At 34.4% G+C, this 56,709-nt stretch overlaps 2 protein-coding genes across 2 annotated transcripts; both read left to right on the forward strand.

Annotated features, from left to right (window-relative positions):
• Window positions 1-3,702: 3,702 nt before the first annotated feature.
• Window positions 3,703-7,882, forward strand: LOC100259566 (histone-lysine N-methyltransferase, H3 lysine-9 specific SUVH5). Its single transcript, XM_002277738.4, has 3 exons — window positions 3,703-3,837; window positions 4,684-4,736; window positions 5,107-7,882. Exon 3 carries the CDS (start codon window positions 5,118-5,120, stop codon window positions 7,704-7,706), a length of 2,589 nt encoding a protein of 862 aa, XP_002277774.1. The 5' UTR covers window positions 3,703-3,837; window positions 4,684-4,736; window positions 5,107-5,117; the 3' UTR covers window positions 7,707-7,882.
• Window positions 7,883-10,865: 2,983 nt separating this feature from the next.
• LOC100254450 (putative glycine-rich cell wall structural protein 1) lies at window positions 10,866-11,778 on the forward strand. Its single transcript, XM_002277756.4, has one exon. It carries the CDS (start codon window positions 10,971-10,973, stop codon window positions 11,625-11,627), a length of 657 nt encoding a protein of 218 aa, XP_002277792.1. The 5' UTR covers window positions 10,866-10,970; the 3' UTR covers window positions 11,628-11,778.
• The last annotated feature ends 44,931 nt before the right edge of the window (window positions 11,779-56,709 follow it).

Here is a 56,709-nt window from a genome sequence, read left to right on the forward strand (position 1 = left end):
ACTATTCATTTTTACTCGTTTAAATATTGTTTTCGTTAATTAGTATTATTACCCCATATTTATTTATTATTTCGATCATTAAAGTCCAATTCTTCAAAAATCTAATGTCCTAATTCAACTTTCAATCCCAAAAATTCCACTATTCATTTTTACTCGTTTAAATATTGTTTTCGTTAATTAGTATTATCACCCCATATTTATTTATTATTTCGATCATTAAAGTCCAATTCTTCAAAAATCTAACGTCCTAATTTAATTTTCAATCCTAAAAATTCCACTATTTATTTTTACTCGTTTAAATATTGTTTTCGTTAATTAGTATTATTACCTCATATTTATTTATTATTTCGATCATTAAAGTCCAATTCTTCAAAAATCTACCGTCCTAATTCAACTTTCAATCCCAAAAATTCCACTATTCATTTTTACTCGTTTAAATATTGTTTTCGTTAATTAGTGTTATTACCCTATATTTATTTATTATTTCGATCATTAAAGTCCAATTCTTCAAAAATCTAACGTCCTAATTCAATTTTCAATCCCAAAAATTTCACTATTCATTTTTACTCGTTTAAATATTGTTTTCGTTAATTAGTATTATTACCCCATATTTATTTATTATTTCGATCAGTAAAGTCCAATTTTTCAAAAATCCAACGTCCTAATTTAATTTCCAATATCAAAATTCTACTATTCATTTTTTGTTCGTTTTAATATTATTTCCGTTGATTAGCATTATTATTCCATATTTATTTATTTATTCCAATCATTAAAGTTCAATTCTTCAGAACCCGACTTCCAAATTTGATTTCCAATATCAAAAACTCCACTATTCACATTCAGTCGTTTAACGATTATTTTTGTTATTAATGTTATCCCATCCATTTATTTATCCACTCATTTCTATGTTAAAAATCTCATCTCTAAATAATTTCTTAAATTTTCAATCTCTAAGTTTAATCTCCAATCTCTAAAAATCCCATCTTTCGTAGTTATTTACCTGACCTTTATTATTTCGTCATCATCATTATTCCATTCATTTATTTATTCACTTATTAATTTATTTAAAATCCCGTCTTTAAATGGTTCCTCAGAATTTTGATTTCCAAATTTAGTTCTAAAATTCCAATTCTCTAATTTTCGAACTTAATTTTCGGTTTCTCATGCTCCAGTTCTCGTATTTATCCTGTTACTTATTATTATCATTATCACTATTATTTTATCCATTATTTCTAAAAATTCTGCCTTTGAATGATTTCTAAGATTTCCAATTTTTATAATCCAATTTTCATAATCTCTACTTCTTAAATAATTTTCAATTCTGATTTCTTTCAAAATTTAATTCCCAAAGTCCCAATTTCCATAATTTAATTTCTTAAAATCCCGATCCCTCAAATAATTTTCAAAATTCCAATTTCTTTTAAATTTAATTTCTAAAATTCTCATTCTCACATTTAATCTTGATCTTCAAATAAACTCTAAAATTCCAATTTTTCAGTAATCTTCGAGATTCCAATTTTTCAAATAAATTTCAAAAATCCAATTTTCTCTCAAATAGTTTTAATTCCGCTTTGGTTTTCAAATGATCTTCTTCTCCTTTTGATTTCAAAAAGCATGAATGAATTTTTTATAATTCTGGAATAATAGAATATGTGATATTAATTTAGGCAAAATAAACGGGCTGTGGTGGGGGCCCTACATAAGTGATTTTATGATTGATTGATTGATTGATTTGATTATCACACATGATTAATTCATTCTACTCTATGACATACATGAGATTATTCTCTTACTTGTGTACTAACCCTCTTTCTTGATAGCGCATTAATCGATTGATGCTAAGGGAAGCCCCATTCTCACTTCGGTCGATTCTTTATTGAGTGTTTTGATTCCCTCACGTGCATGATCACCCTGAGTATTCATTGATTTCCATATCAATTGCCACAACAACTTCATTTTATTAGTAGAGACCCGACTTTAAGGACTTAAAGGGGTGCTATGGTCTTTACCGTACCTTCCTGATAAGTAACCTAACCCCCGAGTTCGATCCGGTTTTTCGTAGATCACCTTTTCCAAAATGAGGAGTCACACTTAGAGTTTTCTTTCTTATTTTGTTTACCCTTTTTTTTTTAAAAAAAAAAGCAAAAATAAGTGGCGACTCCAAGTCATTTTTCTTAATCAATAAAATCATTTTTCAAATAAAAATTGAGCTCACCATAGAGTGGAAAACGCATGAACCGAAATGCGGGGTCCACAAAACAATTAACAAAAGCTTTACAAAAAGGGAGAAGAAAATCAAACCAATGGGGTTAACCTTACATGGATATATCCTTATGCAAAATAAATAAAATAATTTTAAAAATTAAAATAAAATTAAAGACACTACCTCGGACTCTCCTGTTCTTCACCGCCCATCTTCCCATTTTCATATAAAATAATTTTGAAAGGGGTTTGTTTTTTAAGCTTTTTAATGAAAGTAGTCTGTTTTTAGATTTTAAATTATTTATTTATTTTTTATTCTTTTGTAATTTATTATAATTTTTTAATTAAATAAAAAAATTTAAAATATTTAACTTCTTCTAAATGAAAAAAAGGTAAAATTAAGTTTTTCTTAATACTTAATAAAAATAAAATATTATAAAAATAAATAACTTAATAGTATTATTAAGTATTATTTAGTTTTAAATTCTTTTTAAAATTAGGTTAAAAAAAAAACACAGTGTTACACTTCATGTTTTATTATATTTTTTAAATAAAAATAACATCGATATAAAAACTTAAAAAATAAAAGTTTTTATTTTTATTTGATTAATTTCATTTAAATAAAATTAATTTTTTTGTAAGAAATTCTATTATGATTTATAGAAGAAATTCTTTTATGTTTAATAATTTTTATTTTATTTTATAAATAATATTATTATAATACTAATATTGTAAAAATAGTCACTCTCACCTCAATTTCAAATGGGATAATTGTATTTTAGATCTAGTTGGACCCAAAAATTAAGCTTTGGTCCATATAAGTTTACTATTTAAGCCCAAAACTTAGAGAAAGTGTTAAAATTGAGAAGAAAAATATAAATTATTTATCTTTCCAAAAATGACCTTTATTGACCATGAAAAAAAAGAGTAGAAAAATATTAACTTAATTTTTTTTTTTTTTGCAAATCTCAATAAAATTTAATATAATTTAGTGATTTGGAAAAAAATACACAATTTTCCAAAAAAAATAAAAATTATTATTATTTAAAAATCAAACATCTTGAAAAGTATATATTTTTAAAATTGTGTATATAAAAAATAATTGAAAATATATCAAATTTATTTTTTTTAAATGATATAATTTTATAATATATATATATTTTTAAATTATTTTTCTAAAAATAATAAATTTTCAAAATAATTATTAAAAAAAATTAAGATTAAAAAGTTTCTCAAACATTACGGGAAAAAATTGTTTTGAAATATATATTGCTCTCTTCATATTTTATATCATTTTTATTAATTATACCAATTTTTTATGGACCAAATATTTGGCCTAAAAACAATTGTCCCATTTCAAATTCCAAAAAAAACAAAAAAAAAACAGGGAGTTGTGCCAAACGAGGCATAAAATTGATTCGGAGGCAACCCTGAGCAAGCAAGTCTGGTATTTCTGACATACCAAAAACAGTAAGTGGACCCGTGATAGCCGTCAGAAAAAACAAGGTCCCACTTCCTGTACCCGCCACACCTCCCTCAAATTCAAAACCCTCCTTTCTTTTCCACCAATGTACTTCACCTCCCTCCCTCCCTCCCTCTTTCTTTATCTCTCAAAATCCTCTGAAGATCATTTATGTATGTTTTTCCTCTTAATCTTACATGTATTTGAACTCATTTCTCTTTCATTCTGTTCCCTGTCATTTTTCTTTTTGATTACTAGGAGCTTCAACTTTTGTCTCGATTTCTGAGTTCTGAGTTCTGAGTTTTCTGAGTTCTATTTGAAACAAGAACAATGAGTTCTTTTACTTTTTCAGTTTTCGATTTATTTGGCTTCTTCCTCATTTATGTTTTGGTTTGGTGTCTTCTTTGTTTTTGTGAACTTCTTTTTTCTGCTGTTTGGTTGCTGAGAAAATACAGGGGTTGAGCTTCTTGTTTTAGTACTAATCTTTATTTTGGAATGGAGTTTTCATTAATGTTGCTTGGTATGAGGAGAAAATATTGAAAAAAAAAGATATGAAAATCTTGATCTTACTCGATAAAGCAACAGTGGCATGTGCTCGACATGAGCCCTAGGCTGCATCGTACTATATTTGGGTTGACGTCTCCTGACCTTTGCTTCATATCTTTAGCTGTGAGCTTGATTTAGAGTATTCACTGTTTGGAGCCTTTACACATTTGAGTGGAATTGAATATTTTGATGCAATTTTTTGAGTTTATTTATTTATTTTTATTAATTTCCATTAATGCTGGGAAATATATTGGAAGAAAAGGAGACATTGAAATCCTGATTGGAATTCAATGTCTGAAGCCTTTATACAATTGAGTGGGATTCAACTTCTTGTTTGAAATATATTAGAAAAGAAAATGAAAATTTTGATTGGGATTATTGATTATTTGGAACCTCCATGCAGTTGAATGCAATTGAATTTCTTTGCTTAGTTTTTGGTTCTTATCAATGTGCTTATTTTGATGTTGGTGCAGTTTGGCTGCTAAGCAAATGTAGGAAAGTTGAAGACGTTCAAATCTTGGCTCAGGTATTAATTGTTTTGAACCTTTGCAAAATTGAACTGTTGTTGCCTCAATATTTCAGTTATTTTCAATTGAAACCAAAGCAAGGTGTTTTCATCTTTTAATTCCCATTAACTCTGTTTGGTTGGGGAGAAAATATACAGAAATAAAAGGGCATTAATCTTCATTCAGAGCAAACTCTATAGAATAGAGTGAAAAAGAACTTCTTGACTTGGCTTTTGGGTTCTTAGTTTTTAATTGAAACAGAAACAAACTTAAACCATATTCTGAATTTTCTCCTCATTTTCCTAGTTTTCAATTGTTGTTAATTTTATTCTCTGTAGAAATTTAATATAGTGATGCTTTTATCTTTGGGTATGTTTTTTGTTTCCTTAGAACCATCTACAATGGTTTTATCAACTTCCGAAACTTCTCCTATGAAGACACACAAAAAACGGCCATTTGAAAACCATGCCCATCATCAGTATCGAAGTTTTCCTCCGAATTTCAACCGTCCAAGGGTTGATGCTGTTCGGGATTGGCCAAGAGGGTATGGAAAATTCATCCCTCTAACTGACTCAAAAGTAATTGGAGACAACATTGCCGTTGGGACTGCTGGAAACTTTCAAGCTCCTGTTGAGCATAGTATTCAGAGTAGCTTCAGTTCCACAATTGATGCTGAGGTTAGAATGCATGAAGTTCCTAGAAGTTATCCTCCCAAAGAAGTCTTGAAAAGCTATTCTATTGTCAGGGATTTTCCAGAAGGTTTAAAATCTGCCTCTTCCTCTGCTAACAATATTTCCCCTAGTGAGAAGTTCAGTGCAGAACCCAGGCCTGTAGAAGTTATGGCAACATGTACAAAATCTCCTGGTCAGGAAATGCAGGACGAGAGTGCTTACAATGGTGCCTTAGCAAGGAGGTCTTATGAAGGAAGCAATGAAGTTTGGAATAACTTTCGAGGAGAAGTTGGTGAAACATCTGGTTTTGTGGGAAAATGGGCTGGTGATGCAGAAGAAGTCTGCATTTTGCTTGGACAGGAAATTCAGGATGGAGATTCTTTTGGAAGTGCCTTAAAAATGAGTGCTTGCAAAGAAACTGGAAATGAAGTTCGGAATGACTGTAGCAGAGATTTTGAAACATATGGAGTTGAGGGCAAATGGGGTGTTGATGCAAAAGAGATTTGTGCTTCACTTGGACAGGAAATACAGGGCGGGGAAGCTTGCAATCGTACCTTAGAAAGGAGTCCTTGGGAAGCAACTGTCAATGAAGTTCAGAATAGTTCCAGAGATGGTGAGACATCTGGTTTTATGGTTAGACGGGATGATGATACAAAAGAAATCAGCATTCACCCCCAATCAGAGAGGAAATTGTCTGAATTGGATCCTTGGTGCCAGACAGTTGGAAATAAAGATGATCGAGGCAAAAATGTGTTGAGAAATACTGTGAAGGAAATTGAAATATGCAGCAAGGACCACCAGGCAATAGGTAACAACAGTAGAGTACAGGGGGCTCTAAATCTATTCCAAGAGTTATTGGAAAAGCTCAGACGTGAAGCAATTCTAACAGGGAAAAAAAATGTTCTTAGAAAGCTTCCTGTGACAGCAGCAATGACTCTCAAGAGGCAACAAAAGTGGGTTAACACAACTAAGCGACTAGGTCATGTTTCTGGTATTGAAGTTGGTGATACATTTCATTATAGGGTTGAATTGGCTATTATTGGCCTTCATAGTCATTTTCAGAATGGTATAGATTACATGGAGAAGGATGGAAAAGTATTGGCCATTAGTGTTGTTGATTCTGGCCGTTATGCCAATGACAAAGAATCCTCTGATGTCTTGATATATTTGGGTCAAGGTGGAAATCCAATGGTTGGATATAATAAGCAGCCTGAAGACCAGAAACTTGAACGAGGAAACCTTGCACTGAAGAATAGCATGGATGCTAAAACTCCTGTAAGGGTTACCCGAGGTTTTCAAGCTATGAAAGTGACTTCCAACGGCTACACTTATGATGGTCTGTATTTTGTGGACAAGTATTGGCAGGAAAGAGGTCAATTTGGTAAACTTGTTTTTAAATTCCAACTGAAAAGAATTACAGGAGAACCAAAGTTTGATCAAAGAGAATTGAATCAGTCAAAAGATTCAGAAGTACGCTGGAAAACTATTTTCAATGATATTTCTCTTGGCAGAAAATTGAAGAAGTCAAAAAAATCAAAAGTATGCAGGAAAAATATCTTAAACGATATTTCTTTGGGGAAAGAGGAGAGGTCCATCCATGTGGTGAACACAATTGATTATGAGAAACCTCAACCCTTCACTTACATTGCCCGCATGGCATATTTAGAGGGTTCTAAGTGGTCCATTCCAAGTGGTTGTGATTGCACTGACGGATGCTCAGATTCTGTGAAATGTGCTTGTGTCCTCAAGAATGGAGGAGAGATCCCATTTAACTGCCATGGGGCTATTATTGAGACAAAGCCCTGGGTTTATGAGTGTGGTCCTTTGTGCAAGTGCCCTCCTTCTTGTAACAATAGAGTCAGCCAAAATGGTATCAGATTCTCATTGGAGGTTTTCAAGACCAAATCAACAGGATGGGGTGTTAGGTCTCGAAATTATATTTCATCTGGAAGTTTTATATGCGAGTATGCAGGGGAGCTAATTCAAGACAAGGAAGCCAAACGAAGGACTGCTAACGATGAGTATTTGTTTGATTTAGATAATGGGGCCTTTGCCATTGATGCAGCCAAGTTTGGGAATGTGGGAAGATATATCAACCATAGTTGTTCACCCAACCTTTATGCCCAAAAAGTCCTTTATGATCATGACGACAAGAGACTGCCTCATATAATGCTATTTGCTACCAAGAACATACCACCCATGCGAGAATTAACATATCATTACAATTATATGGTGGGTCAGGTTCTTGATATTAATGGCCAAATCAAGACAAAAAGGTGTTACTGTGGTTCTCAAGAGTGCAAAGGCAGGATGTGCTGAGGGAGTTTCATTCTAGAAATGAGCAGCTATGGTTGGTAAGGCAGTTCTCTTTGCTCTTCTTACAGTTTACTCTGTTTGTGGAATTGTTTTAGATTAGTCTGCAACATGTTTCAGGTTCCCTGGCTCAGTTGTAAAGATACCAAAGTTACTTCAACAATTTAAAACTTAACTAGTTAACTAAGAGTCTAATCAATATGGCAGTTCTTAAAGGGTTTATGTCAACTTTTGTTGCACTTTTGACCTGTTAGGGTAGACTTTTGTGTGGATTACTTTGTGTTAAAGAGTCATTAAGAATCTCAATTAGTTTTGATCCCTTTAGTAGGATTATTAACTTCTAGGGTTTTTACATTTTTTGGAATTCTCTAACATGGGTTAAATGATCTATGACTTCTAGATTTCGTGTGTTGGTAGCATGGCTATCTCCAACTCTCTCTATTGAGATTATCCTTTTGAAGATATATCCACATCCTTGACTCTTAACACGAGTATGTGAGATGGTATTGAGATTATCCTTTTGAAGATATGTCCACGTCCTTGACTCTTAACACTAGTATGTGAGATGGTTTGGAGGGAATATCTTAGATTTTATTGATAGTCCATTTTGGTTGAATTGACTAGGAAGGTGGGGAGTATATGTTACTTTCTTCTTTTACAAGCTTCACAAGGGAGGTGGGGAGTTTGTGTTACTTTCTTCTTTCACAAATGGTAAGCTGCCAGCTCATTGACACTAGGTGTTAGCTTCGGGAGATTTCCATGGATAATCTATATAGAGATTAAGAGTGCGTTTGGAAATAATTTTGAAAAGAGTTAAGGAAGTGCTTTCTTATAAAAATAAAAATTAGGTGTTTGATATATATTTGAAAAATCAATTTGAAAAGTACTTAATAGATGACTCTTAAAAAAATCACTTTGTTATATAAAAGAAAGTACAACTAGTAAAAGCACTACATATTAAAAGCTCTGTACCTAAATCACTTTCAGACAGATTCTAAATAGGGTCAAGAAATCTTTTAAAAAAAGAACATGCACATGAATCTATTATCATCCTCCCCAACCCTCTGTTCTTGCCTCTGGAACTTGACACTTGGTTACCATCCTAATCATAATCAACGTGAATGGCATAGCAGAAGATATTCATATTCAGATATTCATATTCCACTAGTTCCTAGGCGGGGTCAATTGTTGATGATGAAAGTAGGATATTATTGATTCCACTGCACATGGGTTTAGGTGGGCCAAAGCTGAAATCAAATTCCGTGTTGAACTTGAAAAGGAACTGTGATGATTCATAGGCCTCCTAACCTCAGACCACACCCCAACTTGCCTTTCCCCTTGCACTGCAACTACATTGTCTCCCATTTTCTAATTCAATAATCCTTGAGGGATGCTCCCCAAATTGGTCTTATTTTAAAGACAGTGCCTAAAATTGAGATAGGGGTGTACATGGACTTATAAAAAGTAGCCAAGTTGGTATGGAAAATGGGTTCATTCTGAAGATTGTGCCCTAGATATTGGACACTGAACAGTCGTACAAAGTTAGGTAATGGACAGTTTTTTCTGTTTTGTAGGACTACATGAAGTCAGCTTCCTGGTTCTTCCACTTGCTTTTCCTTGAGAGTGGATATTTTTCGACCATAACATTAGCTTGGTGGATTTTTCATAAGCAAAATTCTAGGGTATCCAATTACTAAATGATGAAATCTAGGTCATTAGATAAGAAAATGATAAGAAAATGAACAAGTGACACTAGATACAAATGCATGGGACCGAGGTATAAAAAAGGATAGAATCAATCATCAAGATAAAAAACAATGAAACCATTGAATATTTATGTTTCATTTAATAATAAAAAAAAATCCCCAGGACCTTTTTGGTAATTGTTCTTTGATTTTTGTAGAATAAAAATATGATTGAAATTTAAAATATTTTTAATATTTTTAAATATATTTTAAAAATAATTTTTATATTTAATGTTTTATTTTTAATCGTTTTATATGTTTGTATAATTATTTTTTAAACAATCTCTCATAAAATAAAACAAGTAAAAATAATAAAAAATAATTTTTTTTAATGAAAACCCTCTCTTTTTTATTCTTAATAAAAAAATATAAAACAGTTTTTGATTAATAAAAATATTTTTTACGTTTTTTATTTTGAAAAATAGAAAACTTATAGTTACAAATAACCCCTTAATTTTTTTATAAATTTTTTTTTCAGGGACATGGTGTTTAAAAAAAATTAAAAATTTTATTAAAATTATGAGGATTTTACATCCAAAAAACCTTGTAAATGGATAAACATAAAATAAGTGTTAGATATTTATGATGGAAACGTAAAACCTCAGCCACAACTCACACAACAACACGTGCTTGGATCACAGTGGAAAGCTATGAGATATCAGTACACGTGTCAGAATCAGGTCACTTTCGATGGGGGAATTAGGGTCGTCCAACTCTAGAATGGTGAAAAAGTCAAAAATATACAAACCCACCAGCCCACCAGTCACCACCACGAATTTTATTGACGTTAGTATAAACAAAATTACAACCACATGAATGCATAATGGGGTTAGATTTCACAAAAAGGGAAAAAGGAAAGATTGTGGCTACTGAGTGGTGATGGCACGTGTTCCACTTCTTAACCTCCCACCACCATCCTCCTTTAGTTAAGTATATCCCAATTTATTTATATCACCAAAATACATTTTAATTCTCCTATTTCGTATTAATTATTGTTAAAAAATTCAATAAAAAAAATATGAGAGAAATAAAATGAATAAATACTAAATTATTTTTATATCCTTCTCTAAATTGATTTATTTATAAAATTCAAATAATTTAAAAATATATCATTTATATTAAATGTTTTAAAATTTGTGATTTTTGATTTATTTATTTATTTTAAAAAATAATTTAAATATATTTTTTGAAAATATTTTGTTTTGTATTTTTTAACCGGAAATCGTGTTTTTGTTTTCTAGTTGAATTTTCAATTAGGAAGGAGCAATTTACCGACTTCAAGAAAAAATAATATATCCTAGTAAAGTGATTTTTCAAAGTGGAGAGGACTTTATGAACATATTTTATTTTAATAATACAAAACACATAGATTTAGGTTGTAAGGGTCATTTCATAATCAAACCACCCAATGGCTTTATGCCGGTATGATCACGAAATCCACGCCACCACACTCATAAATACCCCCCACTACCACCCCACCTTCCATAGTATCGAAATAACAAACACAGATACTTTAGAATCAAACATGTCCACATTCTCTCTCTTTCTCCTTGTTATCTTGGCTTTGTCCGGTGTTGCCATTTCCTACAACTTCGGTGGTGGAGATGGCGGAGGCGGAGGCGGAGGTGGGCGGCCGGACCAGTCACCACCTGAGGCGAATCATCCACCCACCGGCGGCAGTGGGTCGGCGCATGGGCCTAACTGGGATTACAATTGGGGTTGGGGTTCCGGCCCTGGTTCGGGGTGGGGGTATGGGTCGGGGTCTGGCCGGTCTTCCAATGGGTTCGGTCGGGGATCCGGATCTGGATATGGGTCAGGGACGGGGTCCGGGTCTGGGTCTGGGTCTGGATATGGAAGTGGTGGGGCTAGTGGCAGTGGAAGTGGCGGCGGTGGCGCTGGATACGGTAATGGCAATGGTAATGGTGGTGGTGGATACGGTCATGGTAATGGTAATGGAAATGGTGGTGGTGGTGGTGGTGGATACGGTAATAGTAATGGAAATGGTGGTGGTGGTGGATATGGTAATGATGATGATGGTGGAGGTGGATACGATGGATACGGTGGTGGTGGTGGTGGTGGTGGAGGAGGAGGAGGTGGAGGTGGATACGGTAACGGTGATGGTGGTGGTGGTTGGGGAGGATACTACAACCGCTTCGTTAAAGAGAAAAAGAAGCACGGGTGAGCATAGGAAAGGAAAAGTGTAGCGGTCGATCTATACAAGTAGTTAGTGTATGATGATGTGTGATATATGGAGAGGATGTTATGCTAAACTTACAAAACATCTCTCTTGTTTTTGTTTTTCATATCCAATAAGGAAAAGGGCAGTTATGTTAGATTTTCCCTCTCTCTAATCTAATCTCTTTCTTTCACGAACTCTTTCGAGTCCAGAGTTGAGTTCTGTTTGGATGTGATCTTGACCTTGACAAATTGGTTGGTGATTGATTTTTCAAATAATTAACATAAAATTTAGTTCAACAAACAGTATTATTAAACCTAGACAAAATAACAAATAAAGTATACGTAACAAGCAATGAAATAAAAAGATAAGTCAGCCTACCCATGAGACATAAATAGGATTTAGTTAAGATATCGATCTAAGATTTCAACAAAAAGTAAATATACGAACTTTTTGGGCCAAACTATCCTTCCTTGAAATTTATATGTAAACTAATCATTTTGGAATCATGTTAGTTGTTGGAATTGGATGGGTGTTCAAGTTGGGCTGATCCAACCCGATCCAATATGTCAAAGATATGGGGGAAGCGGTTTTTGAGAGTTAGAATTGTCAAAAACTTCCCAGAAACCTTCTCTCTGGTTCTTTGACTCTTGCATTTTTTTTTCAAAGAACTTCAGAAAGAAAAGTTTTCTGAAGAGTAGGTGAAAGGTTTTTGTGCTATGAAACTAGGTGGTTCCTGATTTGACTGTGGTTCCATTCAAGACTTGGGCTGAAGATTTGAACAGTAAAACAATTTTATTGGATCTTGGATTTTTTTTTTAAAAGGTAATCCGAAGTTTTTTTTTAATAATGATATTAGAGCATGTTGGTTTGTTTCCTATTCTATTTTCTTTTGAGAAATAATATAGTTTCTTATTCTGATTTGTTTTCGGAAAAAATAATAATAGTGGATGTAGTGAGTAAATGATGGATGCGGATGTGGTGAGTAAATGATGAATGTGCATCGAATGTGAAAATGATGGATGCAGTGGATGCACATAAGAATTGCAGATAGGGAAATGGAAAGAGGATAATATCATTATGGTAATATTTGATAATGCAAAAAATATCCAATAAAATGGAAATTGGATATTATAATTAAAAAAAAAAATTGAATGATGGGATGACACTATAATCCTGTAGACTCATCCTATTGCAGATAATCCAGATATATAAAAAAAAAGGAAATAAAATGTAGTAGATAATATCCAATGGAAATTGGATATTAGAATAAATAAATTAGGGGATATATATGACATTGTAATCCTGTACCATTTATTACCACTAAAGTACCAACACTTGATATGATATAAAATACAATTTATTGGTATTATATTATTTATTTCAAATGATGAATGTTGACAATTTTAATTTACATTGATAAAGATGAATTCACGGTCGACCAATTATATTGCTTTTGTATCTAATACATTTATATTGTTGTGTAGCATACAACTTTGAGAGATTAAGTATATACATTAAAATGTGACTAAATAATCTGGGGTACAATGAGACATGATTATAATTATTCACTAATAATTTTGGGGTTAAGCTATTATGTCTCTCTAACAAGTACATAACTTTATAAGCTCCCAAATCGTAGATGTGCTCGCATGGTCACACGACCCATTTGCCTATATGAATCATCTTCAAAGAGCTGAGAGAATGGACTTGGATGATTATTGATTGGTTGTATCAACCCATCTTGTGCAAGTGGAAGATGTTGGAATTGGGTGGGTGCCCAAGTTGGGCTGACCCATATCGATCCAATATGTATGAGATATGGGGGAAGCAATTTTTGGGAGTTGGAACTATTAAAAATTGCCCAGAAACCTCCCTACTAAAGATATATATATATATCTCAATTTCTCTCTAACTCAATCTCTGGGGCTCTCGCATTTTTTTTTTCTAGAAAAAAAGAAAAAAGAAAAGAGAACTTCAAAAAGAAAAGTTTATTGAAGAATAGATGAAAGGTTTTTGTGCTATGAAACTAGGTGGTTCCAGGTTTGATTATGGTTCCATTCAAGACCTGGGCTGAAGGTTTGAACAGTGAAACAATTTTATTGGATCTTGGATTTTTTTTTTTTTTTAAAAGGTAATATGAAGTTTTTTTTTAACATTGGACAAATAAACTTTTTTTCTTTCTTTTAATTTACCTTACTTTCCCCCACCTTTCTCACCTTCTTTGTACTTAGTTTCTACTGTCTTCAATTGACAATTATGACTTTAATTTAAAAATAATGCTTCAGTTAATAATTGAGGCTTCAACTTAAATTTTGAAAAAAAAAAGAAAAAAAAGGCATGACTCCTATATAGCAATAAAGGGATTAATTTAAATATAAATTTTGTAGAGGAATTAAATCTTATATATATATATATATATATATATATATATATATATATATATATATATATTATATAAATGGGCTATTTTACCATACACTCTAAAAAGGCACTCCAAAATAGATAAGCTTTTAATAAATAAATGAATGAGAAGAATAAAAAACCACATAGACAGCCATAAAAAAAAGTGTTTTGGGAAAAATTGCACAAGGAAGTGTAAGAGGTTTGTATATTTAATTATTTATCTCATGGATTTGGACAATAAGGTTGTTGTTTCCCAGGTAGGATTGGACTTGCTTTCATCCACGAGAAGTGGGGTCACAATTTGAAATATTAATTTAAATGAGTGAGACCAAAGAGCTTTTGAATATTTTCCCTTTTATGCAGGAAAAGAAAAAACTAAAGAATTTTTATTTATTTGATTTATCATGATAATAAATTAAATTAAATATATATTTTCAAAATTTCCACCCATTATATTATACCAAAGAAAAAATAACAATAATTTCCAAAAAGAATGTTAAAAAATTTATTAAATATAAAATATTAATTTTATTTTCTTTAAAAAAATCTTAATTTACATATTCTTACATTTTTTTTGTTAGTTTTTATGCTCTTCTCCTTAAAATTCGATAATGTTTTGGGAAAGAGGAAACTCCTAAAATTAATTTCATCCTCCATCTCAAGTAGAAAGTAATAAAGGAGGTGAATATATTAAATCTTAATTATTTTAAAAAGAATATATTAAATTTAGATTTTACAAATCTAGAATAATTTACTCCCTTTTTTCTTTTAAATATTCACTAAAACACTTTTTTTTTTCTTTCCGAACAATCCGCACTATATAACTAATTAATTTTCAAAGTTTTTATTTTTATTTTTATTTTATTTTTTTATTCCTAATGTTCCATTGAGATACTAGCAAAATTTAAAAAAAAGAAAAGGATAATTGGCATGCTAGGAATAAATGGTGTATTTGATAATTATTTTTAAAAATAATTTTATGTTATGAAGAATAAATATATATATATATATATATTTAATAAAAAAATTTCTTTTTAGTTTTTGATTTTAAAAAATAAAAAACAGGTTGTTTTTAACTTTTTATAGAACATCTTTTAATTATTTTTTAAAATTTATTTTTAAAAATAATTATATAAATATAATTAAAAATAAAATCCTAAATATAAAAATTACTTTTAAAACGTATTTATAAATATTAAAAAACGGGTTGTTCTATGGTACCGCATTCTACTTTTCGGTACCATACCCACACTTTTTCTCCAATAAAGGCATGACAAGTGTAAAGTAGCCCAAAAAAAAAAACTCTTTCAATAGGCCACCAACGGGTTAGCCAATATTTTAATGGGAGAAGATCCTATGCATGTGATATGAAGGTTCTCATTACATGCAGTTAAACAATGTAATTAAATAATGTTGTAAAATATTAACAATTTAAGTATAATTGTTATGAGATGATAAAATATTTATTTTATGATGTAAAATTATAACCCACCTTGTAAAAAATTATACATAAATATATTAAAATAAATATTTATTGTTAAAAATGCAAATGATCAATAATCTATTGTTAATTGAAAATAAATAATATTTATAATTTCTTAAATTGTAATTTAAATTTATTTGTTGACAAGATTGGATAAATATTGAACTGAAAAGAATTTTCAAATTAAAAAAAAAGAAGGTAAAATTACAAGGTTACAAAGAATGATTTCAATCTCATATCATTCCTCACATTCTTCGTACCACGATTGTTTTCAATTTTTAATTTTTTTTTAGGATAATTTCAATCATTTCTAAGTTTAAAAAAAATAAAAATTTGAAGGCTAAGAAAATGCGAGGAAAGGTAAGCAATCCTCACTTTTATTATACCTTGCCTTACATTCTTCATGCCCCTAACAATTATTTAATGTTTTCATTGTTTAAATTTTTTAAATTTTATTTTCCATCAATTCCAAGCTTAATTGGTATGACTAACTATTATTATTGCATTTTAAAGTGAAAAAAAAATCATAAAAATGAAAAAAAAAAGAGTAAAATTTTGAGGATACGAAGAATATGATGAAGGGTACGAAAAATGTGAAGAATCCTCACTTTCTTCGTACCTTGCCTTACAATTTTCGTACTCTCGACAATTATTTAGTGTTTTCAATTTTTAATTTAATTTATTTTATTCTCCATCCTTAATTGGTATGTATAATGATTATTATTGCATTTTGAAGCAAAAAAAAAAAAAAATCCTTAAAAAAAAGTAAAATTGCGGAAGTACAAAAAATGTGAGGAAATGTATGAAAAATGTGAGAAATCCTAACTTTCTTTGTACCTTGCCTCACATTCTTCGTACCCCCAACAATTATTTAGTGTTTTCAATTTTAAATTTATTTTATTTTATTTTCTATCTATACCAAGCTTAATTGGTATGGATAACCAATATTACTGCATTTTAAAGTGGAAAAAGAAAATCTTGAAAATGAAAAAAAAAAATTTAAATTTCGAGGGTATGAAGAATGTGAGGAATGGTACAAAGAATGTAAGCAATCCATACTTTTATCGTACATTGCCTCACATTTTTTGTACCCCCAACAATTATTTAGTGTTTTCAATTTTCAATTTTTTGATTTTATTTTTCATTAATTCTAAGCTTAATTTGTATGGATAATGGTTATTATTGCATTTTGAAGCGAAAAAAAATTCCTAAAAAAAAAAAAGTAAAATTTTGAGATTTCACTTTCTTCATACCTTGTCTCATATTCTTCTTACCTTGACAATTATTTAGTGTTTTCAAAATTAAAATTTTAATATTTTATTTTCTATCTATTACAAGCTTAATTGGTATATATAACAAATATTACTCCATTTTGAAGTTTAAAAAAAAAACTTCAAAATGAAAAAAAAAAAATTTAAATTTTAAGGGTACGAAGAATGTGAGGAAGAGCATGAAGAATGTAAGGAAGAGCATGAAGAATGTGAGCAATCCTCACTTTTATCGTACCTTGCCACACATTCTTCGTATCCCCAACAATTATTAAGTGTTTTCATTTTTAATTTTTTTTAATTTTATTTTCCATCAATTCCAAGCTTAGTTTGTATGAATAATGATTATTATTGCATTTTGAAGTGAAAAAAAAAAAATCTTAAAAATGAAAAAAAAAAAGAGTAAATTTTGAGGGTACGAAGAATGTGAAAAAGAGTACGAAGAATGTTTTAATTATAAATATTGTTAGGAATTTGAGGCTAATCCAAACTATAGTAATCACCCTAGAGGGGGGGGGGGTAAATAGGGTGATGGTCTCTTTTTCACAAATTTAAACTATGCAAAAATAAGAGACAATTATATGCAAATATATGATAAACAAAATAAACACAATTGCATATAATTTAAAAGAGTTAGGGAAGAGAGAGTGCAAACACGAGAGTTTATAGTGGTTCGGCACTTCCTTGCCTACGTCCACTCTCCTCAACCTCGTAACCGAGTGAGGGTTCCACTATCTTGAAGTTTCAACCAAGCTTCCAATCTCTTTACAATTGGATTATGGTTCCAATTCACCCTCTTGGACTTTTGGCTCCAAGCACCCTTTACACTTCTCAAGAGTTATCCCACTCTTGAACAACCTCTCAAGTGATACCCCTCACTTGAGAAAATTCCTCTCAAAGATTTACAAATAAAATGATCTTTCAAAAATCCTAGTACAAGAACTTTAAGCTCAAATGATACAAGAGAAACTATGATTGAATGGTGCACTAAAGATATGCAAGTTTTGGAATAATGTGGCACTCAAAAATACTCTTCCAAGGCTCAAATATAATCAAGAAAGATTTGGGAAGGTTTAGCTTATGAAACAATGAAGTTTGGAGCCTTTTTATAGAAGAAAAAAGTCACACTAGCCGTTGGGGGTTTGACTGGTCGAGCTAGGGGTCGACCGGTTGACTAGCCGTTAGGGAAAGTGACCGTTAGGCCTCAATCGGACCTCGACCGGACCTCAATCGGACCTCAACCGGTTGAGGTTCAACCTTGGCCGGGAAGAGAAGGTCATTGGGAGAGAGAGAAACTTTTTGGCCTCCCTCAACTGGACGAGCACAACCGGTCGACCGGTTGAACCAGTTGAGCCATTTTTTTGGCTCAACACTCAACCTTTTTCAACTTAAAACCTTTAAACACAAGTTTGAAAATCATTTAACACAAGGTTTTAGTTGAAAACATGAAATTATCAAATTCTTAAGATATTTAAAACAATATTACTCTTGGATGATTTTGGTGTATAAATAAATAATGAAATGCATGAAAGTCCTAGTGCACCAACAACCTTACAAAGAGATCTTAAGAAGCTTTGGTCTTGAAAAACTCTTCTCTTTGAGGTGGTCTTCTTCTTCATGATTTCTCATTGGCTTGATTTATCTTTGGATTGCCACTTTGGAAGTCGTCTTGCCTAATCACACTTGAAATATGATCATTAGTTCTAAACCTTGTTTTGTTATCATCAAAATCAAGATTAACTAAACCTTGGTTTCATAAATATAAAGAGTGGTTTCTCCCCTGGCGTGTCAAATTCGCATCGAAAAAAAGAAATATTTGTTCTCTCCTATAAACAATTTTTTTTCCCGTAAAATATCATCTAATAATAAGTTTCTATTCCAACACGGAATGAAAATGACAATATATAGGATGAGGTAGAAGGATTTGTGATACTTGACTCGATATATGGCCGAAACTACAGATATAAAAGAATACACCAATCCTAAGGATCCATAGGATTAATTGTGGGTCTAACACAACAATAGAAAATTTGAGTTGTTTAGTCTTAGATTTTGTATTGTATATCTAGATAAGTATGTATCTATCCAAAATATATACATACAATAGTATTTTTGTATTCGACTCTATCATTTTTTTTAGTAAAAGATTGGGTCAAGTTTAATTACAATTCGATTTAGAAAACAAACATTAATTACTAGATTACAAAGTATCCATTGCTGGGAATTCAAATTTGATTTCCTTCCATACTTCACAAGCAGCAGCTAGTTCAGGACTCCATTTGCTAGCTGCACGGATAATTTCATTACCCTCACGAGCAAGATCACGTCCCTCATTACAAGCTTGTACACATGCTTCAACAACTACTCAATTAACTACGACGCCCGGTGCATTTCCCCAAGGGTGTCCTAAAGTTCCTCCACCAAACTGTAGTACGAAATCATCTCCAAAGATCTCGGTTAGAGTAGGCATATGCCAAACGTGAATACTCCCAGAAGCCACTAGCAGAACACTTGGTAGAAAGACCCAATCTTGAGTGAAATAAATACCGTGACTTCGGTCTTTTTCAACAAAATCATCACGTAATAAATCAACAAAGCCCAAAGTGATCTCTCTTTCTTCTTCAAGTTTACCTACTAGAATCCTCACATTCTTCATATATTGCCTCACATTCTTCGTACATTCAACAATTATTTAGTGTTTTCAATTTTATTTTCCATCAATTCCTAGCTTAATTGGTATGGATAACAATTATTAATGCATTTTGAAGTGAAAAAATTCCTAAAAATAAAAAGAAAGAGTAAAATTTTGAAGGTACGAGGAAAGTGAGGAATCCTCACTTTCCTCGTACCTTGCTTCACATTTCTTGTACCCCCGACAATTATTTAGTGTTTTCAACTTTTAAATTATTTTATTTTATTTTCTATCTACACCAAGCTTAATTGGTATGGATAACCAATATTATTGCATTTTGAAATGAAAAAAAAATTATTGAAAATGAAAAAAAAATAAAAATTTCAAGAGTACGAATAATGTGAGGAAAGGTACGAAGAATGTGAGCAATCCTCACTTTGATCGTACCTTGCCTCACATTCTTCGTACCCCTAACAATTATTTAATGTTTTCAATTTTTAAATTTTTTGATTTTATTTTACATAAATTCCAAGCTTAATTGGTATGGATAACGATTATTATTGCATTTTGAAGCGAATTTTTTTAAAAAAGGAAAATTTCAAGGGTACGAAGAATGTGAGGAATCCTCATTTTCTTCATACCTTGCCTCACATTCTTCATATCCCGACAATTATTTACTGTTTTCAATTTTTAAAAATTTATATTTTATTTTCTATCTATTCCAAGCTTAATTGGCATGGATAACAAACATTATTGCATTTTGAAGTGAAAAAAAAAATTCTTAAAAATGGAAAAAGAAAAAATTAAAATTTTGAGAGTACAAAGAATGTGAGAAATCCTCACTTTTATTGTACCTTGCCTCACATTTTTTGTACCTCTAACAATTATTTAGTGTTTTCATTTTAAAAATTTTTTAATTTAATTTTCCATCAATTCCAAGCTTAATTGGTATGGATACTGATTATTATTGCATTTTGAAGTGAAAAAAAAAATCATAAAAATGAAAAAAAAAATAGTAAAATTTCGAGGGTATGAAGAATTTGAATAATCTTCACTTTCTTCGTACCTTACCTCACATTCTTCAAACCCTCGACAATTATTTAGTGTTTTCAATTATTAATGTAATCTATTTTATTTTCCATTGATTCCAAGCTTAATTGGTATGGATAACGATTATTATTGCATTTTGAAGCAAAAAAAAATCCTAAAAATAAAAAAGTAAAATTTCGAGGGTATGAATAATGTGAGGAAGGTTATGAAGAATGTGAGGAATCCTCACTTTCTTCGTACCTTGCCTCACATTCTTCATACTCTCAACAATTATTTAGTGATTTCAATTTTAAATTTTTTTAATTTTATATTCTATCTATACCAAGCTTAATTGGTATCGATAACCAATATTATTGCATTTTGAAGTGAAAAAAAAAAAATTAAAATTTCGAGGGTATGAAGAATGTGAGGAAGGGTACGCAGAATGTGAGGAATCCTCACTTTCTTCGTAACTTGACTCACATTCTTTGTACTCCCGACAATTATTTAGTGTTTTCAATTTTTAAAATTTTCTATTTTATTTTCTATCTATTTCAAGCTTAATTGGTATGGATAACAAATATTATTGCATTTTGATGTGAACAAAAAAATTCTTGAAAATGAAAAAAAATAATAAATTTGGGGGGTACGAAGAATGTGAGCAATCCTCACTTTTATTGTACCTTGCCTCACATTCTTCATACCCCCAACAATTATTTAGTGTTTTCATTTTTAAAAATTTTTAATTTTATTTTCCATCAATTCCAAGCTTAATTGATATGGATAATGATTATTATTGCATTTTGAAGTGAAAAATAAAAATCCTAATAATAAATAAAAAAGAGTAAAATTTTGAAGATACGAAGAATTTGAGGAAGGGTTTGAAGAATGTGAAAAATCCTCACTTTTTTCATATCTTACTTCACATTCTTCGCACCTTCAATAATTATTTAGTGTTTTCAATTATTAACTTTTTTTATTTTATTTTCCATCAATTTCAAGCTTAATTGATATGAATAACGATTATTATTGCATTTTGAAGTGAAAAAAATTCCTAAAAATAAAAAAAAAGTAAAATTTTGAGGGTACGAAAAATGTGAGGAATGATTCAAAGAGTATGAGGAATCCTCACTTTCTTCGTACCATGCCTCATATTCTTCGTACCCTCAACAATTATTTAGTGTTTTCAATTTTAAAATTTTATTTTATTTTATTTTCTATCTATACCAAGTGTAATTGGTATGAATAACCAATATTACTGCATTTTGAAGTGAAAAAAAAAAAATTAAATTTTTGAGGGTATGAAGAATGTGAGCAATCCTCACTTTCATCGTACATTGCCTCGCATTCTTCGCATCCTCGACAATTATTTAATGTTTTCAATTTTTAAATGTTTTGATTTTATTTTCCATCAATTCCAAGCTTAATTAGTATGGACAACCAATATTATTGTATTTTGTAGTTAAACAAATTCTTAAAATAGAAAAAAAAATTAAAGTAAATAATTTTTTATTTTCACATCCAATATATTTTTCAACATTTCTATCTAATATAAGAGAAAATATTAATGGATGCAATCTCATGTTTCTCACAATTATTTTGCTCATTACAAATGAATTTGATTTGTTAAGCTTCCTAATTTAATGTCATCTATCAAACTTTACTTTAAATAGTATATACAACAACCATTTGTACTTGTGAAGAACATTTTTGCTAAATATGGTTAAAATTAAAAACACTATTTAATTCACTCATCAACCAAGTAAAAATATATAAGTAGTTTTGAAAACTGAAGACAATACAAGCTTCAATGGAGAACATGAAAAGAGAAGCTTTGAAAAAAATGCTATTTTGGTGATGAATAGATATCAATGTGGAGGAGATATCAAAGCTGAAGATTTCTTTGTCAAGATAACACACCCAAGTTGAAGATTTGTTTGTTAAGGTATGTATGTTTATTTATTAAATCACATATGGTCTTCAATATTTAGGGAAACAATTCCTCTAACTCATACATTTTGTTTAAGGATTACTTTTGTTACAACATATTTTACAAAGATTATATTTTACGATGAGTTGTGTATAATTTATCATAATTGCAAATTTACAAAGAATAATTTAAATTATATTAACCATCCTTACAATTTACAAATTAATGTTCACTCACTTAGTGTTTGTAATTGTAATTTTATAGTTTTTAATCATTTGTAACATAAAATGTTATTATTATGGTTGTCATATTATTTTTATTTTTTATTTTATGTAGTTTTGGATTTTAGGGACATGAACAAAGGGAAGGTGAAAGAATTTGTCATTTACCTTGAAGAAGAAATTTATGAGGATTTATATAAGAGTGGTAGTTCTAACCATGTTTAGGAAGTTATTTATGAGAAAGTGTTGAATGACATTTCAATGAAGAAGTACGTCAATTGGAATTCAATTGTATAGATGAAGCAAATAAATTTTACAATAGGCATGCTAAAGTGACTAGATTTAGTGTTCAAAAAGATGATTTAAAACATGAAAATAATGGAAATATTATATATCGCAAGTGGGTTTATTCTAAAGAAGGATATCAATTGGAAAAATGTTTTAGAAACGAAAATCAACAACGTGAACCAAGATAATTGACTAGAGTTGGTTGTGAAGCTGCATTTTGTATTGGATTTAGTCAAAATTTGGAGAAGTGAATTGTTAAAGAGTTTAGTGGGGAATATAATCATCCTTTGGTCAATTTAATTGACACACAATTTCTTTGGTCTCATCAAGTACTAACTAATCCAGATAAGGCACGACTTCATGCAATGCGTAGGGTTGGTGTTAAAACTAGCCAAATTATGGATTATATGGTGCAACAATCAAGCGGACATGAAAATGTTGGTTTCACACTTAAAGATCTATATAATCATGTTGATGCACTGCATACATTTGAAGTTAAAGATGTGATGCAGAAAGGGTATTGGCTTATTTGTGTGGAAAGACAGAAACATACCCTTGCTTTTATTATAGATTCAATGTTGATGAAGAAGGTCAACTAGCAAACTTGTTTTGGACAGATTCTACATCTCATATTGATTATGCATGCTTTGGTAATGTGTTGGCATTTGATACAACCTATCAGACCAACGCTTATAAGAAACCACTTGTCATTTTGGTTGGAGTTAACCATCACGACCAAATGATGGATTTTGGTTGTGCGTTACTAATGGATGAAAGTATTGTTACATATGAATGAGTATTACAAACCTTTCTTCTTGCAATGATGGACAAGAAGCCATTCTCAGTTGTTACCGATGGGGACAAAGCCATGCGTAAAGAAATAAAAAAGTTCTTCCCTATGCATGCCATCGCTTGTGTGCATGTTCATGAGATGGAATCTTGAAGAATTTGAACATGCTTGGCATGATATGGTGGGAAAAATGGGACTTCATACAAATCGATGGGTCATGGAGATTTATGGCAAACGAAAAAAGTGGGTTAAGGCATATCTACAAGGCTAATTCTTTGTTGGGATGAGAAGCACACAAAGGTATGAGAGTATGAATGCTTACCTAAATCAATTCCTCAAAATTTGTTTAAGGTTGTATGGATTTGTACAACATTTTGATAGGGCAATAACAAGAATTCGTCACAATGAAGCAAAGGTAGAGTTCGAGAGTAACCATTCTTCACCCGTTTTTTCATCCAAGCTCACTATACTTGAGAAACATGCGACTAGTGTCTTCACTAGGGAATCATTCTTCAAATTTCGTGAGGAAATGAAGAATGCAGAGTTATTCTTTGTGACTTGAATAATTAACAATGATACATTTCGATCATACACATTATCCAAGCTTAGACACCCATGCTCAAAATGGGAAGTCCAATTTTGGTCACAATTAGTAGCTTTGAAATGCTCTTGCATGATGTTTAAGTCGAATGACATCCCTTGTGCTCACATGGTTGTTATGAAAGTTGAGCATATGGAAGAGATTCATACTTCTTATATTTTGAATAGATAGACAAAGTTAGCTAAGTCTTGTCCGTAAATGTCACAATCTGCAACACGTGGGATTGAAAATGATTTGGTTCACATGGTCTGATATAGTTCCTTGAGTTTTTTTTGTAACAAGCTATCTTATTGTGCCTCACAATCTCCAACAGGTTTTGACCAAGCTAAAAGTGATTTGAAAAATTAATGATTCAAATGGAGGGACTTTCCAACATTGTAGGTGAGGGAAATAATTTTGAAAAAATGAAGGCACTTCTTCACTACATGTTTGAGACCCAAATATCATCAAGACCAAAGGAGATCCAGGGAAACTCGTATCAAACATTTAGAAAGCAAGATGGTGTAGTAGATGTAAAAAAATTGGCCACACTATACGAAAGTATGAACAATTGATGAACCCAACTACCCATGATAAGGACATGGTATGAGATACTTTTTATTCCATTATTAAGGAAAAAAAATTAGCTTTTAAGTAGGTCATGTGTGTAGCTAAAATAATGGTTTGATGTTAATTAGGCATGTGTTGCAGAAAAAAATGTCTCATTTCAATGTGAAGGTCCAAATGACCAATTACCTTCATGGAATTACTTAGTTGACATGTTTTCCATTGTAAGTATTGTGAAGGGCATATTTAAGGACAAAAATGTCAGATAAAATAACGATTTATCGTCGAAATATTGGGTGTTGGCGACGCCTGAAGCAAAACAGGTGATTGGAAAATCGACCAGCCAATGTTTTGAGAAAATCAATAAAAAAAAATTGATGATTTATCATCGATATATCAGGTTTTGGCGATAAATCATGGAAACAAGAGAAAATGGTCGTGTGGGCACAAAAAGTTGGCGATATATAGCCAATTTATCAAGGAAAAATCGGTTGAATAATTGATTATGTTGGTAGTTGATTTGAATGTTGTTTTTTTTAGCTTGTGGCAAGTTGATTTTTTGGCTTGTGGCGATTGCTTTTTTGGCTTATCCAACAGCTAGAATTATGGTCATATACATTGAAGTGGTTGAATGTTGAAAAAGGGTTTATTAAAGGGCTCAGATTAAATTTAGCCTTGATCTAACGACAAAAAATATAACCACCTTTTTAAAGCTAATCCCAATGGTTAGTTGCCAAATCCAAGGGCCAAGATTAAATTTGGCCTTGATCTAAAGGCCAATATTAAATTTGGCCTTGATCTAAAGGCCAAGATTAAATTTGGCCTTAATCTAAAGGCCAAAAACATAGTCGTATTTTTAAAGCTAATCCCAATAGTTAGTTGCCAAATCCAAGGGCCAAGATTAAATATGGCCTTGATTCAATGGTTGGGAAGTGATTCCAACGGTTATTTGAATATCCAATGGTCAAATTTCATCCAAATTTTGATCAAACGACCAAAATGAATTATAATGTTAAAATGAGCATCCAATGGCTATTTTGGCCTAAATTTTTTCTATAAATACTTCATTCTCCAACCATTTCACCCTCAATTCAATTGAAAGTATCTTGGTTTTATATTGCTCAAATTTTATTTATGATTATTCTCAAAATTTTATAAATTCGGTGTTCAAGTGGTGCATTAACTCCAAATCAAGGTCGATCAATTACTTTAAAGTATCAGGTATGTGCTTAATCCAATTTAAATTATATAATTAGTATAAGTTTGATAATTTAAATGATTAAAATTATTACTTTTTTTTAATAGTAGTTTAATATTAAAAAAATCACAGTAGTTTTTCTTTTAAAACTAGTATATTATTGAAGTTAAATTATAATAAATTATTTATTCAATTTCATGTTATGAATTAAATGTAAAATTAGTTTTATGTAGATTTGTTTAATATTAGTATATTGTAAATTATTTATTCAATTCCATGTTATGAATTAAATTTAATATTAGTTTTATAATCAAGTTAAATTATAGTATATTATACATCCAATTTAATTTATATGTGTGGTTGTAAATTTTAATCACCTAAGTATGTATAAGTCCAATATATTAAAGTTAATTAAATTAATGATTTAAATTCAGTATTTACAATTGGTGTAGTATTGAACTTAAATTAATAATTCTAGATTTAAATTTTATGTTATGCATAGTTCACTTTCAATTGTAATTAAATTTAATATTAATCTAATATTTAAGTTAGAGTATAGTTTATTAATCATCCAATTTCATTTATATGCAAGGTTCTACATTTTAATCCCCTAATTAATTAGTACATGTCCAATATATTTAAGTAAATTAAATTTCATTTTAATTTACATTTCAATTGTTTATTTAATTCGAAGAAGTTAAATTATAGTATATTGTAAATCCTATTTAATTAATATGCAAGGTTCTACATTTTAATAAATGTCCATTATATTTAATTTAATTAATTATTTAAAATTATTATTTTTTCCTTTAGTGTACTATTTAAATTAAATTATAGCCAATTGTTTATTTAATTTTATGTTATGCATAGTCCACTTTCAATTGTAATTAAATTTAATATTAATGTTATATTCAAGTTAAATTATAGTCTATTGTACACCCAATTTCATTTATTTTAAATCACATAATTAGTTCATTTAAGTTAATTAAAATAATGGTTTAATGCTTCTAATTGAAAAGATTGGCTAGTAGAAGTGGAAGTGGAACTACAAGTGGGAATGCTTCAAGTTTTGAGTCTATGAGTATAGGGACTCAATTTAGTGACTCATCCAATAAGGCTAATATTTACCCTCCTTATGTGATGAGTTATGGTCAACCTTCAAGTTGAAGAATACGGTATGCCTAGTCATTCTCCTTTTCACAAATGTCATATGACTCATATCACATTCCATATCTGATGCAAGGAGGATTTGACACAAGCACATGGGTGAACTCGGAGTATCCCATCCATGTAGAGGCAGTGGGTGGGACTTAAGAGATCTATGTATGACATCTTCGGATTTTTAATAAATACTATTGAGGCTCATTGACTTGGTACCACTATTGTCTCCAACAACATGATGGGATTCCTTTATCTATCAATTCCATTAAACCACATCAATCATCATTTTGGTACTAAAGGGTCATTACAATGTAATATGTACAAATTATTGATATTTAATGAAATCAAATCTTTCAGTTAGCTTTATAATGAGTGTACACTTACAAAATTTACATTTTTTATCGATCGATATGAAACAATTAAATTTAATATTGTAAATCATATATACATATATCAATTTCTTCAATGAAACAACTTTAAAATGTTTGTTATACTTCTAAATCCATTTCTAAGAGTTTTTTCTTACATTTCCAAGACTTTTGATCAATTTTTGGACTACGATATTTTGTGCCAAAATATCCACCGATATATCTTTGATATATCCGATATATTCATAAAATCGAAGTACCGATATATCCGTCATTATCAATATTTTTAACCTTAGAAATATTCTATTTCTATTTAAAATTTTGTAGAAAAAAATCCATATAAATTAATTTGAACATCATTCATTTCGGTAGGTGTAGGAATTTGATCATTATGGGCATGTATAGGGAATTGATCATTATGAAGAAACATGTAGAAGAGAATATCATGGTGTGGATCACGTCAGTACTCAATATGACAATCAAATGCATAAGTATTGTCATTCATTTTTTAAATAAAAATTGAAGGGTATTTCTTATTGGCAACTTGTATTTGCAATTGGCTATTATGCTCGTACATTAATCATTTCATGATTAAGACATGTATTCGTAAGATACCATTTTGCTTTTCTACTTACTATTTGTATTATCTATTTCATTCAGTACATACATTGCCTATAATCTTTTCATTCTTTTACATTTATATAATTACATGTAACCTCCAAATTTGTAAAATGAATATATTATAACATTCGACACCCACATGTTTAGCACATTGGAGTTGGCATAAAGATACTCTCATTTTTTCTCCCACTACCGTGTCATTTCGGGTTGAAACATTGATTTTGTTGAGTTAAAATTTTTCAAATTTGACCATCTCTTTACTGTTATGGATTGGCTTTCTATTATGTCTCTTAAAGAGGTTGTTTTTTGAAGACTAGTTAGATGTTTCTACATCAATATGAAATACGATGAAAAGGGACACATTATAACAAACATAAATGGTGTAGAAATTAGGTTTGATGTTAAGGACCTTTGTGCCATTCTTGAAATTCCAAATGATGGATTGTGTATTTTTGAATCAAAACATTGGCCGAAGGTAAAAGGTTTTAACCCTGTAGAAGTAGATCAGAGGTTGTGTGTGTATCCGAAAGCCATCATGAAACACCGACTGCTAGCTCATAACTTGAGTGTCTTGTGTAGGATCCTTCAACACATGATTAGTTGTATATTTATTCCAAAGGGAGGTCATCGAGATGATGTATCGTATTTTAAGGGATTTTTGGTGGACTCCATTTTGACAGAACAGAAAATAAACATGGGTTATATTATTTTCTTACATATGAGAGCTTGTTTGGAAAGTACTACTTCTCTCCTGTCATATGGTATGTTTATTACAAAGATCATGAAGTTCTTCAATGTGAATTTAAGTAGAGAGTCTGATGCTAGAAAGTTGAAAAAATTTGCCACATACAACATCGCTTCCCTTCATCAGATGAATTTTGAGCGTAACAAGAATGGTAAGTGGCGAAGGAAGTCTGCTGTGGAAATTACAGCGGAGCAAGTGGTTGAAGAAGAGGATGGCGACTCTCTTAATGGGAAAGCAAGAGGTGATCAAGAAGACATTCTAGGTAGATTTCAAAAGGAGATTGCACCATAGCATACAACCTCTGAAGCAGGGGTAGAAATAGAGGAATTGATTGCAAATTTTGTGCATCCACCTATGATGGATTCTCAAGATTCAAATGACCTTTCTGCACAAATGAACTCCCTTGGTACGCATTTGGAGGATATGGCATTGGTTATTGATCATCACCTGACTTCTATGGAGGGACAGTTCGAACGGTTCCAGGAGGATTTCAATGCTGGCATTCAGTTTCTTAAGAGTCAGCATGAAGGCATGAGGCCATTTCTTCAAGCCAAATTCTCACCTCAAGACCCATCGCAGCATTGACCTATATTAGGACATGAATGGATTTATATTTTGCAATCATATGTTTTTCATTCATATTGTTCACTCTTGTGTTGAATATAGTGAAACATGTTTAATTTTCTTAAGGGTTCACTTCTAAAAACATGTTGAATTCACTTAATCTTAGTGAATGAAATTACATATTCAGTATTTGTAGAATTTATATTTCTAGTTAATGAAACCTTCAGAGCATTGGTCTACTCCAAATGGTCAAATATAAAATGATTAATTTTATTACGTAGTTGATACACTGTACACTCCATTTCAATATTCCATTTTTATAAAGGAATATTTAGGAGAATTCCATAGATACTCAAGAACACCATAAGAAAATTCTTTTATATTTTAGAGGAACACAAGAAAGGCTTGACATTTGTGAGTGCTTGGATGGTTCATTTGAAAATCATCGAATCAATGAGACTTTCTTCATTGGACCAATGGATACATTAAGAGGCATTGAATTACCAAAAGGGAAAAGGGTTTGTAGAAATTGAATTAACTTTCTTTGTTTGTATTTTTTTTTTTCTCATTTTTAACCAAAATAAGAGCAAAATCACGAGTTAACCACCATAAAACTCAAGTAATTGAACTGAAACCAAACCTATCTTCCATTACAATTAACTAGTGTTATATGTAGGAATAGCTAGACATGTCAGATCATTAAGGTTTCCAAATATTTTTACCAATTGATCACACTCTTGAAATAATTGCGCAGATTACTCAGAAAGCAACAAATAAAGTTTACATCAGAAGTTTGTGGAAGAATGATCTATGCCAAGTGATTGGCTACAACAAAGACCAAGTAATCTACTATGAAAAAAAATCCCAAAAAGAGGGAAAATATTCTAGGTGAAGAGAAGAAGAAACTCCCAGTGTTGCAGATAGTCGGTGTGGATTTGAATGCATTTTGGAGAATGGTCAGTGTGGATTTCAATGCATTTTGGAGAATGCAAGTTAATTTTGATGTGAGGTACATATATTCCAACAACGTCCATGCTATGTTGAATACTTATGGGGTAGAAGCTACCAGAGCAACCATCATAAAAGAGGTATTCAACATCTCCAATGCCTATGGGGTTAAAGATAACATCCACCATTTTTCTGAAATCGTCGACTTTATGATCCATTCTGATGGGTACCAGCCAATGAACAGACATGGGGGCATAACTGAGTCAGTATCACTATTTAACAAGATGACTTTTGAAATAGCTTCCAAGTTCATTGTTCAGGGTTTATTATTTTATTTAATTTTAATTTATTAATTTTTGAAAACATATATTGGGATGTTTTACATTGAAAAATCTTTTGTTTTCTTAATTTTTCTAAAGCAAAGTTTTTAAAGGCGTTTCTCGGGTGCGCCTTGAAGCGCGCCTCAGGGCGAGGTGGGGCTAAAATGCCTTGATGCGTAAGAATTAAAACGCGACTCCTGAAAGGCGTATGCCTTTTCCAATGAGGCGTGACTGAGACACGCTTTGATCGCGCCTTTTAAGCTCGAAGAAGAAGGCGTACACTTTGTGCGAGTTGATGTGGCCATGAATAGAAATTAAAAAAAAAAAAAAAAACCCTAAGTAATCCTTGAAACAGCAACCTGAGTCCCGGTTGAAAACTTTGGTAAACACAAATTGAGAGAAAAACTCAAAATGAAACCTTACCTCAAGTGGCAACGGGGCGACCAACCATAGTACATCTTCTCCGGCGGCGATCCCTCTCGTTCATCTCTAGGTATGTTGCGAACTCGCGATCTCCCTCTTTTTGTCTTCCATGTTTTCTCCTCTCTTCATCTCTTTTCCCCTTTCGGTTTCATCTCCCATGATTTTATCCCTCTTCCATGGTTTTCTCCATTTTCGTCTCTCTCGGCAGTCGACTCTTTATCAAATTTTTTTTTTTTTATCAAATTAACTCTCAAACGACATATATATATAAATCATTTTGACCAATTGGAGCTCTTAACCAATAAGTCGTTATCTGTTTCTCCCTTCATCCATTTTTTTAAAATATTCTGGTAAATTGGTTGAAATATTCTGCTTAGAATTATTTTTTTATTTTTGGTTTAATTTGAATTTCCATCCAAATTTTCTTTATTTCATTATTAAATTCCAATTAAAATTTATGTGTATAATTTTTTAATTCCTTTAAAAAAATATTGGTTTTTTTAAATTTAAACCAATAAAATTTTGTATTTCATTTTTAAAGTCCTTTCAATTATGTCTTGTTATTATTTTTTAGTCAATTATATTGTTATATAAAAATTTGAATATTATTATTGGTGTTTTTTTTTTAAGAATGAGTTCTTCATATTTGAAAAAATTCAAAAAAATATTTTGTGTGGAAGTATGTTATTGAAGTTTCCGGGGAGCAATATTTAAGATGTAAATTTTGCAATCAAAGATATGCGGGAGGGGTGAATAGACTCAAGCATCACTTAGCCGGAACTCATCTTGGTATGAAACCATGCAATAAAGTTAGTGCAGATGCTAGATTGGAATGCAAAGAGGCATTGACCAATTTTAACGATCAAAAAACGAAAAGAAATGAATTGCTCTAAGAAATTGGTATGGGTCCAATTTTAATGCATGAGAGTGCCTTGTCTAAAACAATAGGGACATTAAGGAGTGGGAGTGGGTGTGGGAGTGAGAGTATAAGTGATAATGGGGAACCTATTCCTAGGGAACCCATGGATAAATTTACCACTTCACAACTCGGACAAAGTACTTTGAATTCATAGTGGAAGCAAGAAGAAAGGAAGGAAGTGTGTAGAAAAATTGGTAGGTTTATGTATTCAAAAGGTCTCCCATTCAACACTATGAATGATCCTTATTGGTTTCCTATGATGGATGTTGTTGCAAATTTTGGGCTTGAGTTTAAGCCTCCATCTATGCACGAATTGAGGACATTGATTACTACTCAAAAAGTGCTATTTCATAGCTTATAATTAACTCTTTTAAACACTTTTGAGTAGTAGTTATTGCCTTTTAACCCAATTAACATATTAAGGACCTTTGCAAGCACTTCTAATCAATATGTGTTAAGTTTTGGTGTTTTGATAGCCTTTTTGATCACCAAAGCAATCCGAGATTGAGGAGAGTTATTTGGAATTTTTGGCAAAGCATTGGAAAGCTCAAAAACATGAAGAACTAAAGTTGTGAGGTCCTTTGCTGCCATGAGTAAATCCGGAATGTAAGGAGAAGAAGCAAAGAGAAATCTGTCATGAAGCATATTCTTGATGATAGTCATGTCAACCACTTTTGGAGCATTTCCTGAAGTCCAATTTATGCATGCTATATGTCGTTTCGAAGCTCAGGAAGTCAATAATCCAATGCTTTAAATGGTGCATAATTTGGAGTTGAAATGAAGGAGTTACAGCCATTGCAAGACGATTACTCCAAGCTGAAGGAAGAATTTTGCACAGTGTTGCAAAATCACCATTTTGTTGCGAAATGATTTCGCAGCCTTTTTGCACAGTGCTGTGGAATTCCTCCTAAAGTTTCCCGATATATGTGACACGTTGGAAGTCGCACACCGCAAGCTGAAAGCCAACTTCGCAGCGCTGCGAGATTGGCCGTTTGTTGCGAAGTGATTTCGCAGCCCTTTTTGTGCCTCTGCGAAATCTCGCAGACATCATTTTCACTTGCGAAATGATCCTTAGTGCGTCCCGATATTTGCTACCGACATTGAGAGATATTTTTCATCAGATTTTTGTTGTCTAAATCCCAAAATTCTCCTTGAAAGCCACCAATTATAAGATTCCTTAGCTTTTAAGTTAGTAAAAAGAGTAAATATCCATGTAATAATTAGTATTTGTTTTTGTTGATATAAATAGCTCTCAAGAGCCTGTTCTCAGGAGGGAACACTGATGTAAAAATTTGAAAGCAAGTAAAATTGAGGACCTTTGTTTTGCCTTACCTTCTCACTTTGTATTTTTCATTTTTTTTCTAAGTTATGCACTCTCTGAGGAAGTTTCCCCAGAGAATGAGTAACTAAACCTTTAGTTCCTTGGAGCTAAGGTTGCCGGGAAAGGTTTCAAGTGCAAGAATGCAAAGCTTTGTGGTTTCAGCCAAGAATGAAGAGGAAGAGAAATCCTTTAATGATTTCTATGTTTTTAGTTAACTTAAAACACCTTAGAGTCACCTGAGCCAACACTTGGTAAGGCAAGTGATCTCCAACCATGGGGATGCACTAGTTTACCCCTTGCGAGCCTCTGGGAGGTGACTTGTAGGTAGGATTTTCTGGAATTGCCAAAACTTGGTAAGCTTTTGGACTCCAAGGAGACATCCATTAGTTATCTCTTGCGAGCTTGAGAAGGGAAGTCCAAGGTTATAGATCACCTTGAATGGTTAAGGCTTAGTGAGAGGCTCGAACCGTTGCAAGGTGCATCAGTGAGAGAATTAAAGCTGAAATCTAATTAAAGGATGTATCTGTACAACACCGGTTAGAGAATTGACTATATGTTGATTCTCTCACGCGAGGAAATGAACCAACTAACCTGAGCTTTGTCTTTTGCATGAGGAACCTCCCCAGTGAACCTGACCCTCCAAGGAATATTTTTCTTCCTAAGTAATTTCCATCTCTTGCTTTGTAGTCATTTTAAATCTAAATCTTTACCAATCAAAGTTTTTGTTTTATTTCTTGAGCTAACCTTGAAATGAAAAAGTACCAATTCACTTTGAATTGGTATCATTTGTAATTTGGAAACCTTTCCCAGAGAACGATCCTAGAGCTGCTATACTATAGTAACTTTTTCTTTGCTACCCTAGTATATGGTGTAATAGGTTATAAATTTTGTTGATTACTCCCTCAATCAAGGAGCACCAGCTGGACACGAATCAGCTGAGACACCAATTGGGCACGAATCAAATGGCGTCGTTGCTGGGGAAGGTGTCAAGTTTATAGTGATACTATTTCAGAGCACTTGTGAGTTTAATCACAAGTTTGGTAACGTTTCTTTCATTTTACTAATTCTCATTCTTTCTTTACTAATTCATAATCCAAATTTATCTTTTAAATTCAGCTTAGTTTAATTTTTTTGTTGTAGCCCTGTTTCCTTTTGTTGTCCTTTATTTTCATTTTAGTTACAAATAGATACTAGTTGTGTATGCCAAATTGGATACGAGACAGTGGAGGAAGGCTTGTTAAACGTGATACACCTCATGACAAGGAATTGGAATTGAGCTTGAATATCATGGAAGCTACACCTGAAGATCAGCATAGTCACCAAGGTCGTCAAGACAATCTCAATGAATTCAGATTAATGAGGGATTGTATGCATCCACCTCGTATGAGTGCACCATCATGTATAGTGCCCCCTACAGAGCAGCTAGTGATCAGACCGTATCTTGTTCCACTTCTACCAACTTTCCATGGGATGGAAAGTGAAAATCCCTACGCACACATCAAGGAATTTGAAGATGTTTGTAATACATTCCAAGAGGGAGGAGCTTCAATCGACTTGATGAGGCTTAAGTTATTTCCTTTTACTTTAAAGGATAAGGCCAAAATTTGGCTTAATTCTTTAAGGCCAAGGAGTATCCGCACTTGGACTGACTTACAAGCTGAATTGTTCAAGAAATTTTTTCCCACTCATAGAACAAATGGCTTGAAAAGGCAAATTTCAAACTTCTCAGCTAAAGAGAATGAAAAATTCCATGAGTGTTGGGAAAGATATATGGAAGCTATAAATGCTTGCCCTCACCATGGTTTTGTTACATGTCTATTGGTGAGCTATTTTTATGATGGGATGTCTTCCTCAATGAAGCAACTCCTCGAGACAATGTGTGGAGGAGATTTCATGAGCAAAAATCCGAAGGAAGCTATGGATTTCTTGAGTTATGTAGCTGATGTTTCAAGGGGATGGGATGAACCAACCAAAGGAGAAGTGGGGAAGATGAAGTCTCAATTGAGTGCTTTTAATGCTAAGGCTGGGATGTATACCTTGAAAGAAGATGATGATATGAAAGCAAAATTGGCAGCTGTGACAAGAAGATTGGAAGAGCTGAAACTGAAAAAAGTGCATGAAGTGCAAGTTGTTGCTGAAGCACCAGTGCAAGTAAAGCTTTGTCCTAATTGTCAATCATATGAACATTTGGTGGAGGAATGCCCTGCAATTTCAGCTGAAAGGGAAATGTTTGAGATCAAGCAAATGTCGTTGGACAATTCAAGCCCAATAACAATGCGTCTTATGGAAATACTTACAACTCAAGTTGGAGGAATCATCCAAATTTCTCATGGAAGGCCAGAGCAACTCAATACCAATAGCCGGATCAACCATCTCAACAATCTTCAAGTCTTGAACAAGCAATAGCAAATCTCAGCAAGGTAGTGGGAGATTTTGTTGGAAACCAAGAAGCCATCAATGCTCAAATCAATCAAAGAATTGATAGAGTGGAGAGTACTTTGAATAAAAGGATGGATGGAATGCAAAATGATATATCCCAAAAGTTTGATAATCTCTAATACTCAATTTCAAGGCTCACAAATTTGAACACAGTGCAAGAAAAGGGAAGATTTCCTTCTCAACCCCACCAAAACCCCAAGGGTGTCCATGAAGTGGAAAGCCTTGAGGGAGAATCATCACAGATGAAGGATGTCAAAGCCTTGATCACTCTAAGGAGTGGTAAAAAAATTGAGAAGCCAACACCCAAGCCACATGTTGAGAAAGAAGAGGAGACAAAGAAAGGGGAGGAAATGGAAGACAAAAAGAGAGAGATCAGTGAAAAGAAGGAGGATTATGATTCAACAATGAATGCAATTCCAGAGAAGGAGCTTCAAAAAGAAGAAATGCTGAAGAAATCAACTTCTCCTCCTTCTCCTCCTTTTCCTCAAGCATTGCATGGGAAAAAGGGGATTAGAAATGCATCTGAAATTCTTGAAGTATTGAGACAAGTGAAAGTCAATATCCCATTGCTGGATATGATTAAACAAGTTCCAACATATGCAAAGTTCCTAAAGGACTTATGTACTATTAAAATAGGGTTGACTGTAAATAAGAAAGCCTTCTTGACTGAGCAAGTAAGTGCAATCTTACAATGTAAGTCTCCATTGAAGTACAAAGATCCTGGAAGTCCTACCATTTCAGTCATGATTGGAGGAAAGGTAGTGGAGAAAGCTTTGTTAGACTTGGGAGCAAGTGTGAATTTGCTTCCATACTCTGTCTACAAGCAATTGGGACTTGGTGACTTGAAGCCAACGGCAATCACTCTATCTCTAGCAGATAGATCAGTAAAAATTCCAAGGGGGGTAATTGAGGATGTCTTGGTTCAAGTTGATAATTTCTACTATCCGGTAGATTTTATTGTTCTTGATACAGACCCTACTGTAAAGGAAGCTAATTTAGTTCCTATCATCCTTGGAAGGTCATTCCTTGCTACCTCAAATGCAATCATCAACTGTAGGAATGGGCTTATGCAACTCACTTTTGGCAACATGACACTTGATCTCAATATCTTCTATATGTCAAAAAAACAAACCACTCCGGAAGAAGAAGAGGGTCCAGAAGAGGTGTGCATTATTGACACTCTAGTAGAGGAGCACTGTAATCAAAATATGCAGGACAAGCTGAATGAAAGTCTTGCGGATTTTGAGGAAGGTTTGTCTGAACCCCCTAATGTGCTTGCTACTCTACAAAGTTGGAGGAGGATAGAAGAGATTCTACCTTTGTTCAATAAAGAAGAAGAGGCAGCTGCTGAAAAAGAAACTCCAAAACTCAATCTGAAGCCTCTACCCGTGGAGCTGAAATATACATACCTTGAAGAAAATAATCAATGTCCTGTCGTAATATCTTCATCTCTGACCAGTCATCAAGAGAAGTCGCTAATGGAAGTTCTCAAGAGGTGTAAGAAGGCAATAGGATGGCAAATATCCGACTTGAAAGGCATTAGTCCTTTAGTTTGCACGCATCATATATATATGGAGGAGGAAGCAAAGCCAATTCATCAACTTCAAAGAAGATTGAATCCTCATTTACAAGAGGTGGTGCGAGCTGAGGTGCTGAAGCTACTTCAAGCAGGCATTATTTACCCTATATCTGACAGCCCTTGGGTGAGTCCTACTCAAGTGGTACCAAAGAAGTCCGGCATTACTGTGATTCGGAATGAAGAAGGAGAAGAAATTACTACACGCCTCACTTCAGGTTGGAGGGTGTGTATTGACTATAGAAAGTTGAATGCTGTAACCAGGAAAGATCATTTTCCATTGCCATTTATTGACCAAGTGCTGAAAAGAGTCTCTGGCCATCCGTTCTATTGTTTCTTGGACGGGTATTCAGGATATTTTCAGATTGAAATTGATGTGGAAGATCAGGAAAAAACCACCTTTACATGTCCATTTGGAACATTTGCTTACAGAAGAATGTCTTTTGGTTTATGCAATGCACCTGCAACATTTCAAAGATGTATGTTGAGTATTTTCAGTGATATGGTGGAGCGAATTATGGAGGTTTTCATGGATGACATCACCGCATATGGAGGTACATTTGAGGAATGCTTAATGAATTTGGAAGCGGTTCTTCACAGATGCATTGAAAAAAACTTGGTGCTCAACTGGGAGAAATGCCATTTTATGGTATGTTAAGGAATTGTCCTTGGCCATATCATCTCCGAAAAAGGCATTGAAGTTGATAAAGCAAAGGTTGAGCTTATTGTTAAATTGCCATCCCTAATAACTGTAAAAGGAGTAAGACAGTTCCTTGGCCATGCAGGGTTCTATAGGAGGTTTATAAAAGGTTTTTCAAGTCTTTCAAAACCTCTTTGTGAGCTGTTAGCTAAGGATGCTAAGTTTATATGGGATGAAAGATGTCAAAATAGCTTTGATCAACTGAAGAAATTTTTAACAACAACTCCAATAGTGAGAGCCCCTAACTGGCAACTTCCCTTTGAACTGATGTGTGATGCCAGTGACTTTGCTATAGGAGTTGTGCTTGGCCAAAGAGAATATGGAAAGCCCTATGTGATCTACTATGCAAGCAAAACACTGAATGAAGCTCAAAGGAACTACACAACTACAGAGAAAGAATTGTTAGCTGTGGTATTCGTCTTGGACAAATTTCGTGCTTATTTAGTAGGGTTTTTCATCATTGTTTTCATTGACTATTCAGCCTTGAAGTATTTATTGACAAATCAAGATGCAAAAGCAAGGTTGATTAGATGGATTCTTTTGTTACAAGAATTCGATCTCCAAATCAAAGATAAGAAAGGAGTGGAGAATGTGGTAGCTGACCACCTTTCAAGGTTAGTTATAGCACATAATTCCCATTCTTTGCCTATTAATGATGACTTTCCTAAGAAATCACTTATGTTCCTAGTAAAACTCCTTGGTATGCTCATATTGCTAATTATCTAGTTAGTGGTGAAATTCCAAGTGAGTGGAATGCACAGGACAGGAAACATTTCTTTGCAAAAATTCATGCTTATTATTGGGAGGAGCCCTTCCTTTTTAAGTATTGTGCAGATCAGATCATAAGAAAGTGTGTCCCTGAAGATGAGCAACAAGGGATTCTAAGCCATTGTCACGAGAATGCATGTGGAGGCCACTTTGCCTCTCAGAAGACAGCCATGAAGGTGTTGCAATCAGGGTTTACTTGGCCATCTCTTTTCAAAGATGCCCATATCATGTGTAGAAGTTGTGATAGATGCCAAAGGCTTGGAAAGTTAACAAAAAGAAATCAAATGCCTATGAACCCCATTCTAATAGTTGAGCTATTTGATGTATGGGGCATTGACTTCATGGGGCCTTTCCCAATGTCTTTTGGTAATTCTTACATCTTGGTGGGGGTGGATTATGTTTCTAAATGGGTTGAGGCCATCCCCTGTAAACAAAATGATCACAGGGTGGTTCTCAAATTCCTTAAAGAGAACATCTTCTCAAGATTTGGGGTGCCCAAAGCCATAATCAGTGATGGAGGTGCTCATTTTTGCAACAAACCTTTTGAAGCTCTATTATCCAAGTATGGAGTGAAGCATAAGGTAGCTACACCTTATCATCCTCAGATTTCCGGGCAAGTTGAGCTAGCCAACAGGGAAATAAAAAACATATTGATGAAAGTGGTGAATGCAAGTGATTCATGCCCAATTGGTGTCTCAGCTGATTCGTGTCCAACTGGTGCTCCTTGATTGAGGGAGTAATCAACAAAATTTATAACCTATTACACCATATACTAGGGTAGCAAAGACAAAGCTACTATAGCATAGTGGCTCTAGGATCGTTCACTGGGATGAGTTTTCACTTTGCAAATGATATTAATTCAAAGCTGAATTGGTGCCTTTTCATTTCAAGGTTAGCTTTAAAAGAAAATATAAAGATGTTTGAATGAAAAAGGTTCGGTTTTAAACTAACCAAAAATAGTAACTGATTTTACTTACAAAGAAAAGTGTTTCTTGGAGTTTAGATCACTAGGCTAAGGTTCCTCATACAAAAAGGGAGTTCCGGTCACTTGTTTCTTTTCCTCGCATTAGATAATTAACATATAGTTCCTTCTCCAACCGGTGTTGTACAGATGCTTCCCTTTTAATGGGTTCAAACACTAAATCCCCCTCACTGATGCACCTTGCAATGGCTCATACCTCTCACCTAGCACTTGCCATTCAAGGTGATCTTTAACCTTGGACTTCCCTTCTCAACCTCGCAAGAGATAACTAATGGATGGCTCCTTGGAGTCCAAAAGCTTACCAAGTGTTGGCTATTCTAGAAAATCCTACCTTCAAGTCACCTCCCAAAGGCTCGCAAGAGATAAACTAGTGAATCTCCATGGACGGAGATCACTTGCCTTATCAAGTGTTGGCCCAGGTGACTTCAAGGCGTTTTAAGTTAACTAAAAAGATAAAAACCATTAACGGGTCACACTTTCTCTTCATTAAAAGTGAAAACAACAAAACTTCCAAATTATGCATATGGAAACTTACCCGGCTTTCCTCACTCCAAGAGACAAAAAGCCTAGCCCCTCATCCTCTAAGGAAAAATCCTCAGAGTTTGATTGGCTAGCGAGAAAACTAACGAGAAAACAAGAATATATATGAAAAACAGAGCAAGTGCTCTATTCGTTGATTCTATATATGATATATCTATCTATTTCTCTATATCTATTACAGTGAATGCAAGGGAATATTTATAGAGACGTTTTTCCAACCTTCCTAACTAAGAAATCTTATGGTTGGTGGATTACAAGGAGAACAATGGAAATTTATACAAAAATATCTGAAAAAAAGATCTAAAAGAGTCGATGCACAAATATCGGGAAGCATTAAGGACCATTTCGCAGGTGAAAACGAGGTCTGTGAGATTTCGCATATGCACACAAAGGGCTGCAAAATTACTTCGCAACAAACGGCTGACTTCGCAACGCTGCGAAGTGGTCTTTCAGCTTGTGGTATTTGGCTTCCATCGTGACAGGAAACTTCAGGGGGGAATCCATAACACTGTACAAAAAGGCTGCGAAATCATTTCGCAACAAAAGGGTGATTCCGCAACACTTTTGCAAAATGCTTTCTTCAGCTTAGAGTGATTGACTTGCAGTGGCTGTAACTTCTTCGTTTCAACTTCAAATTGTGCACCGTTTAAAGCATTGGATTGTTGACTTCCTGAGCTTTAAAATGGTATATAGCATACACAAAATGGACTTCGAGAAGTGCTCCAAAAGTGGCTGACATGACTATCATCAAGAATGCTTCATGGCAGATTTCTCTTTGCTTTCCCTCCTTGCATTCCGGATTTGCTTATGGCAAAGGACTTCAAAGCTTTGGTTCTTCATGAATTTGAGCTTTTAAAAGCTTTGCCATAACTTGTTCAAGTAGCTTCTCCATCATTTGGCATGCTTGAATTGATTCATAAGCTGATAAAAACATGTAAACTTGCCACAAAATGGTTAAAACCAATTACTAAGGACCTTAATGAATTAATTGGGTTAAATGAATATGATTACTACTCAAAGGTGCTTAAAACCATTATAATTAGGTCTACAAAATAGGAATTTTTGGTAGTAATCAGCAAGCAGAAAAAATTGGTCTATTAGGCTTCATGATTCATTATGGGCGTATAGAACAGCTTATAAGACTATTCTTGGCATGTCTCCCTATCGTCTTGTCTATGGCAAAGCATGTCATCTCCTTGTGGAAGTTGAATACAAAGCTTGGTGGGCAATAAAGAAGCTGAATATGGACTTGATCAGAGCCGGAGCAAAGAGGTGTCTAGACCTTAATGAGATGGAGGAATTAAGAAATGATGCTTATATCAATTCCAAAGTTGCAAAACAGAGGATGAAGAAATGGCATGATCAACTAATCTCCAACAAAGAATTTCAGAAAGGACAAAGAGTTTTACTTTATGACACAAGACTCCATATCTTTCCTGGAAAGCTCAAGTCAAGGTGGATAGGGCCGTTCATTATTCACCAAGTATATGTCAATGGAGTGGTGAAATTATTGAATTCCAATGGCAAGGACACCTTTCGAGTCAATGGATATCGTCTCAAGCCATTCATGGAGCCATTCAAACCAGAAAAGGAGGAAATCAACCTCCTTGAGCCATAAAAAGCCTAAGCAAATAAGGGTTTGATGGACTTGGTTTTACCACAGTCCAAAGTTTTTGTAAATTTTGTAAATTTCAAAGTTTTTTTCCATACTTTTCATTTTAATTTTTAATCTTAAAGTATGTTTTTATATGTAATTTAATGTTTTTGAATGATCTCAGATGGGATAAAATGCAAAGAAATTGAAAGGAAGAAATTAGAGCGAAATCGGACCAAAAACAGAGCAAAAACAGAGTGTAAACAGAGCAAAAACAAGGCTCTGTGAGACTTCGCAGCCTAAGGAAATCCTCTGCGAAATTAGCACTTTGCTGCAAAATCATTTTGCAACTTAAACGAAGCCGCTGCGAAATCAGCATGTCTCTGCGAAAGCGGCCATCCTTTGCGAAATCATTTCGCAACTCATTTGTCTCCTCTGCGAAAATTTTTGCAGCTGCGAAACCGATTTTGGCACACGAGTGCCACTTCGCAGCATAGGAGCCCCCAATTCGCAGCTGCGAAACGACTGCGAAGCTATAAAGCGTGAAAATCCCTGATTTCGCATCCAAAATTCCATTCCGCAGGGTATTTCGTAGCTGCGAAACCGATTTTGGCACACGAGTGCCATTTCGCAGCACAGTGACACTCCTTTCGTAGCTGCGAAACGGACCGCGAAGTAGGCTGCGAAAATGGCTTTTTGCTGCGAAATCGACGTTCTTCTGCGAAACTCAAAATGACCCTTAATATTCCGTTATTTTTATATATACCGGTCATTTGAGCTGCGAAAGGGTTTCAAAAAGAGAGCGCGCCATAGTTGCTGACTGTTCATCTCCTTGCCCGAGCCCGACGTCGTGCGAACCTTCGATCATCTTCTCCGGTCATCACTTCCGGCCAAATCTCGACAGTCCAATATGGTGCGAACCAGAGGAGCCAAATCTTCCTCTCCTTCCAGCCGCAAACAAGTTCTGCGAGAGGTACCTGTTCAAAGCCCCACCTCTGAACCTCCGTGGCCAAAAGTTGTTTCCCCTCCAGCGAAACCCGTGTTACAGAAGCCTCCGGCGAGGCGTTATCTCACTAGGTCAGGGGGTCGGCCCCTGCAAAAGAGGGCCAGGGTTGAAAGCTCAGAGCCCATAGACTTAACAGAGCAGTCTCCGTTTCCCTCACTAGAGCCCTCTCCAGCGCCATCTCCGGTGCCGTCTCCGGCGCCGCCAGCACAGCCTCAGGAGCTCCAGCCGCCACTTTCTAAACCCCAAATTTCATCTGGGGTAGCTCCTGAAGTGATAATTAGGCGTCCGATGCTCACTCAGCCGCCAATAGAAAGGAATTTGGACTGCAGAGCACGACCATTCCACTCTGAGCTGTGCTTTGACCATGGATTGAAAAATCGGAAAATGTCGCCGATATTTCGGAGAAATATCGGTTATCGGGCGGCATCGAAACGATAATCGACATCGATTATCGATCGATGGAAAAATCGGCCAAAAATCGGCAAAATCGCCGATATATCGGCGAAATATCGGTGGAGAACCGAAAAATCGGCGAAACATCGGCGAGTGGAGCCACGCGCGGCGAAGACGACGAAGGACAGGAAAAAATCGGCGATTTTTTTACGATAAAATCGCGATAAATCGGTGATTTTTTAAAGCTCCCATGCTTTTGATCTGACGGCCAATTTTGAATTTTTGAGGATCTGATGGCCCAAATTTCACCCGTGTATGTAAAGGCCTCCAACGGTCAGATTTGTGATCCAATGGTGGAAAATCAATCTTCACTTTATCCAAGGGCTATGGAGTGTTTCCAACGGTTATATGAAGATCTAATGGTGAAATTTGAACCAAATTTTGATCCAACAGTTAAAATTAATTTATAACGGCTATTTGACCATCCAACGGCTAGTTTGACAAAAAAAAATCCTATAAATACCCACATTCCATTTCATTTCATACATCAAAATTCTTATATGATCTAGCAAAATTTTTTTATTTTGAAAATTTGGTGGTGAAGGGGATTAACTCCAAGTCAAGGCTAATTAAGGTATGTCTTACCTTTCATAAAATTTATTTTATTATGCATAATTCAATTTTAATTTCAATTTTTATTAGTTCTTATCAATTTCATGGATATTAAATTTCTTACATGTTTTATCTTTAATAATTTTAAATTTGATATTAGTTTCATAATTCAATTTTAGAAAATGGCTAGTGAAAGCGGTATCATGGGTCGAGATCCTTGTTGGAAATATTGTACACCTATGGAAGGGAACAAAAATGGAACAATATGCAATTACTGTGGGTTGGCAATAAAGAGTGGTGGGATTACTCGTTTTAAATTTCACCTATCACATACAGACCCTAATTCAAATACAAAAAAGTGTCCTAACGTGCCTTCAGAAGTGAAACAAGAAATAAGACGACTTATAGAGCAAAGAAATAAGGCAAAAGCGAAGAAAGTTGTTGATATAGAAGAGATTCGAGCAGAACTGCGAGACACAATGGGAAGAAGACATAGGCATGTAATTGATGAGGACGATGAGGAGAACCTTGGTGGTGATGGTGGTGGTGATGGTGGTGGTGGTGGTGATGGTGGTGGTGGTGATGGTGGTGGTGGTGATGATGATGATGTTGGAGATGATGTGTATATGTATCCGGCTGACATGCACCCTGATGAGCGACATGCTTATAGAGAGGCGGTTCGAGCATCAAAAGCTGCTGAATGGAATCGACAACAACAAGAACATTTTATAAAAGGCAAAAGAAAAACAGGTATAATATTAATTTGAATTATTACTGTTTCTTATCAACTTTATCAATAATATTAAATTAACATATATGTTTAATTTTAATAATTATAATAGGCGAGTCTTCACATCCAACCAATCCAACAACAAGGCAAATGCGAAAATCGCAAAGTGTTCGATATTCAGATCCATCACTGCCTGATGCACCCTCATTGTACAAATCTTCAGCAGCAAGACAGAAAACTGTGAAAAATCTTTTCAAAGGTGGTGCCATCAAGGAAACCATGGGACGTTTAATCAGTAAGTTCTTCATATATGAGAGTGTTCCGCCAAGTAAAGCAGACTCTCACCACTTCAAGAACATGATTGTTGGTGCACAACAAGCAGGTAATTACTATAATTTTAAAAGTTGTATTTATTTTAACAATATCATTACTATTTATACAGTATGATTGACACAAATGTTCTTATATGTTTTAATTATATATGGATGGTAGGTATGGGTATAGAACAGCCGTCTCCTTATGAAATCAAACACAAGTATTTGGATATGGAGTACAAAGACATGGAAGCTTATGTCAATATTCAAAGAGAAAAGTGGAAGACTTATGGATGCACGATTATGTCTGACGGATGGACTGGGCCCACGAAATTAAGCATAATTAATTTCATGGTATATTTAAAAGGTAGCACAATCTTCCTCAAATCCGTTGATGCATCAAATAATATAAAGGACAACAAATACATATATGGTTTGTTGAAGGATGTGATCAAGGAAGTTGGCAAACAAAATGTGGTCCAAATAGTTACAGATAATGGGTCAGCATTCGTGAAGGCGGGGAAGTTGTTAATGAAGAAATACAATCTTTATTGGACTCCGTGTGCAGCACATTGCATCGACTTAAGGTTCGAAGACATCGGTAAAAGGACGAGTGTTGCAGATCTGATTACAAAGGCTCGAAAGATAATCAACTTCATTTATAACCATAGTTGGTTGCTTGCACAGATGCGGAAGGTGTGTGGTGGAGACATAGTTCGTCCTGGAGCAACAAGATTTGCAACCAATTATATAGCCCTCGACAGTCTTTTGAAAAAGAAAGCAAACTTGAAGAAAGTGTTTATCAGTGATGAATGGGCACAACACAACTTAAGTCGCACATTAATCGGCAAAGAGGTTGAATCACTTATGTTTGACCATGCGTACTGGGAAAGAGTGGGAAAGTTAGTGTCAATATATGAGGCGCTATACACAGTTCTTCGCATTGTCGATTCAGAAGTTGTTCCTACAATGCCATTTGTGTACGAATTGATTCGAGTTATGAAAGAGAACCTCATTCGACTTAATGCTAAAGAATGGGTGTTAGAAATAATTGCAGATCGTTGGGATAGAACTCTTAAACATCCTCTTCATGCAGCAGGTAAGTATTATTCATCTTTGAAATTTATTGGTATTTAATATGTTTCTTTCATAACATTCTAATTTTACATTTCTACTTTACTATTGTAGCATTCTTTCTTAATCCAAGATTTCAATATAAACGTGGAGTTGGTACTGATCCTGATCTACTTCAAGCTGTTCATAAAGTTTTTGCGAAATTAGATCCTACATCAGAAGGTCTTAGTCAATTTGGAAATGAGGTAAATTATTAGAGTTATAATATAAATTAAATAATTGAATTTCATTTACTCAACTTTTTCACTTTCAATTATTTAATATGTAGATTATACTATTCCGAGATGCAAAAAGAGGATTCGGTGATCGAGCAGCGATTGCTTCGAGGTCAGAAATGGTTCCCGGTGAGTATTATTTGTGAATTAATAATTCATTTCATTAGCATATTATTATAACTTTCCAATATAAGTATTGATATCATTTATTTGGTTGTAGCTGAATGGTGGTTCATGTATGGACATCACGCTCCTACATTAAGAAGGTTGGCCATCAAGGTTTTATCGCAAACTGCATCATCTTCAGTTTGTGAGAGAAATTGGAGCACGTTTGCCTTAATTCATACAAAACAAAGAAATCGGCTTGCTTACCCGATGCTCCAACAATTAGTTTTCTGTTATTATAACATGAAACTAAAGATACGTGACATGGAAGCAGAACATGACAAAGTTGCAGAGAAAGATTACCTCGATTTACTTGACATTGCAATTGAGGTTGGCGAAGAAGAAGATAACCAATTGTTTCAATGGGTTAGACCTCTTCATTTAGATGATGAAGATGGAAATCCCGACCCACGAATTGCCGCACATGTCCGAGAAGCAGGTGTTGATGTTGATCGAGTGTTATCCGAAGAAATTCATACTGATAGTTTCAGCCAAGACATGAGAGATTCATTTCAACAAGGAATTTCTCAGCCGCCAGTCACTTCTCGACCTTCTTTTGACTCCACGAGTGTTGAACATAGTAGTAGACCTAGTGCTACTGGTACTTCCGCTTCCGATTATGATGGTTCAAGAGGAGAGGGGACCAATGATGGTAGCGACCCTGGAAATGATGAAGGGAATGTTAGACAACAACAACAAAGTGGACAACCATTGGCATTTACTTGTCAAGATGATTTCACACATTGTACTCAAGATGAAGACCACGGCTCTAGAAGAGCCGGTCCAGGTGTTGGAGCCATTGGAAAGCCATATAGAGGAAGACAACGAAGGATGATGCCATACAACGAGGACTCATTGTCGGCCAGTTTTGAGTCGATGAGTGTAGAGACTCAATTCAGTGATTCATCAAACGAAGCCAACATTTATGCCCCTTATGCAATGAGTTATGGTCAGCCTCCTCAAAATCTTTCAAGTTCCACTGATGAAGAGTATGAAAGGTATAACTATCCTTCTTCCACACAAATGCCATACTACCTTCCACATCAGCTGCAACAACAAGGATTTCAAACGAGCACATGGGAAAACCCTGGATTTCCTATCCATGGACAAGTTGTTGGTAGGACTCAAGAAATTTATGCATGGCATGTTCGTACATACAATCAATACTATCGAAACTCCATGTCCTGGTATGAATATTGTCTTCAACAAGATGGGCTCCCTTCATCTAACAATAACAATATGATGGAACCACATCGATCTTCATTTTGGTATTAAGGACCATTGCAATGTCATATGTATTATGTTTATGTGTAAATTGTTTTCATTTAATAAAATCAAATATTTCTTAACTCAATTCTAACTTTCTAAGTGTACAATTCCAAATTTCATATTTTCTATTCTTAAAATCCAAGTATCGTAAACTGTTTACCGATATTTTTTTCTTTGACCATATTTATGTCAATTACACTTATAAAATAACTTTAACATGTATATTCTTGCTTATTTTATCATTATTTGGATTTTTTTAAGCATTCCCATCAATTTTGGATAATTTTTGTCTCACCGATATTTGATGAAAAATATCCACCGATATTTCTCTGATATTTCCGATATATCCGTAAAATCCAAGTATCGATATATCTGTGTTTACCGATATTTCAATCCTTGGCTTTGACACAACAACCTTCCAATTGAGGTCGGAGCTAGCGGATTCTTTCCGCCTATTGCGTAGATATCATATGGAGCAGCTGCTGGCCCCTAGAGACTTCTTCTACCCCAGGGTAGCCATGGATTTTTATCAGTCCATGACTACCAAGCAGGTCAGAGATCCTACTTTAATTCATTTTACTATAGATGGTCGGCATGGCATTTTGGGAGCTCGCCATATAGCAGAGACCCTGCATATACCATATGAGCCAACTCATTTTGAGGATTTCAGAGTATGGACTAGTCCCACTGAGCTGGAGATGGTACATACCTTGTCCAGAGGAGCTTCCACACGTCCACATCTGTTGAGGGGGGAACTTCCTCCAAGCATGTTTCTTATTGATGCATTTTTGCGTCATAACATCTACCTACTCCAGCATTGGACTCAGAGGAGAGGAGTACTTTTGAAGGCCCTGTTCAAGATTTCTAAGGGATACTTCTTTGGCTCTCATCACCTAATTATGGCTGCCCTTCTCTATTTTGAAGAGAAGGTGCATAAGAAGAAGCTGTAGAGAGCTGATGCCATTCCACTTCTCTTTCCACGGCTGCTATGCCAGATTCTGGAGCATCTGGGGTATCCAACAGATCCTCAGTTAGAGCGCAAACGTATTTGCCGAGAGGTCTTCACTCTCGATAAATGGAACAATATGACAGCATATAGAGTTGAGCAGCCAGGGCGGCCACAGCTAGCTGAGATACCAACTGCCAGGAGAGCATCCCCACGTCATATACTTGAGGGTATACCCATTGCCTCTCCTGTCATATCCAGAGCCCCTCCAGTCACTCCAGCCTCATCACAGCCATCTTCTTCAGCTGAGCCTAGGATGGCCATTCCCATTTCTGAATATAGGGAGTTATGTCGCTCACTGCAGACTCTCACTGCATCTCAGAGCAGCCTTGCTCAGGAGATGGCAGCCATTAGAGCATGCTAGGAGCAGATGTTTGCCACTCAGACCCAGCACACTACCATCCTGAGGTAGATTCAGCATCATCTGGGTATTATAGCACTCCCTGAGCACTCCATTCCTATCCCACCAGAGCCATCACAGGCCCCTCCTTTTGTACATCAGACTATGCCTCCTGAGGAGCCGACTACAGGAGAGGCAGAGGCAGCTGAGCCATCATTTCCACATCATCCTCCAGCCACCTTCTGATCATTTTCATAGTTTCCTTTATATATGTCCCTTATGTATTTCCCTTATATTTTCCTTACTGGAGTAGCTCTAGAAATCCCATGCTTTTGATATTATATACTGGGATTAATTGTATTACTTGTTCTCTTTTTGTATTTTCATCAAATGAAGTAATACAAATCTATCAAATTTTGAGTACTCTTAGCATTATTTTATCCTAATTCCTCTACTCATATCTTTTATTGTTTTTGAAACATGTGGTTTCTCTAATCAGTATTCAAAATTGATATCACTCAGGAGGTACCACTTCCTCCCTTTAATTGCAATCACCCATATCACATTGAGGACAATGCTCAGTTCGGTTGGGGGGGGGGGAGAAATGAGGAAGGAAGTATGCTAAGTTAAAGGAAGTGTGCTAAGTTATTTTGGTAATGCAATTATGTTGATAAATTAGTTGTAATCTTTTACAGTCCACTCTAATCTCCATGGATTTTGAGGAAAAATTTTCAAATTAAATCAGGAGAAATTGAACTGTTGCTTTTCACTTGACTTAGAGTATGGATTATGCTTACTAAAGTGGTTCAATTGTTGAAGCTTCTATTGAAATCAAGTTTAGTTCTTCCACTTTAAGCTATTCACACACCGTGCACAATAGGTTCCGAGTATAAGATGAAAAACTATTTCCCTCTTGACTTAGGAAAATTTTGGGACTTGGTACCTTTGACCTCATTTAATAATATTGAAACACCTTATGAAAGGCCAATGAGCCTTTGAAAAAAAAAAATAATAAAGAAAGAAAAATGTTTGCTTGCCTTGAAACTCGAGCAAGGTCTGAGGGGTATATGGTAAAAATCTTTAAAACCTGGTGCCCTAAGCCTTAATTGGTTGGGAGTCACCGACCTCAATGCTCGTTACAAGGGTGGATAGGTGGAGTTAGCATATGGTAGGTGCTTGGGCATTAAAATTCATTCTCAAAAGTCCGGGGTAAAATCCGAGGAGTTAGTGGTTGAAAGATCCTTAAAGCTTGATGCCCTAAACCTTAAGTGGTTGGGAGTCATCGATGGACCCCCGTTACATGGACAATTCAGAAAGAATACCCCTTAAGCCTTGTGCCTTCTAAAAATAAAAAAAAAAGTGTGTTCTCTGCCTATTGAACTTGGTCAGTTTGCTAAGTGTTGAAAAGAGATAGGTTGGGGGGAGAGATTAGTTTAGCACATTATATTCGAAAGCTATCATCTTACACTTAGATTTTTGTGGAAGAATAAAGTTTGGTTCTTTGGAAGTGAAAATGATTTTAAAACTTCAATTTGCATAATGCATTCCCTTGATCAATAGTGTTTAGCAAAGTTTTTGATAACTCTTGTTGAATTTGAGTTTATATTTCTTCAATGTCTCATGTGAGAGTTAGATCATCATGCCACTTAAATTTTTTGAAGTAATCAACATGATGTGGTAAATTATAGTAATGTTTATTTTTATTTTTCTCTCCTTCATTGCTAAGGGACTAGCAATATGTCGGTTGGGGGGAGTGATTACTACTCAAAAAGTGCTATTTCATTGCTTATAATTAACTCTTTTAAACACTTTTGAGTAGTAGTTATTGCCTTTTAACCCAATTAACATATTAAGGACCTTTGCAAGCACTTCTAATCAATATGTGTTAAGTTTTGGTGTTTTGATAGCCTTTTTGATCACCAAAGCAATCCGAGATTGAGGAGAGTTATTTGGAATTTTTGGCAAAGCATTGGAAAGCTCAAAAACATGAAGAACTAAAGCTGTGAGGTCCTTTGCTGCCATGAGTAAATCCGGAATGTAAGGAGAAGAAGCAAAGAGAAATCTGTCATGAAGCATATTCTTGATGATAGTCATGTCAACCACTTTTGGAGCACTTCCTGAAGTCCAATTTAGACAAGCTATATGTCGTTTCAAAGCTCAGGAAGTCAATAATCCAATGCTTCAAACGGTGTTCAATTTGGAGTTTAAATGAAGGAGTGACAGCTATTGCAAGCCGATCACTCTAAGCTAAAGGAAGAATTTTGCACAGCGCTGCGAAATCACCCTTTTATTGCGAAATGATTTTGCAGCCTTTTTGCACAGTGCTGTGGAATTCCTCCTAAAGTTTCCCGATATATGTGACACGTTGGAAGCCGCACACCGCAAGCTGAAAGCCAACTTCGTAGCGCTGCGAGATTGGCCGTTTGCTGCGAAGTGAATTCGCAGCCCTTTTTGTGCCTCTGCGAAATCTCGCAGACATCATTTTCTGTTGTGAAATGATCCTTAGTGCGTCCCGATATTTGCTACCGACATTGGGAGATATTTTTCATCAGATTTTTGTTGTCTAAATCCCAAAATTCTCCTTGAAAGCCACCAATTATAAGATTCCTTAGCTTTTAAGTTAGTAAAAAGAGTAAATATCCATGTAATAATTAGTATTTGTTTTTGTTGATATAAATAACTCTCGAGAGCCTGTTCTCAGGAGGGAACACTGATGTAAAAATTTGAAAGCAAGTAAAATTGAGGACCTTTGTTTTGCCTTACCTTCTCACTTTGTATTTTTCATTTTTTTTCTAAGTTATGCACTCTTTGAGGAAGTTTCCCCAGAGAATGAGTAACTAAACCTTTAGTTCCTTGGAGCTAAGGTTGCCGGGAAAGGTTCCAAGTGCAAGAATGCAAAGCTTTGTGGTTTCAGCCATGAATGAAGAGGAAGAGAAATCCTTTAGTGACTTCTATGTTTTTAGTTAACTTAAAACACCTTAGAGTCACCTAAGCTAACACTTGGTAAGGCAAGTGATCTCCAACCATGGAGATGTACTAGTTTACCCCTTGCGAGCCTCTGGGAGGTGACTTGTAGGTAGGATTTTCTGGAATTGCCAACACTTGGTAAGCTTTTGGACTCCAAGGAGACATCCATTAGTTATCTCTTGCGAGCTTGAGAAGGGAAGTCCAAGGTTAAAGATCACCTTGAATGGTTAAGGCTTAGTGAGAGGCTCAAACCGTTGCAAGGTGCATCAGTGAGAGAATTAAAGCTGAAATCTAATTAAAGGATGTATCTGTACAACACCGGTTAGAGAATTGACTATATGTTGATTCTCTCACGCGAGGAAATGAACCAACTAACCTGAGCTTTGTCTTTTGCATGAGGAACCTCCCCAGTGAACCTGACCCTCCAAGGAATGTTTTTCTTCCTAAGTAATTTCCATCTCTTGCTTTGTAGTCATTTTAAATCTAAATCTTTACCAATCAAAGTTTTTGTTTTATTTCTTGAGCTAACCTTGAAATGAAAAAGTACCAATTCACTTTGAATTGGTATCATTTGTAATTTGGAAACCCTTCCCAGAGAACGATCCTAGAGCCGCTATACTATAGTAGCTTTTTCTTTGCTACCCTAGTATATGGTGTAATAGGTTATAAATTTTGTTGATTACTCCCTCAATCAAGGAGCACCAGCTGGACACGAATCAGCTGAGACACTAATTGGGCACGAATCAGACATGGATTCTTAAAAAAGAGGTGAATGACCTACGTATCATTATGGAAGATCACAAAAAAGCTTGGAAACAATATAGATGTTCAATTATGTCAAATGGTTGGATAGATGGAAAGAATAGGTGTCTTATCAATTTTTTGGTGAATAGTCCTGTTGGCACTTTGTTTATGAAATCAATTGATGCTTCTGATACAATAAAAAATGGGGAATTGATGTTCAAATATCTTGATGAGATGGTTCAAGAAATTGGAGAGGAAAATGTTGTGCAAGTCATCACTGATAATGCCTCTAATTATGTGAATGCTAGAATGAAGCTTATGAAAAAAATGAGAAGATTGTGGCGGACTCTTTGTGCTGCTCATTATATTGATTTGATGTTGGAGGATATTGGAAAGCTAAATGTTCATGCTACTACACTTTCTCGAACTAGGTAAGTAGTGAAGTTCATACATGGGTATACTTGGGTTCTTAGCTTGATGAGAACATTTATAAAAAATCATGAGCTTTTTCATGCAGCAATTACACGATTTGCTAGTGCATTTCTTACTCTCCAAAGTCTTTATAAGCAAAATCAAGCTCTTATAGCAGTGTTTTTCTTAGAAAAATGGTGTTCAAGTACATAGGCTAAAAAGGTAGAAAGTGTGAAAACTCGAAGTACAGTGTTGTTTGATCCAAATTTTTAGCTTCATGTTGTTTTTCGCATAAAGACCATTGTTCCATTAGTTAGTGTCTTGAGAGAGGTTGATCCAGAAGAAATATCAGCCATGGGTTATATTTATGAGTTGATGGATTCAGCTAAGGTGAAGATTGCATTTAATTGTGGGGGTGTGGGGAGAAAATATGGCCCAATTTAGAGAAAAATTGATGCAAAATGGACTCCGCAACTTCATCGACCTTTACATATAGCAGGCTATTATCTTAATCCTCAATTGTAGTATGAACATAAGTTCTCTAATGTTGATGAGGTGAGGAAAGGATTATTTGAATGCATGCATAGGATGTTGGATTATCAAGAACGTTTAAAAGCTGACATTCAGTTGGACTCATATGACCAAACAATGGGTGAATTTGGGAGTCGTATTGCAATTGATTCTCAAACATTAAGAAGTCCTACAAGTTGGTGGATGCGTTTTAGGGGTTCAACATCGGAATTGTAAAAGTTTTCTATTCGAGTCCTTAGCCTTATTTGTAGTGCTTTGGGATGTGAAAGAAATTGGAGCACATTTAAATCGGTAATACTTCAATTTTTGTAAATTTTTATACATATATTTCTACTTCAATGTTAGAGAACTTTATTTCATTTTAACACATAAATTTGTTTCTTTTATTATTTGTAGATCCATACAAAAAATAAATAAATAAATAAACTTCAATATCAAAGGTTGAATGCTCTAGTGTATGTAAGTGTGGACCCTCACCCGATCCACTCGGATGGCGCAACTCGCTATCCTTTTTTTTTAAAGAGTAGTGTGGTATGGAATGGAAAAGTGGTTTTCGAGTTTTGAAAAAAAATCCGTCCCTGATAAGGAACGGTTTTGTTTGGATTCGCCACTTACTTCTTATTTTTATTTTTTTAAAGGGGAAAAATTAAGTAAGAACAAAAACCCCTAATGACTCCAGTATGGAAAAAGCGGTCTACGAAACTTGAGTCTGGGTTCGGGGATCAGGTTACCTATCGGGAAGGTAACTCATGTGAGGTAGCACACCTTTAGGCTCGGAACTCGGTCTCTACTATTGAATTGGGCATGTGGGAGTATATGGGTCAATGATCAAATAGCCTCTTAGGCTAATCATAGACAATATGAATCACACAAACCTACTCGATATCTAGCATGCATAGGCACTCAATAAATCAACAAATGGCGTACCTAATGTCCCTAGCCATGTGCTACAGAAAAGATCAGTCAATAAGCATCAATGCACAACAAGCATCACAATCCAAATGCCATGTGAGCATAATGACACAAAATCCAACAATCAAACACATACCTGTAGTCCCTAGCCAAGCGCTGCATAAATGATTAGCCAATAGGAATAAATACTCAACAAGCATGCATGGCAATCACATGTCAAAACATCAATCACTAGATACCAAGGCCCACAAATGAGCTCAAACCATGGGTCAAAGTACGTACCTTGGGTCCCTAGCCAAGTGCTGCAATGAGGGGTTAGTCAACACGTGGCAAACATTTTTTAAACAAACATCACAATGTGCCCAAGCCAAACATTCACAATAAACCCTCCCGACCTTCCTAGCCGATAATACCCTTAACTCATAGGTGGGCCCACATTAATTCAAACCAAATTTGGATTCAGACCCTAAAGGTGGCCTACAAGTGCCTTGGAGCCTAAGTGCCCAAACCATAACAAAAATGGGGGTCAAAACATGCTGAAACTGGAATTACCTAGCACAACCGGTTGAACAGGTTCCCAACTGGATCAACCGGTTGAGAAAAAATCTGAAATTTTACCAAAATATTCCTCAGAGAATAAGGAATCCAACAAAACAAACGGCACTCAATTCTGAGCCCGGATGAGGGAGAACCGGCCGAAACAATGCAAAGCATTTATAAAACAAGGCTGCCACCAAGCCACCTGTTGAACCGGTTCCCAACTGATTCATCTGATTGAGAAAAAAATTTGAAAATTTACCAGAATATTCCTCAAATAATAAGAAATCCAAAAAAATAAACTGCACTCAATTCCGAGCCCGGATGAGGGAGAACTGGTCGAAACAATGCGATGTGTTCCATAAAAGGCCAAACCCGAGCCACCCAAAATGCATTTTTTCTTTAAAATTTGCTACTTAAGCCAATTATTTATTAGATGCAATTTAAGGAATCCAACAAAACAAACGGCACTCAATTCCGAGCCCGGATGAAGGAGAATCGGCCGAAACAATGCAAAGCATTTATAAAACAGGGCTGCCACCAAGCCACTTGTTGAACCGGTTCCCAACTGGTTCATCCGATTGAGAAAAAAAATTGAAACTTTACTAGAATATTCCTTAGAGAATAAGGAATCCAAAAAAACAAACGACACTCAATTCTGAGCCTAGATGAGGAAGAACCGGCCGAAACAATGCGATGTGTTCCATAAAAGGCCAAACCCGAGCCACCCAAAATGCATTGTTTTCTTTAAAATTCGCCACTTAAGCCAATGCTTTAGTGGATGCAATTTTTCCATAATCCTTAAGCATGCATGCCTAAAAGGACAAGGCCACAAATGAAAGGGCCTACTTCCCAAACAAATTAACCGTATTTCCTACAATCAAAGAAAATGAACACCATGTCCCCTCCCTTGCCGAATCTAGGACCAACGAGGCCCCAATGGATGAATGATGAGCACAGTGGCTCAGCCAATGTGCCATAACCTCTAATCCTAATTGAAAAACCGAAATGGTTAACCCCAAATTCCAAACAAAGCAGTCCAAAGACTTTTTTCTCAAATCAAAACTAAAGGAAATGGTTCCCTAAACTAAAGGTGCAAGCCCCTTTTTGGTATTTTGGAACCTAGCATGAAAGCCCAATGGCAACCCAAAAAAAAAAATTGACTGCACTTCCAAACCTGAAACCAATAACGCAACAAAGACCTTACTTGAATGCCATAAGCAGAATGCAAATTCCACCCTCACTATGCAACCAAACAATGGAGTCCTTTCCCCAAACATACATGCAACCAAGATCCTAAAGAATTCCATTTAATGAGCACAAAAGCCTTGCCTTCATAAGCAATCAAATATGACCAAAGCTTTAAACAATTGCCTTATAAGCCATTAGGACTATTAATTCAAACAAAACTAAATTGAGGG

The sequence above is a fragment of the Vitis vinifera genome, chromosome 16, assembly GCF_030704535.1.
Source record: "Vitis vinifera cultivar Pinot Noir 40024 chromosome 16, ASM3070453v1".
In the NCBI taxonomy this organism is placed as follows: domain Eukaryota; kingdom Viridiplantae; phylum Streptophyta; class Magnoliopsida; order Vitales; family Vitaceae; genus Vitis; species Vitis vinifera.

Coding starts and splice junctions, on each gene's coding strand:
- LOC100254450 (XM_002277756.4), top strand. CDS start 10,971: ATGTCCACATTCTCTCTCTTTCTCCTTGTTATCTTGGCTTTGTCCGGT.
- LOC100259566 (XM_002277738.4), top strand. CDS start 5,118: ATGGTTTTATCAACTTCCGAAACTTCTCCTATGAAGACACACAAAAAA.